A 68131-nucleotide genomic window follows, 5' to 3' on the forward strand; every position below is an offset into this window, starting at 1 on the left:
CCGAGAAACCTAACCCTTATCACAGTGAGGTACCACTTTATACCCATCAGAGAGGCCAAAATGAAAATATTCAGCCATGCCAATCATTGTGGAGGGCATGGATTGCAGGTGGCATTACATGTGGGACTGTACATTGTGTAAGAGCTTTCAGAAACAGCTTGGCATCACTTTCTAAAAGTGAACATCCACATACACCGTGACCTTGCAATTCTACTTTTAGATATGCACCTAACATAACCTACAGCAAGAGACATCTATAAGAATATTCCCTAGCCCTGTTCACAATAGCCAACTCCCATCGACTAGAAAGGGGCTTGGGTGGTAGATTCACACAGCAGTCAGAATGAATGAACTGCAGCACCTGCCACAATAGAGATGCAACATAAAGAGAGAAAAGAAAGTCCTAAAGGTTACAGCAGCATGACACTCTTTTATAAAGTTATAAACAACTACTACACACATTTTTTTAAGGAATCACAGGGCTGCATTAAAACTATATATAAAAGCAAGGAAGAATAAATAGGACTCCCTTTGCTCTTTATACCAGGCTGGAAGAGAAGCATATAAACTCCTCTTTAGAAATAATGTATAAGGGCAGAAATACAAGTGTCCCCTTTAACACAGTAAAATGCTCAATAGCTTGCTAAGGAAAAGTCTCAAAGGAATTTTTTTTTTTTTTTTGGTTTGAATCTACTGTTTCCAAGCAGTCTCTATCCAAGGGATAAAGAGGTTCTATGTGCCAACAAAAGTTGTTAGTTTTTTCCTTATACTTGTTAAGACCTTTTGGCTTAAGTTTGTTTCAAGGACTGCCCCACTGTTCAGATGAATGAAAAAGTCATAAAACAACAGTTAGTGGAAGAATTAATGTTGGTTAAAAAGAAACATAGCAGTTGATGTAAATGATTAGCAGCAAACTTGCCAAGCTTTTTTAAAAAGTGTACTTCCTAGTCAAAGACTCTAAAATGAATGTTGAATATGTGATTATTTTACTGTTCTCTTCCTACTGCTGGAGAAGGTTTTAATAAAGTGATTTCTTACTGTTTTTTTTTTCCTTATATCCTAATCATCAGTTAAGGCTTTTTGTTTTGTTAATTGTTTTTTGTTTTACACTAAGAAAAAGGATGCTGTCCCAGTTATACACTACAGTATGACTCCCCCACAATTTAGAGGCATAAAACAACAGTCACATCGGGAATTCATGTCAGAAATTCAGGCAGTTCATGGTAGAGATGGATTGTCTCTGACCTCTCAGCTAAGGAGGCTTGACTGGTGACAGCTCAACTGGGGACACAACCATCTGGTGCTCCAATTCTGGCTGTTGGCCGGGCTCCTCAGTTCTTCTGCATGTTGCATCTACTGGAGTTGAGATGTCCAAGATGACTTCTTCACTCCCACATCACGCCTGGGCTGAGAGGGCTGGCTCAGCCGGAGCTGGTTGGGCATGTCTCTCTCTCTGCCTCCTCTTCTTGTGGCAAGCTTGGGCTTCCTCATAGCATGGTGGTCTCGGGCTAGTCAACTTCTTACATGACAACTGGCTTCCCTAGAGTGAGTGCTCCAAGATGGAGCTTCTGATGAACCAGCCTTGGAAGTCTCAGCATGTTCTCTCCACCACAGCCTTGGCCAAGGCCAGTCACTGCAGCCAACTCAGATCCAAGAGGAGGAGAATTAGGCTCCACCTCTGGACCTGAGGAGCAGCTTTTGTGCACTTTGGAGAGGAATTGGTGGTGGTCACAGATGGGATGGGTTTGAGGTCTCTGGGATCTGCAGAAGCTGGATTTTACTTGGGGCTGCCAGTGTAGGTGTGGAAAGAGGGACATCCGCTTTCTTGGAGAGGGTCTCACCCTTCTCAGCTCCTGGGAGCTTCTGACCTAACTGTGATTGTTCTCCCCTCCCTTCTAGTTGGGTAGACTCACTGTCCACCCTTTCTCCAGCTGAGCATCAATGTCACCCCAGCTACCCCTCTCTTCTGAACTGCCTTCTTGAGGACACACAGCCTCCTTTCTCTTCCCCAAACCCACAGAGCTCTATGCCTCATCTTGGCCTTCGCACGTGCTGTTCGCCTGTCTAGAGCACTCTTCCCAAGACTTCTCATCATTCCCATCTAGATCTCAACTCAAAGGTCATAGTAGTCCCCAATTCATTTATTCCACAAATATTTATTGACCCACTATGTGCCAGGCCCTGTTCTAGGCACTAGGGACAGAGCAGTAAGCAAGAGTCTGCACTCGTGGATCTGACACTCTAGACTGGGAGATAGAGAACCTGTAAACAAATGTATAAAACATATAATAAGTGCTCCAGCAGTAAGTGTTATCACTAAAGGAAGGAGGCTCAGAAGTTGCTGTGGTAGGTGTGGTTGCAATTTCAAATAGAGAATCCAGAGATGATATTTGACCAGAGAACTGAGGAGGGGAGGAAGGGAGCCTGTAGATACCTGAGGAAAGAGCATTTCAGGCAGAGGAGAAAGCAAGTACAAAGGCCCTGTGGCAGGAGCATGCCGGGTGTGTTTGAGAAACAGCACCCACTGCCTGGAGAGTTGGGGGTGGGAGTGGGGAAGACTGGAACAGGAAGTTTCCTGGCTTCCAAATCAGACCTTTCCAGGAATCTCCTTTCCCTGAATCTGGGAGCTCGTGGTCTTAAACTTTTAGGTCCCTGGGGGAGGGAGGGAGGAGATAGGAGACAGGGACTTGGGAAAGTTTTGTTTTATTTTGTTTTGTTTTTTAAGGCTTTGGGATTACACCACCCTCCACCCCCCATACACACACACAAACTGGTAAAGTATGCAAACAACAACAAAAAATGAGGTCTGATATTTCCAAATAAGGACATTAAAAAAAAAAACTGCTAAACTAAAAGCATTGCTGTCAACCACAATGGCTTTCAAAGTTGTTTGACTGTGAGAAAGTCTGTTTCTATCACAACCCAGGATGCACACACACTCACAAAAAGTTTCCTGAAATAATATTACTGGTTGCCTGAAATGATCTCTGATACTCTGACCTTTTCTCTTCTCTTGTCCTTTATTTCATTTTTTTTTTAAATGCTGGTCATGACCTTTTAAGTTGATCTCATGAACCACTAAGTCACTGCTCATGGTTTGCAAAGCTCTAATCTACACGTAACAAAGGCTGTTTTAACAATAGGGAAGAATAGGAAGATTGTAGCCACAGGATGTTCCTTTAAACTAGATACATTTTACTTGATGGAAAATGCCATACATTTGCTTTAAAAAAAATTCTGCTGCTGACAGTTAGGCACAAGTGGGAGAGCTCTGTTTTGTGGGATTAGTTTCTTTCCTTCATTCACTCTTTCAACAAATATGTGTCAGGTGCTTGGGGGTCAACAGCAGTAGTGGGCTGAGGCCAGCTTATACTGTTTCAGAACAGCAATTGTTAAATTTTTCAGGAATTTTTTTGAACTGGTTGAAATCACACTGGTAGCTTGAAATCAACCATGATGGGAGATTTACACCACAGAAATCAACAAACACTGTAAATTAGTTGTTCCCAAATCCACCTCCATAGGTGGTTGTTAAACACTTACCAGCAAACTATAGGTCAGCAGTGACCAAAACCTGGTCCGTGGCCTCACAGACTTTATGTTCTGAAGTGAAGGGGTCGGGGAGTGGCACTCACTACTGAAGTAATCACAAAAATAAATGTAAATAGGATAAAACCTATGAAGGAAAAGTATAGGGATCCATGAAAGCATATAACAGAGAGGGCTCTAAGAAGTCCTCCCTGGGGACTTGAAATTTGAGCAGAGACTTGAAGGATGAGGGGATTTAATTAGATAAAGAGTTCAGAGAAGAGGGAGGTGGGGCACGATGGCAGCATAGGGAGGTGTGGAATTTATTTAGTCCCCTAAAGCAACTAGTAAATAGCCAGGAAAAAACTAGAAAATAATCTGTAACAACTGATGCGGGGACATCTGTGACCAGATAACATCGCACACCAGCCAGAAATGGGTGGAACGGCTGAGATTGCAGCACAGAACTGTAAGTAAAGTTCCCCAGACTGTGGAGCTGGTGCCCCTCCTCCACTAGCATGGCAGGCTGAGTTGCAAAACTTTGCTGTGGGAAAAAGACGCAGTCACTGCTGGGAGCAAGGAAATGTAGCTCAACCAAGCTCGAATTGTAGTTTTAATTAACAAATTTGGACTACTAAATACATGCTAAGAGCATAGATAAACCCGGAGCAAGTAGGAAAGGAACCCAGAAGTTTATCCTGGCAGATAGGAGGAAGAGCTGACTGAAAAAAACATATTAATAAATAAAAACAGAGCATTTTAGAGTCCACTGAGCTCAGGATACTGGAAAAGGGCTGTGTTCCAAGAAAAGGGGCACACAGAACTGGGTACAAACCCCGATTCTTGCCTGGTGAACTGGAGGGCTAGGGGCTGGCTCTGAAAAGGGGACTTCTTGCTTTTTCCCTTTTTTCTCTCTCTCTTTCTAAGTAGCTCATTAGAGAAAGCGCCAGGCATTTCAATTGTCAGCACTGACCCAGGCAAGGGTAGAGTTAAGATAGTCAAAGATTCAAAGGAAAACCTCAAGTGTAGGAGACAATTCCCAAAGAACTTATCTTCCCTAAGAAAAGGGGGGGCAGGGCCCAGCTCAAGTGGTGGCCCTCCTTCAGAGAACTCAGACCCAGGGCCTGCACTGGGGTGGGGACAGTAAACGTCCTAACCTTGGCTTCTGACACCCTCAGTCTCTGGTCAGAACAGGGTCCACTGAGAATTAAATACACCACACCTCTTTATACCAGTGGGGAGCTGCTGGCTGACAAGTGCCACCTGCTGGGCGGGATAGGGAAAGCACAGAGTCTAGGGGCCTCACAAGAAAGTCTGACAACCTGCTGGGTCTCACCCTCACCGAAACCTGCACTGAATACAGCCTCCTCCTGAGACCTGGGCCTGTCTGGTCTGGGAAATCTGATTGGGGTAATCAAGGAAACCAGATGCCTAGACAACAAACTATTACAAATCACACTAGAAAAAACCAAGATATGGCCCAGTCAAAGAAACAAATTTACACTTCAACTGAGATACAGGAATTGAAACAACTAATTATGAATCAAACAAATCTCCTAAATCAACTCAAAAATCATAATTACCATCTGGATCTTTAGAGAGAAAGTTTGCCTACCCTTGCTCTACAGTACACCAAGGAAGCTCTGATATTTCGATGTAGTATAGGTTGCCTTTGGGTCCATACAGCTATCAACCAACCAAGAAAACCATTAGAACGATTCTTAGCCCCTTGAGCTCAAACACTACATACAGACTCTCTCTTAGTGGACACATATCAATAAGTTTGGCCTGACCCAACTTTATTTTCTTCCGCCTTGATCCCACAAAGATCCATTCCCACACAACTTTCTCAATGTTCTGTTGATACAAATTGAGAAACAGAAATTGCCAGTTATTCTGGTAAGCATTGCACCTCGTGGCGGACCGTACTTTGTGTCTCGCCCTTCGGGGCCTGCTGTGACTTGAGTGTAGTTATAGGTATAGAAGCAAGCAGAGGAGGTGAGGGTAGGTCCTGAGGCAGATCTGCAGTGTCCTAACTTTAACAAAAGTGACCTGTGAGGCTGGAAGTTCAATGTGTGTTGTAATTCAGTCACCCACAGGATTAGACTTGTGGTTGGTCTTCAGAAATCTCAGCTCTGTGACTAGAGTAGATAAGAGGTTCTTTCAGGACAGTTGTACAAGCTTTCAGGTCCCTTATGCAGACCTTGTGCTGGCAATTTAAAACTCTGACTCACATTTTCTTTTTCCAGAAATTTTAGAAGCAACCAACTAACCCCATCACTTTCCTCATTTGCACTAAAATGTTCTGTGTAAGCAAATACTCTGTCACCCAGAGCCTTGCCTTCTATAGGAGTTTGTTACAGGTGTCTAGAGGTGATAGTTTGAGTAACCATTTTCCTGCTGCATGCCACGAATTCCCAGGGCCCCCTTCACCACTGGAAACAGGATCATTAATGCCTTTAAATCTAATCAGAGCAGAGAACCAGTCCCAGAAAACCCAGAATCTAATCCAAGAACTCATCCTCAAGATCCTGCTCCTCGGGAAGCACTCTTAGTACCAAATCCTGCATCAGTAAAACAGAACTACTAATATGCATAAACACACACACACACACACACACACACACACACACACACACAGGATTTGTTACAGGGATTTGATTTTACATAACAGTGTAAGCTGGTTAGGCAGTCTCCGCAAGGCTGTCATTTCCACGTTTGGTTGATGCTGGAACTTAAAATGCACAGGAGAAGCAGTGCAGAGAGGAAGACGGTTGTGAAGTGGGGGTGGGGGTTGGAACCCACAAGCTGGAGTCCACAGGGACGAACCCCATGTCAGTTTGTGCTGCCTCTGACCTTGGTGTTGTGGGTGTCCTCCCAGCGTCAGAGCACCTCATCACGGGGCTGGGCACACGCGCCTGGCCTGGGCTTTGGAGAGATGGAAGGAGTTCGGGGAAGGTGGGATGGTTGCAGCCCGGCCGTTGCCCTGTGGCAGGGAGATGAGCCAGCAGGTGAGTGACAACCAGTGTAAGCTACACAATGGCTGCTGCTTCCCTCCATCCACCAAATCTCCCACAAGAATGGCTCTTGAGGCCCACCCTAACCAGAAACGGGCAGGGAAAGGGGTTCTGGGAAGTGCAGGTGAGCCTGGCCAAGCCGATGCATCACCACGCAATCTTGCCAATCCCTACCTAAGCCTCCACCAGCAGGAGCCGGAGCGCATTGCTTTGCCGATCTCAGAAGCAGCACACCTCCCTGAAGCGAGTGTTGGGTTTCCCTCCCCAATGCCTGAAGGAAAGCACAATCTAATCCCATATGAGGACAGCAGATTCCTTCCAGTTAATGGGATTTGGCCCCAGGCCCTCCAAAACAAGAGCCTTGAAGTATTGTACTCGGGAACCTGGCTGTATTATGAGAGCCACTCCATTAGCTCTTGGCAAGAAAACTCTCCTCTGATGTGAGCATGGGGAGGAGGAGGCTCAGTTCAGACCACGGCACAACAGAAAAAGGTGTCTGAGGACGGATAGGGTTTGGGCAGCATATGAACCATCTTCTGGGAGCGTTGGAGAGAGGGCTGGTAGACAGACTTCTGGAAGTCTCCTCCAGCTCTGCAATTCAGAATTGCTGGGCCCTAGAGGTCACAACCTCCCCTGGGCTTAAGAGTCACCCTTTCTTTCAGTATTTGAATAAATATGGCTTGAGCATTCATCCCCTGACTTGGGGGTAGCACAGCACTCTCTCCACCATATCAACAAATTCCTGGGGGTTATTTTCTCTTATGGTATTGTGCCAGTTTGGATATATTATGTCCCCCAGAAAAGCCACGTTCTTTAACGCAATCTTGTAGAGGCAAATTTATTCATCTTTTGATTAGGGTGGAACCTTTGGATCAAGTGTTTCCATGGAGATGCGACTCACCCATCTGGGAGCGATACTTTTGATTAGATTATTTCCATGAAGACATGGCCCCACCCATTCAGAGTGGGTCTTGATTAGTTCACTGGAGTATTTAAGAGAGAAGCTAAGAGCTGACACAGATCCAGATGCTTGCTGATGCTGGGAGACACTTGGAGATGCAGACAGAAGGAAGTTTGGAGATGCTAAGCTAAGAGATGAAGCCCAGAGTTTGCCCTGGAGAAGCTGAGAGGACCCCCAGATACTTATAAAGAAATACCGTGGAAGAAAATGCAAGGATGCACAGGAGCTGAGAGAGAGGAGAGAAGACAGAAGTCCAGAGACATTCTGGAGAAAGCCATTTTTAAAAAATATTTTTTAAATTCAATTTTATTGAGATATATTCACGTACCATACAGTCATCTCCAGTGTACAATCAGTTGTTCACAGCACCATTACATAGTTGTGCATTCATCACCACATTCAATTTTTGAACATTTTCATTATTTTTGAATAAGAATAAAAGTTACAGTGGAAAAAAACACCCAAAACATCCCAACCCCCCTCCCTATTATTCATTTACTTTTTGTCCTCATTTTTCTATTCATCTATCTATACACTGTATAAAGGGAGTAGGAGCCACAAAGTTTTCATAATCACACAGTCACACAGTATAAGCTACATAGTTATTCAATTGTCTTCAAGAACCAAGGCAATTAGGTTACAGTCCAACAGTTTCAGGTATTTCTTTCTAGCTAGTCCAATACACTAAAAACTAAAAAGGGGTATCTATATAATGCATAAGAGTAACCTCCAGAATGACCTCTTGGCTCTATTTGAGATCTCTCAGCCACTGAAACTTTATTTTGTTTCATTTCTCTTCTCACTTTTGGTCCAAGAAGATTTTCTCAATCCCTCAATGCCAGGGCCAAGCTCATCACCATGAGCCATGTCCCATGTTGCCAGGGAGATTTACACCCCTGGGAGTCACATCCCACGTAGTGGGGAGAGCAGTGAGTTTACCTGCAGAGTTGGTTTGGGGGCGGGGGGGTCACATCTGAGCAACAAAGAGGTTCTCCAGGGGTGACTCCCAGGCACCATTTTAAGTAGGCTTAGCCTCTCCCTTGTAGTAACAAACTTCATAAGGGTAAGCCCCAAGGTCAAGGGCTTGGCCTTCTAGTTTGGTAGCCCCCAATGCTTGTGAGAATATCATTAATTCCCTAGGTGGGAAAATTTAATATTTCCACATTTTCCCACAGTCCTTCAAAGGGCTTTGCAAGTACATCTTCATCTGGAGAAAGCCACTTTGAAAAACAACTTGGGAGCAAGTGACCAGCAGACACCAACCACGTGATTTCCCAGCTGACAGAGGCGCTCCGGACGCCATTGGCCATTCTTCAGTGATGGTATCCTCTCCTCTTTTTCATACCTTAATATGGACACTTTTATGGCCTTAGAACTGTAAACTTGTAACCTAATAAACCCACTTTATAAAAGCCAATCCGTTTCTGGTATTTCACGTAGCGGCAGCATTAGCAAACCAGGGTGGCAATGGGTTCAGCAAAAAGTCTGTTTCCCAGCTTCCTTTGAAGACAGAGGTGGCCTGTCAGAAGTAAGCAGAAGTCTTTAGGAGGGGATCCTGGGAAGGCTCTTTAAAAGGAAGCAGATCATCTAGAGGTGCCTTTTCTTCCCCCCACCTTTTTCTTTTCCAACTTTTTTTTTTCTTCCTGGAATGTGGGCATGATGACTGAGGCTCCTGCAGCCATTTTGTGATCTTGAGGAGTAAAGCCACAGGCTAAGGGTGGCAGAGCAGCGAGTCAATAGGAGCCTGGTTCCTTAGATGAGATCCCCTGGCCTTGGACGGCATATATCAGAGTTCTTTTACATGAGAGAAAAATGAATTACCTTGTTTAAACCACTGTTGTTTCTGGCTTCTGTCTCCTGCAACCGAATGCAAATTCTGCATTCAGAATTCTTATTGTGTGAGATAATAAATGTGCTTTGTGGTAAGTCATGCTACTGTTCACAATATCGCAGTTCCCTCTGTACTGGAGGATTGTACTTTCCTGGACTATTAAATTAAATTTGTGGCCATGTGCTTTTCTTTGACCAATAAAACGTGAGCAGAAATGATGTGTTTCCCTTCCTGGCAGAGGCTATAAGAGCCAATGTGTGTCTCACGTCATGGTGTTTTCCTTCTGTCGTGGTAACCAGAAATGTTTCTGATGGTGGCAGCTCTGTCAGTTCCCAGCTGACCCACAATGGACATGTAATGAGTGAGAAGCAAACCTTGGTTGGTGTAAGCCTCTGAGACTTGGGGATTGTTTGTTGATTTAAACCTAAACTTTGATTTAGGGAATCAGGGCTAAGACGGCTAGGCTGAGACTCTGCAAATGATTCCAGGAATATGAGTGAGTTGACCCACCCCAATCAGAAGGCTTCACTGTACATGTCAACTTCAGAACCATGTTGCTCTGTCCATGACCCAGGGATCAGGAAGCCATTACCACCCAGCACTTAACTGCCTTTTCATTTTCAGTTTTGCTTTTTATTGAAAAATAACTCACATGGAGTAAGGTACACAACTCTTAAGTGTACCGCTTGGTCAGTTTTGCAAATATATACACATCCATGCAAGCTGCACCACTACATTTCAATCCTTCAAGAAAGTTCCCTCATGCCCCTTCACAGTCTACTACCCGTCCCAATCCCCACAGAGGCAGTGACTATTCTGACTTCTATCACCATCAATTAGTTTTGCTTATTCTAGAACTTCATGTAAATGGAATTACACAGTCTGTGCCCTTCTGTACCTGGCTTCTTTCACTCAGGATAATGCTTTTGAGAATCAGCCCTGTTGTGATGTGTATCAGCCATCCTTCCTTTTTATTGCTGAGTAGTGTTCATCACATGCACATTCCACTCCCCTGCTGGTAGGTATCTGGGTTATTTGCAATTTAGGACTATTACAATTATTGCTGCCATAAGCATTCATGTACAAGTCTTTGTGTGGACATGCAATTCCATTTATCTTGAAATTGAGTTGAATTGCTGGGTCATGTAAGTATGCATTTACCTTGTTTTTCAAACTTTGTTTGGAAATAATTTCAAACTTAGAAGACAGTTGCAAAAACAATACATACCCCATACAGAGAACTCCTACATGTCCCCACTCCCCGAGATACCCAGACCCACCAATTACAACATTTTGACACTTTTGCCGTATCATTCAATCTATCTATCTATTGAACTATCTATCTATCCATCCATCCATCCTTTTATCTATTTTCTGAACATTTGAGAGGCGGTTGCACAATTACCTTCTTGAACACAGTACTTCTATGTACATTTCCAACTAACAAAAATATTCTCTTATGTAATCACCTTAAGTATAGGTATGAAGTTCAGGAAATTCAATGCTATATTCCAATATTCCAATTTTTCTTATACTTCAATAATGTCTTTTTGGGCCTTTTCTCCATTTTTAGATCCCATCTAGTATTATGTGTTGCAATTATTGTCATTATCTCTTTAGTTTCTTTCTTTTTCCCTTCTAAATTGTGGAAACATAAGTCTTCTCATTCCAACCCCCCCCCAAGACTATCATTCACTTGCAGTACTCTCACCACCATCCATTGTTATAACTTTCCCTTCACCTTAATCAGAAACCCTACACTCATTTTCCTGTAAATTCCCATTGCCCCTGTCCCCCACCCCTGGTAACCTGTGCTTTACTTTCTGTTACTTTGAGTTTGCATATTCTCTGATATTTTCATTGTGGTTACCATGGGCCTTAAATTTAGCATCCTAAATCTACAACAATCTCATTTGCTTTGATCCTGACTTAACAACTTCAATAGCATACATGAACTATGCTCCTATACCCCTCACCCCCCCCACCTTTATGTAGTGCTTGTCACAAATTGCATATTTACATTATGAGTCTGAAACCATTGATTTAGCATTACATTTTATACATTTGCCTTTTAGATCCCACAGGAAGTAAAAAGTGGAGTTACAAATAGAAAATACCATAGTAATGGTATTTATATTTACCCATGTCATTGTCTTGAACGGATATCTATTTCTGCATGTTGCTTCAGTCAATTGTTTAGTTTCCTTTCCTTTCAACTTACAGAACTCCCTTTAGCATTTCTTGTAGGGCTGGTCTAGTGGTTATGAAGTCCCTCAGCTTTTGTTTGTCTGGGAATATCTTAATTCCTCCCTCATTTCTGAAAGACAGTTTTGCCACATATATTATTCTTAGTTGGCAATTATTTGCTTTCGATATTTTAAATATGTCTTCCCACTGGCTCCTGGCCGCCATAGTTCCTGATGAGAAATCGGCACTTCATCTTACTGAGGTTCTCTTGTCGTAATCTTATTGAGGTTCCCTTGTACACGACATGTTGCTTCTCTCTTGCGGCCTTCAGATTTCTCTATTTTTTGGCATTCAACAGTCTGATTATAATATGACACTGTGTGGGTCTATTTGGGTTTATCCTTGCTGGAGTTCATTGAGTGACTTGAATGTGTATATTCATGTCTTTTGTTAAATTTGGGAAGTTTCTAGCCATTATTTCTTTGACTATTTTCTCTGCCCCTTTCTCTCTTTCTTCACCTTCTGGGACTCCCACAATGCATATATTGTATGTTTGACGGTGTCCCACAGGTTCCTCATGTGGGAGACTGACCCGTCATGCTCTCCCTGCAACCAAGCAGACCCCCACTCAGAGCCCAGTACCCAGCTGGAGTGCGGTGGAACTGTTCTTTGGCTTTCACAGGATTTAGCTTTATGGCTTTCTTCTATTTATATCCAGCAGTACTGGTTTTCCATTCATGATTGTGCCTTTTAAAATAAATTTATTTAAGATTAAAGGGGAGTTGATCTTAAAACAAAAAAGTACAAGGGGATGACAATGTGGCAAAATGGTTTTCAAAATTTTAAAAAGCCACCTGCAGGATATAACTCATAGGGATGACTCTAGACCCGGCATCTTGGGATTGAGAACATCTTCTTGACAAAAAAGGGGAATGCGAAATGAAAAGAAATAAAGTTTCAGTGGCTGAGAGATTTCAAATGGAGTTGAGAGGTCACTCTGGTGGACATTCTTATGCGCTATATAGATAACACTTCCTAGGCTTTAATGTATTGGAATAGCTAGAAGTAAATACCTGAAACTACCAAACTCCAACCCAGTAGCCTTGACTCTTGAAGATGATTGTATAACAATGTAGATTACAAGGGGTGACAGTGTGATTGTGAAAACCTTGTGGATCACACTCCCCTTATCTAGTGTATGGATGGATGTGTAGAAAAATGGGGCAAAACTAAATGAAAAATAGGGTGAGACGGGGGGGATGATTTGGGTGTTCTTTTTTCTTTTTCTTTTTTATTCTTATTCTGATTCTTTCTGGTGTAAAGGAAATGTTAAAAAATAGATTGGGGTGATGAATTCACAACTATATGATGGTACTATGAACAGCTGATTGTACACCCTGGATGATTGTATGGTATGTGAATATATCTCAATAAAACTGAATTAAAAAAAACATCATCAAGTATACTCAATGAAATATTGATGTGGAATGTAATTGGAGCATGGTAGCTCAAAAACCCAATATAGGATAATCTACATGAAAAATAAAGTGACCTGCAGCACGAAATACATTTTGTATCATCATCCATTATACGTAGCCATATGAGATTGCTATTTTTGTAGGCCAAAAAAATATTTGAATAGTGACAATATCATATGGTTCAATTTAACAGATGTAATACATTATAGATATGTGCATGTGCATGTGTGTATATATATATGTAAAGATATTTATACACATATATACAGACAGATATACACACATATATGTAAAATACATTCCATGATTGGGCATCTATTCTGATTAGTAGGGGCAGGTGCCACTCAAAACATGTTTTTGTATCCCCCCCATATGTATATATTATATAACATATGTAAATCACATATAACATAAATGCATGTATATATATGGTCTTACACATTATTTGTGATGTGTTCTGACATTTTCTTTTCTATTTTCTCTCTTCTTTTTCCTTCGTTTTTCTCATGCTATTCAGAGCTCACTAAATTGATTTCCTAGTCCATGGATGGGCTGTGGCCTGAAGTTTGCGAAATACATCCTTATGCAACCACCTGTGAACAGGGTTTTGTCTGTTTGCTTTAGCTGAATCCTGAAACCTGAGCAGAGGTTCCCCGCCCGAGCCCTGCTCTGGCCTCCTCTGGCTGAGCCCCTCCCCATGGGCTGCGAAGTTCAAGGGCCTTTGGGATGTGCCCACCTGGAGCCTGTGCCCCTTTTGGACCACACTTCGGGTCCCCGTGACCCCAGATTCCCCACCCCATTGCTCGGAGCCCACTTCCAGGGCCTGCACAGCCTTCCCTTGTGCATGCACACCCCCAGCCTGGGGTGGCCCAAAAACGGTCATTCGTGGGTTGGGGAGTGTGGATGTGTAGGTAGGGTGTCCACACTCCTGGATGGGAGACCCCCTCATAGTGAGGGATGGAGCTGAGGCGGGAAGAGAAGGGGCCTCCATTTGTGCTGGCCCAGCCCCCTACAGTGTCAGGGGTGAGCTGCACTGGGTACAGGGCTCTGCGCGCGTAGACCAGCCTGGGGGGGTGGGTCTCAAACTGCCCCCAGGCACAATCCAGCCCTGCCCCTCCCTCTGGCCTGAGTCTCCCCACCCCCCACCTCCAGGCCGCAGTCCCCCTGCCTCACACCAGGCCAGCCTCTTTCTGCTCATCTCCTCCTTGACTTTTGAATCTTTGATGCCCTTATTTTACCCCTCAGCCCACCTGTTCCCAGTGCCCGCCCTTTTCTCCACTCCCCTGTTGCAAATGATCAGAGACCAGGGGCAAAGACCACAGTGCTTTACTTTTCGTCTGAACAGAATGGGTAACCCGCCAGGGCAGCCTTCGGGGGTGGGTCGGGGGCTTGGGGCTGCTCGGTCCCGGCCACGGTCCATCGTGTCTCCCCTCCCAGGCCGGGCTTCATCTGGGATCGCGCTCTGTGCTCTGTGAGGGCGGCGAGCAGGTGGGGGGCTCGGTCTTGGGGTGCCCATCGGGCCGTCGGCCCCCACTTCTGCCGGACTCACCTGCAATAATTCCGGCACAGCTGGGACCAATGCCTGCACTTGCCGCCTGTGGGTGAACGAAACCGTTCAGTCACAATTTACACCGTATCGATCACTGTGTGTGCCCCGAGTGCTGGGACAAGACCGATCGATCCCTGCCCCCCAAGAGGCTCAAAGGCAGCTCCAAAAACAAGTAAATGAGAAACTAACTCGGAACTGCTGGGGCAAGGGCCCCGAGGGAAGCTTCCCACATTCACACGTGGGCAAGCCCCTTGAAAACCCATACTACTTTGTGTATTAGTCACTGATTCAGCAAATATTTATCGTGCACCTACTAAGTGCCAGGCACTGGCAACACAGCCAGGATGAAGGAAGAAAAAAATTCCCGCCCTTCTAGAACTGACTTTCTATGGGGAAGACCAACAGTGAGAAAATTAATTATGGTAAAGTCTGGACAGTGATAATTCAGATGGTGATACCTGCTGCAAAGAAAACTAAAGCCAGGAAGGGGACAGGGAGGCCCAGGGGCCAGGGCCATGATCAGGGGTGCCTCACTGAGGAGCTGACATTTGAGCGATGACTTGAAAGAGGTGAGGGGGAGCCACGTGGCTACCTGAGGTGGGGGGTAGAGTGTTACTGGCAGAAGGTAACAGTGCAAAGGTCCCGAGACAAGAGGGCACAGATGGGCTCAAGGGACAGCAGGGAGACCAGAGTGAGTGAGGGGAGATCTTGGAAGCTGAAGAGGATGTCAGAAAACAGCAATCTTCCTGCCTCCAGGCTGCCCCTCTTGCCCCCACCCCTACCCCGCACCTCTCTGGCTTCTCCTCCTTCCCCCTGTGGCTGTCTCTGCCCCAGCCACCCTGGCTCCTCCTGCTTGGCTCCTTCCTGCCCCCGGGGCTTTGCACTTGTCCCTTCCTCTTCCTGGTTATTTATCATCTTTCGCATCATCAGGAACAGGATTCAGATTTCTCCTCTTCATAGGAAGCTCCCCTCCCTGCACTCAGGGTGGTCACTCTGCCTCACTTCCCCCAGGAAAGGGTCTTTTTCTGCACGCACCCTGCTCATTCATGTAGTGATTTGTGTTTGGCCATCTCCCCTCTGGATGTGAGCTCCTTGAGGCAGGGACCAGGCCCTCTCGTCACTGTGTCCCCGGCCCTGAGTGGGGGCCCACAGAGGTTAGCTCAGGGCCGATGTTCAGGCTCTGCCCCTCCCAGACAGTCCAGTCCGTCCTTGATTCTGATGTGTTGTGTGACCTTCAGCAAACTCCTTTTACTCTCTGAGCCTCAGTTTCCCCACTGGCCAGAGGATAGGGCCTGGCTCAGTAAACACAGGCTTATTTGTACTTATTGAGGCAACATTGCCACGCTCAGGCCTCAGTAACCCGTGTCTAGGGTTCTGTTTCCTACCTTAAGGCAAAAGAGGTGTGGCTGCACCCATTTTCCTGAGGAGGAAATCGGACAAGAGAGGTAAGGAAACTTGGAGTGGGTTAGACGCTTAACTGAGGGATGGTCAACTGGGGGCCCTTGCGTTTTATTTGACCCACAGTAGATTAAAAAAAAAAAAAAATAGTTTCTCTGCTTGTTATTCTCCGCTTGCCCCAGCACCACCACCACTCCCTTCACCAGCATGCAAAGGGTCCCGGGGGTCTGACCCGACAGGCCACGTCCCCCAGGACCCTCACCTTCTGGTTTAGAATGGCAGGGAGGCACCGGCAGGACATGGGAGGGCAGAAGGCGAGACGGGGCGGGTCCTTGATCCCTCCTACCCGAGCTCCCTCCCAGCTGGGTGGCAGAGGCTGCAATCCACCCCTTCCTACAGCGCCATCTCTCACCAGGCCCTGCCTGGTGGGGTGACAACAGCTCCCCTTTGTTGCTTGCCCTAGAGTGCTGTACCATTCCCATTACCCTGCCCAGCCCTCTGCCAATTAACCCTTTGAGTGTCCATCTGTCACCTGCCAAGACCCAGACTGATTCTGCTGCCAACTTCTCAACACAAGCAGAACTGACAGCAACATTAAGCTCTCGAAAGACCAGCTACTCTGGCAGCTCCAGGCCCTCTTGCTTGCCTGGCTGAGGGGCTGGGGGCTCCCTCTAGATGAGGCTCTGATGCCCAGTCACCTTCTCCCACAGGTCTCATCTACTCCTTTAGGTTCCCAGCCACATCTGTGGGCCGCGAGCTTGTAACCCCTGATGTGGTATGCGGATGGCTGAAAAGGCCCCAATTAGTCACCTCTTGCTGTTAGTACCCGGGACCCTTGCAATGTGACTTTGCATCTCCTCCCATCAAGAATGGAGTCTATTTCCTGACCCTTTGAATGTGGTCTTGGCCTTGTGACTTGTTTGGACCAATAGAAAGTGGCAGAGGTGACAGTGGCAGGTTCTGAGCCTCGGCCTCCGGAAGCCTTGCACACCTTCAGTCTCTCACACAGACCCCTGCCACCACCAGACGAACAAGCCCAGGCTAGGTTTTATGGAAGGATAAGACCACGGCCTGGGAGAATCAAGGGGCCCTTCGAAACTGAGCTCCCTGCCAACCCACGACTGACCTCAGACACGTGGGACCTGAAGAACCACCCAGCAGAGCCCAACCTGAATTTCCAAATCGCAGAATCAAGAGCTTAATAGATGGCTGGCTTTGTAAGCCACTGTGCTTTGGGCTGGTTTGTACGCAGTGGTGGTTTAAACCCATCTTGCCCGGGGGCCTTCAGAACTTGACCCTCAGTTAAGACCTCCCCTTCCCCAGTCTCGGTGCCCCTCCCACCCAGCCCCAATTCTTACTGGTGAGGATGACAATGCCCATAATGAAGAGCACGGCCGCCACCAACAGCCCCCGTTTCCGGAGGGTGTCCTCGTCTGCAGAGAGAAAAATGGAGGGGCACGGTGAGAGGCGCCCCCACCCTTCCTTCCTCCCACATCCTCGCCAGGGTAACGTACCATAGAAGAAGGGGTTGTCCGTATCCTCACCTGACCCTGGACAAAACAGACAGAGTCAAAATTCAGCAAAGGTTAGTGGAGTAGACAACTGGCATAGACAGGTGAAGGGGACACCAGGGTCTCAGACTTGGGACACCGAGAACAAAACCCTAAGTCCTCACGGTGGTGCACCAGCTGGGTCACCTCTCGGACCTCATCTCCTCCACCCTCCCTGTCACTCCCTGGCTCCAGCCCCACTGGCCTCCCTGCTCATGAACACTCCAGCGGCCTTCTCACCCCCTCCCCAGGCTCCTCCCTCACCTCCTTCTCAATCAGATACTCCCAGTCACTCTCTAGCCCCAGAGAGTTTTCTTTTTCTAGATAGCAACTCCAAATTACCTGATATACAATGATCATGTTTATTACTTATTGTCTCTCCCCCCCATCTAAAATGTAGGTCCCGTGGAGGCAGAGATTTTCCTCTGTCTGGTCCACTGCTATATTCCCAGCATATATACAGCCTGGCACACAGTAAGTGCTCAATGAGTATTTGTTAAATGAATGAATGAAGGAATGAATGAATGAACTCTCTATGGGACCCATGGGCAGATCACTTTCATTTGTTCTTTTGGGGTCAACTAGGCAGGGAGTGCAGTCTATGACCATGAGAGGAAGAATCCAGATGGCCCAGAAACGGAGCTTTCAGCTGACCCACAGGTGACCTCGGTTGCCCAAATAAGTCTAGCTGAGACCAGAAGTACTGCCCAGGTGAGCCCAGCTGAAATTGCAGAATTGCAGAATTGAGAGCTAAATAACTGGTTGTCCTTTTATGCCTTTCCCTGGTGGGGTGTGTGGGTGCAGCCTTTCCTTATTCACTCACTCATCCATTCAGACATTTGTTGCTTCCCTATCCTGTGTCTGGTTGTCTGCCAGGCTTAAATTCATTTATTCACCCAACTCATTTACTGAGGATCCACTCCACGCCAAGCATTTTTCTTGGTTCTGGAAATGCACAGTGAATAGGGCATAACCTGTTCTCAGTCTGGGAAAAAAGTTACTGACCAGCCGGCTTGTGGGGTTGGGGGTCCATCCTGATGTCTTTGCCTGTGGATAGTCTCTCGGGCAGGGTGGTGCCTTTGGTGGGATTGATCCGAAGATGGTGGGCAGCAGGAGGGATCCGTGGAGGCAGAAACAAGGGGCATCAGTGGAAGAAACTCCATTCTCCCTACATATCCAGTGTCCAGGGCACAGTGTGTCCCCCAACTCCCATCCCAGAGGCAGCAAGTAATGGCAGGTATTGAAATATGGAAATAAACCTGTACCTGCTGGTTAAGATCAGCCACCCCACCCCCCGAGGGCCCCGGTCCCTCCTTTAGGACCTCATAGACCACCCCTTAGTTCAGGAATAGCTGGCATCGGGGCACCAGCCCAACCATGCAACCTGGAGATATTTGCAAACATTTTGAGTATCACCACTGGCCCCAGATCAAAAATACCAGAGGGTTCCTTTAAAAAAAAAAAAAATCAATGCCCCAAAGAAAAGACCTGCCTATGTCACTGAGAAGTGTCCCCAACAAAAGGGCCACCCCTGTTGGATGCCCCAGTGTGAAGCCAGCAGGAGAAGTGGCCCCATGAACCCTGAGCTCCCTGGGCCTCTCTCAGCACCTCCTCCCCTGAACGTGAACTGACAGTCGAGGATTATGAGATGTTGGGAAAAGGCCTCGCCCAGAGGAAGGTACAAGCAAGGCCAATGGCAGGGACAACGGTGCCAACTCCACAGAGAATGGAAAGGACAGCCATGAGGTGTAAGGTAGGTCCAAATCCTGGTTCTGCCACTTTGGGCTGTGTGACCTAGGTCAAGCTGGATAACCTCTCTGGGCCTCAATGCCTTCCCCGTAATGGGGTAATGACAGTTCCCACCACATAGGGTGGCCGTGAGGATTAAAGTCAGCAGCCATTGTTGGTGTATTGTCTGCTTGTTACTCCTCCCTTCTGGGAACAGCTCCCCCTTTCTTTGGGGGGACTGCTCCCCCTTCCCCAGTCTAGATGGTTCCAAGAGCAGCTCCAGTTGTAACCCAGGCCACAAAGGGGAGCATGTGGCCCCAATCCACCCAATCTGAGTAAAATCTGAAAGGCCCCTGGGACCTTTCAAATCCCAAGTAGGGATTTTGAGTGGTGAAGTTGGAAGGGGCCATTTCCCCACCAGGTGGAAGAGAAGCCAGCACAAAAGAAGCAAAGACGAAGGGAGGAGAGAGGCTCCAGGGCCTTTCGTGCCCAGATTCTGGGCAACCCTGAGGCTCAGCTGTGCCTTTTACCCCTCAGCTCTATAACCCCCTTGGCTCAACCAAGATCCAGTTTATTTGAAACATAGAATAGCTCTGGTCAGCAAGGACTTGGCATAAACAAATTAGGAGATGTGAAAAGGCTTTGTCAATTGGGAAGTGTGGACATAGCTGCTCCCTGCTCCCCATTGGGCACTTTTGTGCAAAATAGAAAAAGTAGCCTCTTCATGACATTTTATTTCCATCTGTTGGAAGATTGTCTTAGTAGATTCTGGAAGAATGAGATGCTTTACTGCCGTCACAGGAAAATTGTTGTAACAAATATAAAAATCCACAAGGGGAACCTATGAGTCTACAAGAGCAACCTGGAGGTGGCACTCTTGTGCAGTGCCCAGCCTGTACAACGGTGCAAGCCTGGAAGTATGGGAGTGGGGCTGCCTCCAAGCCTCACAAAGGCCACCTGGTGGGCATTAGAGACCACCTGCTGCCTTCATCTCTGCTCACCCCCTTTCCCACTCCTTCTGGTAATATTATCTCACTTAACTGGAGGAGAACCACCTCTTCCTTTGCTCTGGGTCTGGGTGGAAGGCTCACCCCCTTCTCCAGCCCTGAGGCATGAAACTCAGGGCTAGCCAATTAGAACAGTCCATTCCCCAGGCTCCCATTGGTTCAGATATGGGCACATGACCCACAGCTGGACCAATGAGAGTCAATTCTAGGCCTTGGGCTAGAGATTATGGGAAAGAGATGTCTAGCTGCTGGGTTTGGGACCTAAACTTAGAACTTTGGGGCTACCTTTACTGCCAAGAGGGGAAAAGCCCCCTGAGAACGAAGACAACAGAAGCAAGAGAGGGAGCAAGTCAGTCATGACAATGTTTGAGCCCCATGATCCAGCCATGCCTGAAACTGAATACCTCCGGACTTGACAGAACTTGTATCACCAATAAATTTTTTTCTTCTGAGTTGGGTTTTCTGTCCTTTGCAACTGAAAAATCCCCCCTCAAACATCAAGAAGGCAAACACAACGGGAAACACCCACAACCACATTTCCCAGTCCCAGCCCTGTGAGAGCACCCGAACAAAGGAGGGTCCCCAAGTCTATTGAGTGTGGGAAACACTGCACAACAGATGCCCCCTGGTGGACATGATCATGCAAATTAGCTTTTTCAAGCCTCTGAGAAGTCCTGCTGTAGAGAAACATATTTAACATCAACTCAGAGTTTACTGAACACCTTTGACCTCAAAGCACTTTTTTTTTGGAGACTGTATTAACAATTCCCAAAACAGGTGCTCTGAGAAACGCACTTGGGGAAATGCTGACCTAGATAGAGAATTAAACAAAAACCATATGTCGCAGTTCTCAGTGCCAAGCTCTACCTTCCACATCCGTCCTTGGATCTGTTGTTAGACGCACATCCGTCCCCATTGGTTGCTGGGTTTGGGTCTTGTTCTGGTTCTGTGTTGTTTCCACTTAGGACAGAAGAGTGAGAATGGTGCATAAGAATCAAACGAATTAGGGAAATGCAGAGCATAGAGCAGCAAGGGATCCTCTCCCTCCATCAGTCTGGCAAAAATCAAAGATGTTGCTATACCAAGGGTCACTTTGGGGATTTGAAAGAGAAATTCTCTTTCCCACACCGCAGGGAGAAGGGGAAAATGGTGCAGCCACGTGAGAGGACAACTTTTTTTTATGAGTTCAATTTTAAAAATTAGATTCAACAGTCATGTAATTACTCTGCCCAGTTGCTCTAGAAGTTTCTAAACACTTACTCTCTACTTCTGAACTTATCTTACTGCAGACCAGAGAACAATTTGTGGACAAACTTTGCATTTGCTTAAAATGCACCATGTGGGATGGTCCTTGTGATGGTAGGAGGTCACTGGGGAGGAAGCAGTCCCATAACTGCCCTCCGACTTGTGAGTTTCTGGGGGCCATGAGCAAGAGTTAACAAAAAGCAGATCCTCAAGCCAGCGAGAACTTAGTACAAGGTAGCTCTGAGGAGGACACTTAACAATAGTCTGCGTTCTGCTGGGGGGGGCGCTGGATGCACTTTGACTCTGTGTGAGAAGGTAACTTCTGAGACAAATTGAAATGTGTATGTTCTGTGCCCCTTCGTGTTGTGGGTAAAACCCAGCTCCGGGGCCAGATAGAGGGCTGGGCTCAAATCCTCATCTGTAAAGTGGGGCTGACGGTAGTTTCCAGCTCACAGCGTTCCCATGAGATGTGAGTTAACGCAGGTGAAATGGGAACCACCCTGGCCCCTAATAAGTGCTGGACACACATCTGCCCCAGGAGGAAGGGGAGCGGCGGCTTGCTGTGCAGGGGCAGCAGGGACACCCCTCCAGAGGAGCAACTACGGGAGCTGTGGGCCGGCCCCCGGGCAGCAGAGCAAAAGAACACAGCGGGGCTGCACGAGGGCCTATGAGAAGAGCTCCCGAACATATTACTGAGCGGGAAAAAAACAAAAAGCAAGTTGCAGAATAACAACCATGTGTTATTCTTCAGCTCGTGCAAACACATTACAGTCAGCATGCTTTCTGCAGGCAATATACATATATAATGATATATAGTATCATATATATAGTAATATATGTATACTATAATGATATATATAGTATCATTTATGTATAATGGTATATATACTATAATGATATATATAGTATCATCGGGAAACTGTCCCATGATAACAGTGGAGACCTCTCAGAGACAGGAGAGAACAGGATGGGGACAGTGGATAAAGTGATATAGTTTCATCTACAATATTTTTATTATTTCCAAGAGAATGTGTTTCTGTACAAATACTAACTGAACATACTGGGGTGCACTGTCTGAATCATGTAATACTCTAGGAAAAAGTTCAAAAAGAATTTGAAAATTCAAAAAAAGAAAAAAAAAAACATAAAGACAGAAAAGGAAGAAATGAATGTGGTTGCCAAACAAGGAAGTTACGGCGTGTCGGCAGTTCTGTTCCTTGAACTGAGTGGTGGTTACACAGGGGTTCAGTTCAGAATAATTTGCAAAACTGTACATTAATGGTTTTTATGCTTTTCTAAATGTGTGTTAGATTTTACAATTTCAAATGATTTTGTTTTTAAAAGAATTGAATGGAGTTGGTTGACATCCCCGCCATGGGTAACCAAGGCCCCAGAGTGTCAGAGGAAGAGGGGGCACTGCACCTGGGCTGGGTCCCCCTGCCCACCCCAGCCCTTGCCCCACTCACCAGCAGCCTCCGGGGTTGGAATCTGAGGGGTGGACGGGAGGTCAGGGTGGACAGCGTCTGGAGTCCAGCGCCGGGGGTCAGGGAGAGAAGAGAGAGAGTGAAGATGGAGGGGAGGTTCCACAGAACCTCTATAGCAAGCAAATGCAAGTTTGATGTGATGGAAATGAGTGCATTAATCCAGCCATTTGCTAACTGTCCCAATAGGGTGCCAGTATCTCCCCTGCCTCAGTACCCCACCTCCCACAGATGCCCACCCCCTACTCAGCATCCCCCCCACCTCTGATCAGAGCCCCCTGAACTTGCTGTGGGAAACCATCCTCACCTGACTCTCAGACCACTTCCTCCACTGGGGCTGGCGCCAGCCCTTCTGAAAGTGGAACCTGAGGCCCAGGCCAGGCCAATCAGGACTTGCTGTGCCTGTGGCCACAATGACTGGCTCAGGGTGGGCATGTGACCTGAGTCAGGCCCATGACTCAATTCTGGAGTCTTTGCTGGAAGAGGAAAGGAGATATTCTCTTTCCTCTGTACTCTTAGCTGTCAGGAGGGAAGCCCTGAGCCTCTGGGAGCCATCTATGGCCCTGTAAGGGGAGAATCTGAGAATGAAGCCAATACAAAGAGAACAGAGATACGGAGCCAGGGTCCGGAGAGCATCCTTTGAGCACCTAGATCCAGCTGTACCTGAATGGACCTTTCAGTTACATAAGTCCACAAATTCCTCTGCTTGGCCAAGTCAGTTTGAGGTTTTTTTTTTTCTTTGTTCCCAGAAGCAACAGGATCGTGACAGACCCACTCTTTTTCCTCACCTGGGGCTTGAGTCGAGGTGTGACTATCCACAGTGTTTGGCTCCTTTGGAGGAGGAGAGCTTGTCTCCTCCAATGTCTGTCCTGGGGAATCAAGGGTGAGAAGTCACAGGGGGCCTCTGCTCTCCCCTCTCTTACCAACACCTCCACATGCCCTCCCTTCTGAACCCTTAGCGGTAAACTCAGGAGGTCCTGTCCGCTGGGGGTGCCATTTGACATTGGCTGGGTCCGGGGAGTGTTTTAAGCAACGTGATGCCTCAGCACCCCTCCCCTTCCCACCCCAGTTGTAAAAATTTCATGGAAGGGGACAGGCAGTTAAGTCTAGTGACACAGGTTTCAAATTTGGCTCCCAACAATTCCTTGCTGTGTGACCTGGAGCAAGTGAACTCCCCTCTCTGGGCTGCAGTTGCCTCATTGGCAAAGTGGGGATAATGATCACATGTAAGTCACAGAGAGCAAAATGAGATAGAAAAGGGAAAGGATCCCCCCACTGCTTAGCACCTATGCAGCCCTGGATGCACACACAGCCCTCACCCTGGCCCAGCCTCCATCCTCTCCCACCCGGACATAGCTCCTCCCTGGTCTCCCTGCTCCTGCCCCCCACCCCACCTCACACCCCACCATACACACAGCCACAGGGAGCCTGGGAACACCTGGGTCAGATCAGGGCCCTCCTGGCGGAGCCCTCCCCTGGCTCTACCTGACTCCAGGTAAAAGCAGAGTGCTCACGTGGCCTGCAAGTCCCCCTCCATCTTGTCCCTAGCACCTCTGCCTTCTCCTCTTCCCACTCTGTCCTTGCCCACTCCCACCCCCCAGCCACCTGGGCTGCCTGCTAGCTGTTCCTCAGACTCATCAGACACTTGCCCACCGCAGGGCCCTTGCACCAGCCATTGCCTCTGCCTGGAACACTCTTTCCCCAGAATACTGCACGGCTCACTCACTCCCTCATCTCTTTCAAGTGTTTGCCCAAATGTCACCTCCTCAGTGAGGCCCTCCCTGACCATCCTAGCTAAATAATCCTCATAATCTACCTCTGTTTTTCTCCACAGCACTTACTGCCTTCAAGCACACTGTAAAATTTACTAATTGATTGTTTATAGTCTGGCTTTTCCTCCACGAAGGCAGGAATTTCTGCAGCTTTGTTCACTGCTGTCTCCCCAAGTCTGTAGAAAAGGGTTTGGCACACAGTAGGTGTGTTCTCATTATCAAAGAGAAATGGGGGCAGCTTCAGGGCAGCAAATGCTCTGGGTCTGAGGGCAGCAGGACAGATGTCATCCCAGCCCTCTGCCCGCTAGCTTCTGGCCCAGGGCACTCGCTCTGAGCCTGCTTCCTCCTCCGTAAATAGGCGTGACACTATCTATAATAGAGTCTAGCTGGAGCTGAAATGAGATAACACATGCAGCACCTGCTGCGTAGCCAGCAAATGCCCACCAGTTACCGTCCTCGGGACATGCTTCCCAGGCAGGGCTGAGACGTCTTGGACTCTTTGGACTGGCCCCAGATTACCTCCCTCTGACCAACTGTGCATTGCCTAGGGAAACGGGGAGCTGCTTTGCTGGAAGTCCGGGTTTCCTGGCTGCCAAGTAGAAAACTGAAACCAATCTTCCCGCCAAATCAAACTCAGGGAGTTCTTGGAGGCAAAAGAGAGGATGCTCTGCAGGACATGCTCTGGCTGGACTCATTAGGAGCAGCCACCCAGATCTGACGTGTCCAAGGAGAATGGAGCCCCCACCCCTGCAGAGGGATCCCGATTTCCTGGTGCCAGGTCAGCAGGGGGGATGAAGATACAAGATAGAGGCCCCAAACTCACTCAGGCAGGGCTGGGAGCTCTCGGGACAGGGTGGAGACAAGGGCTGGGCCTTACCTCGGGCGGGGAGAACCAGGCCAAGGATGGTGAGGAGACACAGGCAACCAGATGGCGACATCTGCGGAGGAGCCAGAGCCAGGGTCAGCCATGAGGCCAGCAGGGCAGGCCCCGGGCCAGCCCCCGGGGTTGCCGGTAGCCCCATTCCCTCCCAGAGCAACCACCCCTGGCTTCAAGGACCCCCTGCCAGGGCTGACAGCTGGCTCAGGGGGCTAGCTCTGCAGTACGGGGTCTCCAGCTGCCACCCCCTTCTTCCCTCTTAAGGTCCCCAAAGGAAACAAGAAGGATCAGACCAAACTGGCTTCTCGGCAGCAGCGACCACACAGAGCCACTCGGCTGCAAAAACGCACCCCCTGCTCCCCGCCCTGGCCCCCACCCCTAGCCCAGCCTGACAGTTAAAGGAGCAGGAAGGGGGCAGAATGAGGTCCATCAGGGGGCCTGGTTTCTCCCTCTGGGGCTGTCCCCAGAGCGAGGAGCCAGCGAAGAGGAAGAAAGAAGAAGAGTGAGTAATGTGCTCCTGACCTTAGAGGAAAAAGTAAGTTGGTGTTAGGCGCCGGGGTGCTGCAGGGAGGACAGAAGAGGATGCAGGGTAGACCTGGGAGGGACCGGTCCCAGAGTAATAGAGGACAGCTGGGGAGGCAGAGACTGGAGGCAGAGGCGCAGTGCAGCCCCGGGAAGCACAGAAGAGGAGGCAGAGAGAAGTGGGCGGGAATGGGGGGCTGGGGGCGGAGAGGCACCGGCGAGGTCTGTCTTCCACCACCTGAGCCTGGCCCCTGGGCCGAGGGGAGGCGGATGGAGGCGGATGGGAGGAGGGACTTACGTCAGAGCCGGGGGTCCCGAGCTGGCCGCCTCGTGGGGAGAGGGCAGTCGCCGAGGCTGCGTCCAGGCGGAGGGTGTGGCCAGGGGAGCGCGGGCGGGCGGGGACCGAGACGGGCTCAGTCATTTCCTCTTGGGTTTCCTGGCTTCAGAGCCCGGGGTGGGAGCAGGAAGGGGAGACGCTCAGGGGGACGGGGTAGGGGTGAGAGGCAGGGCAGTGGCCCCACACTGCCCCCGGCCTGGGGAAGGGGTGCAGATGGGGGATAAAGGCAGGTCCTGGGGGTGGGGCGGGGGGTGGGCCTCCTTTGGGGAGGGGAGCGTGGGAAGGGGGAGGGGACAACTCTGGGGAAGGGGGGGTAGGAAGGAGAAGGGGGCAGCTCTGGGATATTGAGAGAGGGGAAGGGAAACGCGAGGGGTTCCGAGGGAGGGCAGGAGGTAACTCGTCGCGTTGGGGTGTAGGGCGCAGAGCAGGAGGAAGGGACAAGTCTGGGGGTGCAGGGGAGGGCTGCCCCAACCTCAGTTCAACCCCCCTTCCACGCCTACCCCCTCAGTTTTGTCCCCACAGATCGGAACACTCAGAACAGGGGGGAAAACCAAATGCACATTTATTAAGCTTGAGACGAAGACGCCGAGGGGGCAGGGGAACGGGTCTTTGGGGAGCAGACAGGGCGGTGCAGGGGAGCAGCACGAGGGGATTCCGTGGGCGTGGGGTGGACTCCAGGATCCCAGGAGCTGGCGGCCCTAGTCCCTGGGTCCGGGTTGCAGACGGGCTCTTTGGGGGGATCGCCGTTGCCAAGGCCTGGGGAGGGGCAGCGGGTGCAGCGGCTCCAGCCTCGGGGTGGGCGGGGCGGCTCATTCGGGGGCGCGCTCCCCGGCGCGCGGCAGGGGTCCCCACCGCCTCCACCCGGTCCTCAGGCTCCCGCGCTCGGGCAGGGACGGCAGTGGAGGTGCCCGGGGCTCGTCTTACACGCCGCCGCCGCCAGGGGCTGGGAGGAGAGAGCGAGCCGGCGTCGGCGACCATGGGGTGGAGGCAGACGCCCCCCCCCACGAGCCGTGCGTCCCCTAGCTCCAGTCACCGTGGAGGCTGGACCTCGGGCTGCCCCCGGCAAGCTGTCCTGCCTCCCCACGACATAACGCCTGGTCCTCGTGGGGACGCCTGTGTGGCTTCCGTCTGTCCCACAGGGGCGCTGTCGTGGAAGGACACCTGTGATGAGGCTGGCGGCCCCACACCAAACCTGGGCTTTTCTGGGCTACCCCCTGCCAGGAAGGGAGCTCCCTTCTCCTGCCCCACCCCTAACCACTCTGGTACCCCATCCCTCACCTACACCCCACCCCTTCCTACCTGCCCCCTCCGCTCTCCTATATCCCATCCCCTCCCACACCCCATCCATCGCCCTCCTACCTCTCTGCTCCTTCCCTGTGCCTTATATCCTGGATATCACAGGAATTCCCTCACTACTACCCACTTGGGCCCATGATTCAACTGGGGCACACCAAAATCCTGTACATATTCTTAAACTGTACCCCAGGTGCCAGGCCAAATCCTCTACCACCAGCCCTTTCACCATCCTCAAAGTAACCCTGCTTTCTTCAGTTGATCTATACCATTAACAAATATTAATATTTTTTAATCCCATTAAAAGAACCGGAAACAAAACACATCAAATTCCAAGCCAAACTCCCCAAAGTATGGAGTACCCCAAGGCCCACTTTTTTAGTTATTAGAACTTTATAAGAGGCAAAGAGATTCCCAGCTCTGAGCTTTTCAAAATCCCTGGAAAGGATGCAATTCCACTAAAAATAGGTCAAGCTATTCTTACATAATTAAAATTAACACATGCAAAGAGTCACAATCTTTCATCAACACACTTGGCCCCCTCCTGCATCCTCCATCCCTCTCCATCGTCCTTTACACCTTCCGTCCTCTTGCAATCCCTATCCCCTTCCTACACCTGTCACTACCTCCCACACCTTTGCCCTCCTCCCATACCCCACCCCCTACACCCCACTCCCCTACACCCCACCCCCTCCTATACTCCTCACCCTGACTTACACTCTCCACCCTCTTAACTCTTTGTCTCTGTCTTGTACCTTCCATCCTTCTCCTACAGTCTAGCCTCATACTCCCAACATCCTAATATTCTCTCCTTCCAACATCTACTTCTTTTTATATATATTTATGTTCTATAAATCTCTCTTTTTGACACAATTATTCTGAGCCCTTCCTCCCTCCCTTCATTCATTTCTTCCTCCCTTCCTTTCTTCCTTCTTTTCTATTTCTTGGTCATTTCATCCTGGATCTGCCCAGCTGAACAATAAAGTCTGGAAAACATTATATCTTCCTGTCTTCCCTAGTGTTCAACTCTTCCTTCCTCTGACTAGCGGAAGTCTTTTCCCACATGGGGTCATGTCTTCATGGGCCTGTGGCCTTCTCCTCTGGGGAATCAGCTCGCCCTTGCTCTTACAGGCTCCGGTAATTGTTTCTGGGGAGCTTGGAGGACTCTTCAGGACATTTCACCTCCCACTGACTCTCCATGGTGGAGAACTTTGATCTGCGGGGTCTCAGCCTCCTACTAAGTCGTCCCATATCCATCCTGTGGCAGCCCCATTCCCAGGCATAGCCGAGGCAACCCCCGTGGAATGATTCTCCCTTGCTGCCCCCACCCATTCTCCCCCAGCGCCCCACACTTTCTCTCTCACCTGAGGAAGGGAGCTCTGACTTACAGGATTTGCATGTTGGGCTGTGGAAATAAAGATGAGAGAGAGAAATGCGTGAAGAGGTGCAATAGTCACAGGTGTGGGAAACACGTGGGAAATGTGCGGCAGGCCCAGCGGACCTTCTGTTACGGAAGTACCCCTAGGCCCCGGGCTGCTCATACCCCTTCCTCCCCCATCTCCCCCACCTTGCCCTCCCACCCCCCGACTGCTGCCAGACCTCTCAGACCTGGAGTCCGCCTTCCTGCACTTCACCTTCTTGCCTGTTAGGAGAGAGAGGACAGAGCAAGGAGAAAGGGGCTCTGTGCAAAGGGGGTGTGGGGTGGTGCATCGCGACCCTAGAGAGGCCGCTGCAATAGCTCAAGTGGGCCTCAACTGCAGACAGGCCCAGGATCAGGGCGGGGACGGTGCAGGGGGAGGCTCTGGACAAAAGCTCCGGACAAAAGCTGGCAAGGGGCCTGTAGGCGCCCAGGGACTCCGAGGCAGTCCCCTTTGAGGGGGCTTGGGAGCCCAGGAGAGGACCACACTTACTGATGATGATGATGATACCCAGCAGGAAAAGTATGGTGGCCAGGGTCATGCCCACAGTCTGCACAGTGCCGTAGTCTGAGGGAGGTAAGGGGAGACATGAAGGCAGGAGCAGCCCCTTCGCCCCACCTAGACCCACCATCCTGAGGCCGGGCGAGGACTGAGATAACGGGCTCGGGCATCCGGCACCACCTCCTCTCCTGCCCTCTCCCCTGGGATCCTTCTATCCTGGCCAGTTACTTACTTGTTTCTTTCCTTATTTGGGTATTTCTTTAATCTCCCCCTGCATCGTCCCCACCCTGATCCTGGGCCTGTCTGCTGTTGAGGCCCACTTGGGCTATTGCAGCGGCCTCTCTAGGGTCACGATGCACCACCCCACGCCCCCTTTGCACAGCCACAAGGGCCCTGCAGACACCCAAGTCGGATCAGGGTCCCCCTCCACCCCACCCCGGCTCTCCTTACACTCAGGGAGAAAGCTGATGTCCTCACTGTGGCCCCCATCCCATTTTCCATTCTCCCTCTCTACCCACCTCTAGCCACACTGGCCTCCCTGCTGTTCCTGGAGCACATCGTGCCTGATCCTACCTCAGGGCCTTTGCACTTGTTATTCTCTGCCTGAAAGCTTTTCTGCCAAACATCCACATGGCTCCCTCCCTTACCAATTTTTTTTTTTTAAGAAGATAATTGTTTATTTGCATTGATCTGCAGATCAGCTGGGGCCTTGCACCTTCAGTCTGCAGTGGCTGGGAATCAGACAATCTAGACTGGGTTCTGCACGGAGCCTCTGCTCCACGTGACTCTCGCCTTCCTCCTGGGACCAGTGGGCTAACCAGGGCGCATGTTCTCGTGATGATGGCAAGGCACAAGGGGACAAGACCCAGCCCCAGAAATGTCATGCCGAGCCCCTGGCCCCATTGCATTGGACAAGTGAGTCGCATGGCCAAGGCCGGTGCTTTGGTTTCCCAGGCTGCTTAAGCAACACATCGTCACTGGCTTTTGAGCTTTATTCAAATGTCAGCGAAGCCTTCCCTGGCTGTCCTGTTTAGAACCCTCTCCTCCACACCTTCTCATTGCATTCCCTGCTTTATTTTCCCTCATAGTCATTCTTCTTGTCTAGTATACTACAACTTTTCAAGTTTCCTTTCTTTTGCGTCTGCCTCCTCCCATCCTGAGTGTCCCCTGGAACCCAGTCTGTCCCAGCAGTGGTCCAGGCTTCTGCCCTCAAGGAGCTGACTTTCACACTGCTATAAAGCACCAAGACAAAGACAAACTAAAAGCAGAACATGGAGTTCAGGAAGGGACTGACTCTCCAACAGGAGCCATCAACACCTGATCTAAGGCCTGGAGGAGGGTAAGGGGCCTCTGCCTGCGGGAGAGAACTGGGGTAGGAATATTCCTGGCAGGGGGGCCAACAGCAAGTACAAAGACCCTTGGGTGGGAAAGAACTTGGTGTACGGGAGGAACCTTATGAAAGAGCCAAGGGAGAGGGCAAGAAGGCGTCTAAAGAGTAGCTAGGGTCAGCTCTACCAGGCCTGGGGCAACTTTGACCTCTGGTGCTGTGGGGACGATTTAATGGCCTCAATCAGGTAAATCTTTCCCACAGTCCTAGTAAGTGGGAACTATTACTATCTCTTATCTACAGAAGGGCCCAGAGAGGTGATGCCTCTTGCTCAAGGCCACACAGCTATTGAGTGACTAAGCCAGGATTCAAGCCCAGGCAGCCTGGCCTTGGAGTCATTGTTTTTAAGCTCTTCTCTTGCTCCCTTCTCTGATGATCCCAATGCACCAGCCAGGGTCCTAGAGAGGTTTGGAGAGGACTCAGAAGGGCTGTGGAGTCCCCCTACCCCTCAATCTGGCTCTGCCCTCCCCAAGCCCAGCCACTGGGAGCTGCACCCTTGTGGTCACATGGCCAGTGGCTCTATAGCCAGAGCCTCTCCAGCAGTGAACTGTGAGCAGCTGCGGCCACCCCTCCATCCAGCCCCAGAGTGCCCCATGAGTCTGACACTCACCATAGTAAAATGGGTCATGTTCCCGAGGAGCTGCGGGGAGGAAGGCAAAGAAAGAGAGGGAAAAAATATTTCAACACTGGCTTTCTTTTAATGTTTTTGAGGATCCAGATGGGTTCACTGGCCTGGTGGTTTCTTTGTGGAAATCAAAGAGGCCCCTTGTTTTGGATGATACAGCCCCATGGTAGCAAATGCAGCCTAGGAGGGTAACATAGGCTGGATTCCAATTCCTGCTTGCTCCATCGATTGGTGTCTTCTCTTGTGCAGTGTACAACCTACCCAACTGTACATGGCTACCCTGGACCCAGACCCCTGTGGAGGTCTGAGGCAAGCTATGGACTAATTTCCTGAAAAACATACACACACTCCTGTTAAGATATGATGCCAGGGGGTTCACAGATCCCAATCCCCACTGGTGGACCACTGACTGTATCTCTAAGCTTCCCCTAAACATTCTCTAAAACTTCTCAGTCATCTGAGAGCTCCCAAGGGAGGCACTGCAGCCACTGCTCTCATCACCGGCCCCTGCCACCAAATCCAAGACAGGGGAGCCCCACTGATTAATATCCCGTATCACTTAGTTCTAAGACACCACTGATTTTAAAATTCAACATTGATTTCACAATAGCTTTCCTGGTTGTGTGTGAATATGTATACAAGTCCACCACATGAAACATCCCATCCATTAGAAAACTCACCCCAATTTCAGAAATGTTAATGTGTGGATGAAATGTGTGTGTCTGTGGATCTACTTCTCCCCATCTCCCACCTCCCTACCGCAAACCATATTCCCCTTCTGGAGAGCTCAGAACCTCCTTCCCATTCCAGACGCCCATCCCAGTGGCTCCTCCAACAGCTCTTAGTATGTTCTGCCTTGTCTAGAGCTGAATTCTACAAAGTGTGGGGTTTGTGCCACTAAAGAAAGCATGCTAGGGTGATGCCGGGTCATTACGTTCTCCCCCTTCCGGGCTCAGGGGAGGACGGGCCCCCTTGAGGTTGGGTGGAACCCTGTGACTCATCATGGCCAGTGAACTGGAGTAGCATCATCAGTTCTGGGATGGAGGATTTAGGTGCCCATGCAAGACCCCCTGGAGCTCTCCTTTGCCTCTGGCCTGGTGACCAGAATGCTCAAAGCTACTCCAGCTTTCTTTGGTGAATAGAGACCCTGGTTGACCTGCGATGGATACATACATGTGAATGAGAAATAAACCCTCATAAGCCGCTGAGATTTTCGGCACCGTTTGTTACTGTAGCATGGCTTGGCCTAAACTGACTGATACAGGTGGCACTCAGGCAGGACCCGGGACAGAACTGACTGATGCGATGTGTAAGTTTGGCCCCTCTCAGTTCTCTGTTCAGCTTTCAAACAGGAAGTCATGGTTGATGCCGATGTGTTTTTAGCACCTTCCAACCCTTGTTAATCTTCCTGTCTATCCAAGAGAAAATAGGTCTTCAGTAGACAATGATATCCAGATAGAATTCTGTAACATTATTTGTTTTTTTTTTTCCGTTTATTTATTTAATTTATCTGATCAGCATTTGACAGCAGTGACTCCACATCAGGCTCTTTCCCAAGCACTTTACAGACAATAACACATTTAATCTTCACACCAACTCTCTGATGTAGGTGCTATCTCCATCCTCATTTCTTAAAACAGGGACACTGAGGCCCAGAAAGGTGAAGTCACCTGTCCAAAATTGTTTATACGATTGCTTTCAATTTAAGTCAAAAAAAAAAAAATACTGATTATTTTTCCATTTGGGATGGTGATCTACAATAGAGCTAATTATGCTTTTAAAAGCTCATTCTTTGAAGGAAAAATATTAAGTGACTAGTGTGGGGAACATTTAGAGAGGGCTAAAGCCATGAAAATGGCATTGAGACGGGGAGACATTGTTTTAGAGTAACCTGTGCTCTGTCTCAGCTCCCCCACCACATGCTGAGTAACTTTGACTCATCATTGCTGTTAATTCTGGTGATTATGAAAGGCACTCAAGGAAGTTTTCCAGAATGAATGAATGAACAAATGAATGAATGAATGAAGCAATGTGAGAGCCTCCTAGAGTTTAGGAGGTTGCATCAAAGGTGGCATAGCTGGATTATCCTACTTCTGTCTGCTGTGTTCCCACGCACCTCCCCTGCTCAAAAGTCATCAGGAACCCACTGGGTGAGCCTCCCCAGAATCCTCTTTGGTTCCTCCCTGGGCACTCGGTGCTCCATGGAGAAGGTCCTTCCCTGGCCCTTGCTGCCCCAGCAATCTGGGTCCTCGGGGTGAAGCTGGGCCAAGGGTGGGGCCAGGAGGCAGGAAAAGGAATGTGCACTACTTCTGGCCAGTTGCCAAGGAGACACTGGGATGGAGGTGGTTGCTGTGGCAACTGGGGCATCTAGAGAGGTGGGTCTGGGCACCCCAGGCTGCAGTAGATACGGTCCGTATGAGGCTTGGGGGTTAGGTTTCTGACCCTGGGGCCAATCTCACCCCCCTCTCCTCCCTTCACACCTCACATTGTTGTCCCTGCAGGGCTGGCTTCTGGCCAGGTTGAGGGACCCTCTCAGCCATAGGGATCCAGATCCAGCTGTGCTCATGCATCCCCATCCACTCCCCACCTCTCTGCCCCCCCGAAAACCTTCACATCCCTCCCTATCTCTCCCCAACAATTCATCATTAATTAGTTTTGTTGAGCAGCTTGCAATGCACAACCTGATTTTCTCTCCCTGGGATTTCCCAAGACCTGCGGTTCCCTCTCATGCCATGACTGGGGGAAGGTGGGGGTGGGGGGCTTAGGGCGTCTGTCCTCCCACCTCTGCCTGTCTGCTGCCATCGATCCTGCTAACCACCACCTCTGCAAAAAGAAGCCCTGGGCTCCCGCCAGGCCTGCCGGCTCGGCCCTGCCCCCTCTCCCTAGGGTGGCTTCCAGCCTCTGCAGCCCCCCTCCCCCCCGCCCTGCTTCGGATTCTGCAGATACGGCTCAGTGCAGCAGCCCCCGCCTGCCAGGAAAGGGGGCAGGGAAGGAGAGATGGGAGTGGAATTGGGGTTCCTCTCACCACCAGCGGCTCCTCACCACCCCTGGCCTTGCCCTCAATGCAGGAAGCCTTCCCCCATGCCCAGCTCGCCCTTACAAAAGCACCCCTTCCCCGGCTCCTCTGCAGAAGCGGGCCCAGGAAATAGGGCTGTTAGGGGGCGACAGTGGGTGTGAGTGTTTTAGTGGGAGCATAACTGGGTTAATGGGTGTGAAATGTAAATTGGTGTGCTGCTGGATGGGGGCGGGGAGGGGCGTCTGTGGGTGCACAGCCAAGTGCACCCCTGCAGCCGGCACCACCCTGGATGCTGGGAAGGAGGGTCTCCCACCCCGTTCCTGCCCACGGGGTCTCACTGCAGTGGCTCCGGCCCCACCCAGTGCTGCCCCTCCTTCTCTCTTTCTATTCCTCTCTCTCTGGATGGGTCCATCTCTCTTTCCCTCTGTCTCTTTCTCTGGGTACCCCCCCAGTCTCTCCCTGTCTCTGATTCTCTCTCTGTATCTCTGTCTGCCTCCCCCCTTCACTGAAATTCTCCAAATCTCACATCTGTGTCTCTCTGTGTCTCCTTCCTCTCTTGGTCTTTATCCCTTTTAAGCCCTCTCAGCCTGTTCTTTCTATGCTCCACTCTGTGCTCCAGTCTCTCTTTCATCCCTCTCCATCTCTCTGTCCCCCCACCCGACCCCCTCTCTCACTTCCTTTCTCCAGCTCTCCCACTCTCGCCTTTCCCTCTCTCCTTCCTTCCCTCTGCACCTGCCTGTCAGGGATGTCAGGAAACACCCGCCATTGGAAGGAGCGCTGGGAAGAAGAGGAATATGGCCCCCTCCCCTTCCTCACCCAGAGACCCCGAAATCTGTGAGAACCCCTTCTGCCGCAGACCCACCCGCTCCCACCCTCTGAGCCCATCTCCTCCTCTTCCGCTCCCGCCACTCTGCTGGACCAGCCACCCGGTTGCCATAGCGACCGAGCTGAGCATCCTTTCTCCGGGGGCCGCCACTCTTCAACCCCGGGACCCGCACAGGGCCGCCACCGCCCGGGATGAGGTGTCCAAGAGACCCGCAGGGGCGCCGAGGGGTACGCTACAGGGCCTCCGCCCAGGGCAGGCGCGGACATCCCCTCCTCACTTCGCTACCTTTCCAGCACTGGAATCTTCCCACACCCTCTCTCCTAAGCCCTCAGATCCCGGAGCCCCCCCTGCGTTCCCTCCCTAGGCGACGCTCACCCTCTGTGGGGGCCTGGGTCGGGGTCGCCATGCCGGGCCGGTGCAGGGGGCTGCTGGATGTCCAGGCGGTGAAGGCGCGGCTGCAGCAGCTGGAAGCGGGACGGACTGAGGTGGGGAGGGCCCGGGGGGGGGGAGCCCTGGTGTCGGGGGGGGCCGCAGCCAATGGGGGCCCTGGGAGCCCGCCCCCGTCCGCGCGGCCCCCGCCCCCGCCCCCTGCCAACGTCCCCGCCCCTTCCCTGAGGGTGGGGGCGCCCCCTGCCGGGGCCAAGGGGACACCCAGGCTTGCGTGCGGAGGGACTGACCATCCAACAAAGCGTCGACTAGAGAGAAAAGCACGTTTTATTGGAAGCCTGGGCGGCGGTGGGGTGTTTGTAGGGGCGGGGCTGGGGAAGGGGACAGTCGAGGTGGCGGGGGGCGCGCGGGTGGTGGGTGGGAGGCGCCAGGTGCCAGGGGAATCCTGTGGGGTGAAAAGGGTGAGAGGCAAGGAGAAACACCCCAGCACTCCTGCTCCCTGCCCCGCCCTGCCCTTCGCCCCTCCGCCGTCCTCCCTACCTCCCCAGGCAGGCCGGAGTTGCAGGAACTGGCTGTGTTCCATCGCGCCAGGTGTTTCTACCGCCTGCGGCTGGACAGACCTGGAGGCGGGCACAGAGTTCGGGTGTCAGGAGGGGTATCCCCAGCACCCGTGGGGGGGGGGAGGGTCCGCGCCGGGGAACCTCCCGACCTCAGGTGTCAGATCAAACCCCTTCCTCCAAGTGCCCAGAGGGGCCCAGGGAAGCAGTTTCCGGAACCAGACCTCGCTCCCCAAATACCGACGGTCTCCCCAAACTCACGGCGGATGGAGCTGCGGAAAGTTCCTTCCTCTTCATCAGGTTCCCCAGTCCTAAGGAGACGAAGAGGGAATACGGGATGGGAAAGGAGAGAGGCAGCAGGTTCCAGGAGCCTCATTTCACAGACGGGTGTACTGAGACTCAGAGATGGGCGAGGGGGCAGGCTCAGGGTCCGCCGGAAAATCAGGGTACAGGGAAGAGTTCAAGTGAGTGAACGCGTAGAACAAGGCCTGGCAGGGGGCGCTCCAAGCAGGGAGGGTCAGGGGACTTGACGCTGGTAGGGGAGAGATGGGCAAGGGGACCTGAGGGCAGAGGGTAGTGCACAGGAACCCCACCTTCCAGCTGAGTCATCCTGGGCAAGTGACTTGACTTCCCTGCGCCTCATCTGTAAAATGGGGGTAATAATAGCTCCTCCCTCATAGGGATGGTGTGTGTGTGTGGGGGGGGTGTAAATAAGATACACAATGAAACAGTATCTGGCCCATGTTACTCCCCTGATAAATATTAGTTATTATTTATAATAATATCTGTAATTGTTTTAACATGGAGAAGGTTCTGGGCTTCATAACTGTATTTAAAGATGAATCTAAGACCTAGGGACAGGACTCTGAACTAAACTGGGACGCCCCGTGAGGTGATCTCATTTCACGACGTCCCTTTCCTTCCCAGCACTGATCACACTTCGAGATTCTATATTTGTGGGGCGGTTGGAGTCCACGGCCAGCGCCCCCACCGGGTTAGGAGTTCGGCCAGACAGGGCGGGTGGTTTATTCACAGCCGCTTCCCCAGGGCCTGGCTCGGGGCTTGGCCCGTCGTAGGTGCTAAATATCTATTCGCTGAAGGGCTCCGGGCTGCGGGTGGACGGACTGCCCGCCTCGCCTCCAGCGCCCCTCTAGGGCAGGAGTAGGCGGGTGAGGGCGCTGAGAGGCTCTTACCTCTGCTGCTGGTTGAATTTGCACCGGCATCTTCTGCCTGGGAGGAGGGAGGGGGAGGGAGGAGCGGACTGAGCTTCCCTCTAGCGGGACGCGGCGCGGCGCGGTGCTCCAGCTCAGGCTGCCGCACGCGCCGCGGGGAGCAGCCGGGAACCCAGCCAGGGGCAGGGGCGGAGCGGGGCCGTGGGCGGGGACAGGGGAGGGGCTGGAGGCAGGCCGGAAGCGGGAGCAGGGCGGGGACAGGGGCGGGAACAGGGGAGGGGAGAAGGCGGGGCTGGAGGCGGGAGCAGGGGAGGGGCTGGAGGCGGGCCGGAGGCGGGAGCAGGGCGGGGACAGGGGCGGGGCGAAGGCAGGGTAGGGGCGGGGCTGAGGCGGGCCGGTGATAGAGGCGGGGCGGGGACAGGAGCGAGGTGAAGGCAGGGCAGGGGCGGGGCTGGAGGCGGGCCGGAGGCGGGAGTAGGGCGGGGACATGGGCGGGGCGAAGGCAGGGTAGGGGCGGGGCTGAGGCGGGCCGGTGATAGAGGCGGGGCGGGGACAGGAGCGAGGTGAAGGCAGGGCAGGGGAGGGGCTGGAGGCGGGCCGGAGGCGGGAGCAGGGCGGGGACAGGGGCGGGGACAGGGGAGGGGAGAAGGCGGGGCTGGAGGCGGGAGCAGGGGAGGGGCTGGAGGCGGGCCGGAGGCGGGAGCAGGGCGGGGACAGGGGCGGGGCGAAGGCAGGGTAGGGGCGGGGCTGAGGCGGGCCGGTGATAGAGGCGGGGCGGGGACAGGAGCGAGGTGAAGGCAGGGCAGGGGAGGGGCTGGAGGCGGGCCGGAGGCGGGAGTAGGGCGGGGACAGGGGCGGGGCGAAGGCAGGGGCAGGGCGGGGCTGAGGCGGGCAGGTGATAGAGGCGGGGCGGGGACAGGAGCGGGATGAAGGCAGGGCAGGGGCGGGGCTGGAGGCGGGCCGGAGGCGGGAGCAGGGCGGGGACAGGGGCGGGGCGAAGGCAGGGCAGGGGCGGGGCTGGAGGCGGGCCGGTGATGGAGGCGGGGCGGGAACAGGGGCGAGGCGAAGGCATGGGCGGGGCGAAGGCAGGGGCGGGGGCGGGGCTGGGGGCCACTCACTGAGGATGATGAGGATGCCCAGGATGAAGAGGATGCCGGCGATGACTAGGCCTCCGATCCTCAGGGACTGGTAGTCTGCGAGTAGTGTGGGGGCAGGGAAGGGTGGAGATAAGCACAGAGGAGCGGAATGGTGAGGGGGTCGGGGAAGACGGAGCAGAGAAGCGGGGAAGAAGGAGACAAGAACGTTGTATAGGGTAGGGAGGGGAGGAGAGGACAGGGGAGGGGGGAGGGGGAGAGGAGGAAGGTTCATAGGGAAGGGGGAGAGGAGAGGAGGCAAGAAAGGAGGACACAGGGAGGGAAGGAGGGGGTTACAGGAGGAGGGAGGGGATGAGGATAACGGGGAGGGGAGGAAGAGCAGGTGTCAGCCGAGGAGGGGCCATGAGACACGGAGAGACAGACACACAGAGAGAAAGAGACAGAGAAACAGACAGGGGAACTCAAGACATGAGCAAGAGGGAGAGAAAGAGGGGGAACGGCAGAGATATACACACAGAAAGGCAGGTCGAGAAAGAAACAGAAAGGACAAAGAGACAGAGCCAATGAGAGAGGCACGGACAGACAGAGACCAGGGACAGGACGGGCAGACCCAGGCCCTCCTGCCGGGCCCCCGCGTGGACCTGCCCTCACCATAGGTGAATGGATCGTGTTCCTGCGGAGCATCTGGCAAAAGAGAGAAAGAAGACAGGGGTCGGGTGCTTCCTGGGACCCTTTTGGGGCCCCACCTTCCTGGGCTGGCAGTTTGGGGGCTATTGGGCCTTGGCAGGCAGGCCCTCCTCTCAGGGGCTGGCTGCTCCCCCTGCGCTGTCCTGCCCCTGCTGTCTGCCTCCCATCAGGGCATCTGTGATTCCAGCATCCCACTGGGAAGCCAGCCCCCATCCTCTCCCGCTAGGCCTGACCGGGACACCCTCTCCCCTCCCCAAGATGCCAGCCTGTGGCTGGACCCCACGTGGAGAAGGCCAACTTATTAGTGCCCCAACTGACTTGCTTTAGGTTGGGGTCTCTCAAACTGGTTCTCTTATGGGGTGTCCCCCACCCCTGCCACCCTTGGCCCTGAGGTGTGTGGTGGGGTATATCCCCCAGACTCACCTGCGCTGGCCGTGGCGAGGAGTCCCACACAGAGAACCAAGATATGGCCGAGGGACGCCATCGTCCTGGGTGGACACCAAGGGTCAGCCAATGTGTACCCTCAACTCCCCTTCCCCACTCACCCCTAACCACCGTTGGGATCTGAACCCAAGGGGTTAAGTCAGAGACAGACTGGGGACCTAATCCCACAAGCGTCAGCCAGCTTGGTCGCTGGAGAAACAGAGGCACCCCGTGCTTCATGGCGACACGATGTCACCAAAACAACCCATGCACTGTTGGGGGGGGGTCACTGACAACATAACCCAGCAAGGGCAGGGGTGAGACGCGCACAGGCCAAGGGGTTTCCCACAGGCCTCCACCCCCCACAGCAGGCCCCAGATGCCTCAAGCCTACCAGAGCCAGGGAGAGCAGGATGCCTGGCACCCCCACAGGCAGACAGACAGACTGTGCCAGAGCCAGGACACGCCCGCACCCCGCAGCCTGTTGTGCTCTGTGAAATACCAGCCTTCTTGCCCACAGCGGCCCGGCCGCTCTCTGCCTGACCCTGGGTATAAATATCTCCCACTTCACCCTGGAGGAATTCGGCCCTGCGCGGGCCACCATGGCAACAGCCACCTTCTCCCGGCTGGGGGTCACCCGAAAGCCTGTTGGGGTGAGGCCCGGCTGTCACACTGCCACAGGCTGTCCCTGTGGGGAAGGCTGCTCCTGCTCCTCTCCTGGCAGGAAGGAGGAAACGGGGAAACGGCCCCTCTGCCTGCCGCTGGGTGACATCTTTCACAACCGGACAATGCCGAGTGGGTGACAAGAGGCCCGGGCCTGTGGGCCTGAGAGATAGAAGGCAGACGCCAGGGACAGGGACACACACACACTCACACACACACACACAAATACACACATAGAAAGCAGGGCTCAAACGGAGACAACGCCCTCTCCCAAAACTTCTGGTTGGAGCAGGACGTGGGGTGTAGACGCAGCCAGGCACTGGGCCTCCAGTGCCCCCAAAGTGACGCAGCCAGAGCTATACTCGTGAGCGTCCAAACCCCACACCCGGCCAGGGTGTACACACAGCAGCCGGGGTGGGAGGAGGTGCACCCAGACTCCCACCCCTGTGGGAACCCCAACCTTCCCACCGCACTCTCCCTCCCTCTTGGGGCTGGCTTGCCAGAGAAGCCAAGGCTGGCCACTCCTGCTCCCAAAATAGGCAGTCCAGCCAGGGGAGGGCTGAGACCTGGAGAGGAGGGGCGGGGGCGCTCACCCCAATCAGGCTGTCCCCCGCCGAAAGAAGGCCCCCAAATGTCCGCCTGTGCCCGGGGGCTGAGCCCTTTGGACCCCCTGGCCCAGAGCTGGACGCGCCGCCCCCAGCGGTCTCCCCTCCCAGCCCCACCCCACCCTTCCCCTCCCCAACCAGCAGCTGTAACTGGAGCCCGGGCTGGAGGGGGGCCAGGGGGCGGCCCCCAGCCCAGCCCGCCCCAGCCCGCTAGGTTAACTCTCTCTGCTCAGATGGAGGACCGGCCGGCAGCGTGAGGGAAGGCTGGGGACAGGAGGGTGCTGGGACAGCACAGAGGCCTGGGCTGCACACACTCATGCACACATACACACACATGCACAGAGGCCTTGGGTCCCCCTTAGCTTCTGAGCTGGGGCAAGAGGGCGGGGGTCCATGAACTTCTGCCTTGTTCCCTGGGAATTGGTCCCCAAGGTCACCCAGTCTGAGCACTGAGGAGCCTGCTGACCCCTGATCCCAGCGTTCTGCTGAGCCCTTGACCCACCCCCTCAACACACACGCAGGGCTGTTTGGGGGATATTTTGGTGTGCATGTGTGTGTTGCCTGCTCCTGGGCACACACACACACACACTTACACACCACACACAGAAAGATTGGTGTATGTAAACACATACAGACATAGAGGCAGACACACACAGACTGACACGTACAGAGAAATCCAAAGACAGACTCACGGCCAGCACCTGTCGCAAGACACCGAGGCAGACACATATGTGTCCACCCCACCCCCTGCGTATTCTTTCAGATGAATAACCAGACGGAGACACCATCAAGAGGGACACACAACCGTCCACTCTTACAAACGGTCACAAAGACACACACCTGGTGAACGTGCACACACAGCAACGCACCGACCCGCACACACACACAAACACGCTCAAAGACACAGACCCAGCCAGCACTCCTACACGATCTCAGACGCGGGAAGACCTCCAGACTTGTGTCCACACGCACCCCATTTAGAGGGGCACACCCAGAAACACCGTCAAGGACATAGCCACGGGACCAGCCACCCTTAGCCACAGCCACAGAGCAGCCGGCCACAAAACCACACAGACACACAGGCCAGCACACCTGTGTTCACACACTCATGCACCAACAAACCTCCCCTTCCCCGAGCTCACGTGACCTCTCGGACCCCCTGGAGGACAGCACACCTGGCGTCCACCTGGGGAGGCCAGAGCCACAGGTGCTGGGGACGGAAACCACACCCAGATTGTGTGACCGGGGCAGCCCATGTGACCTCTCTGTGCCTCGGCTTCCCCTCTAACAAAACAGAGAAATCTCTAAGGTCCCACGTGTAGCCCCGGGCAGGATTCAGAGGGCCTGAACCTAACCTTTACTGATTATGAACAGCAGCAGAGAAGCAAGAAAGCCGCGGTTCAGCCAAGTGCAGCTCCTTCCCGCAGGGGCCCCCTGGTGGTCGAGGGCGGAAGCTGTCCCCACCCACCCTAAAGAGCCAGACTCCCCACTTTGCAGTCAGGGACGTGTGCGCTTGGCTTCAGAGGACCCAGGGGGCTCCGAGAGCCTCCCTCATCCCTGTCTGAGCCCTCTCACCTTCTGTCCCCAGTGGCCGGGCACCCCTGGGTCACTGGCAGTCCTGGTTAATGATAACCCTGATGTTTATGCAGCCCTGGGGAGGGTGACGAGGGTGGCGGGGAGCAGGGGATCAAGCAGGGAGCACCTAGCCAGCTCTTAGTCGATCCTCGACTTCCTTTCCTCAAAGGGCTGACTCTGGAGCCCAAACTGCCAGGGTTCGAATCCTGCCTCAGCCACTTTCTAGCTGTGTGATGTTGGGCAAATAACTTATCCTCTTCTGCAAAATGGAGATGATAGTATTCATCTCAGAGGGAAGTTGGGATGGTTAGCCAAAGTAAAACATTTAGAACGAAGTTGGCCACATAGTAAATAATAAAAAACAAAACAAAACAAATCTGAGCTGGCATCATCTTTTGTCTTCACTGCCAGCCTCATCAAGCTCATCCTGAACCGGAGTGAGAACCCTGCTGGGCGGGGCACTCTGGGAGGGGGGCTTCGGGTCTGTCTTTGTCCCTGCTGTACCCCTGGCCCTAAGCTCTTCATCTGTCTTTTCAAAGATCCTGTAAAGAAGTTCATCATCCCACATCACACATGAGGGCCTGAGAGCTCAAATCACAGAGCCGCTCGGGGGCAGGTTGCGGCCCTCGATGCAGAGCCCACCCCCAAATCTTCTGAGCCTTCTGAGCACCGTGGGGTGTCCACTCTGCACCGAACCCCAAGCATCTCAGCACAGCTGCCCCCATTTGGCAGATGGGAAAATTGAGAGAGGTTAAATGGTTTGCCCAGGGCCACACAGAACTGGGCCAGAACCCAGGTCTGTGGGACCCCCAAGCTGGTGCTGTCAAGCCCCCTCCCCTCCAATGAGTCTTCTGGGTGTGTGCACCAACGGCAAGAGAGGCCAGGCTGCTCCTCGGTGGTGAGGGGCCGGCGGGGGGGGGGAGGGGGTCCCTCAATCCCAGGCAAGGTTAGGTTTAATTATTTAAGCTCCAGTACCTCTGTTTCCTCACTGGTAAAATGGGGAAAATAATACTATCCATCTCACGGGGCTGTTCTGAGGGCTGAAAAGGTAAATTCATGTAACGATTGGCAGATAGTAAGTGCTCAATAAATGCTGCATTCTTACCATTTGAGGTTGGTGTCATTTATTTCTTTTTCTTAATTAATGGACAGATTCTAGCCAACTTACTAAAGGCTTAGTTCAAACGAAAATACCCTATTATACATATAGCTTTGAATTCTGCTCGCCAAAGAAAAGATGCAAAGTCACTTGGAGAGGCCCTGGCGCCGGGTGCCCGGGTTTGATACTGGCTTGCCCCCCGGAGCTGGGTAACCTAGAGCTCGAGTCCCTTGAGCTCCCCAGACCTCAGTTTCTCCATCTGGCAGCGACAACAGTACCAACCCCAGAGGGCTGCGGCGAGGTGCAAATGCTGAAGGGGGCAGTGCATCACTGTCTTTTCCTTGGGCTTGTTCCCTAATCCCAGTGGACGGCAGGGACTAAAGGGGTTAATTCCAGGGCCAGGGGAAGGGGAGGGTGGGTCCAGGGTTTGGGGCAGGGCAGCTGTCCTCCCTAGCGTGGCCACCAGAGGGAGCAGCTGGGCCAGAGCCGGCCCCGCCAAGCCCCGATGACAAGGCCCTGTGGAATCTGGGGAGGGGGCTGGCGGGGAGTGCCCAGGGCGGCCCCAGACCACAAGGGCCTGTCCTCCCACCAGCCCCTCCCACCTGCAGAGCCATCTTGGTCCCCACCCTGGGGACAATCCTCCTCATGGGGGAATCTGGGCAGAGGGGTGGCTAGGAGGGGCCAGGGGGTGGCCCCAGCCCTTAGCGGCCCCTCCCCCCTCCCCAGGGCAGCTCTTCCTTTGGCCTCTGACCCCCTCCTCTTTCCTGCTCTCCCCTGCCTGTGTGAGCCCCTTTCCCAAACCTCCAAGGAGAGGGGGCCCAGAGGCTGCTAAGAAGTTACGGGGAGCTAGAAAGGGGGGGGGGGAGCTGCAGGAGGAAAGGGAGGCAGGGAGATGAGAAAAGAGACGCCAGACAGAGGGACACACACACCCACGCAGAAAGAGAGAGGCCGACAGTCAGACTGAGACCTAAAGAGACAGAAAGACGGACAGTGCCACAGACAGAAAGAGAACCCAAGAGATGAAGACAGACAGAACTAGAGAACAAGATAGAGAGAGGAAAATAGACTAATTCGCAGAGTCAGAAATACAGAGAGAAAGATGGAAGGAGGAAAAGAAATCAACAGAAAATTCGACATCAAAGAGCTATAGGGAGAAAGAGAACCAGAGCAGAGAGCAGCTGGGGCGCCGGGGCGGGTGGGACGGAGGGGCGCGGGCCTGGGAGATGTAGTGGCCGCCGCCCGGGCGGAGCTGGGTGAGCAGAGAGAAGACAGGGCCTTGGTGGGTGCGGGGGCTGGGGGCATGGGCGGGCTGGGCATGCTGCTCCTGCTGCTGGCTGGGCTGGGGCTGGGGGGCACCTGGAGACCCCCAAAGGGAAAGTGTCCTCCCCGCTGCTCCTGCTCCAAAGACAGTGCCCTGTGTGAGGGCTCCCCGGACCTGCCCGAGAGCTTCTCCCCGAGCCTGCTGTCACTGTGAGTGCCAGGCCCTCTGTGGGCCCCAAGGGGAGGAGTCCTGGGGACCCCAAGGGAACCGAGGCCTGTTAGGATCTTCCAGGAGGGGTGTGGGCAGCAAAGGATGTTGGGATTCTGAAAGGGGGCTGCTGGGATTTAAAAGGGAGCAGGACTCCCAAGGGCAGAGGCAACATTTGGGGCCCAGGGAGGAAGGATGGCCGGGGACAGGGGGGGCTGAAGGCCACCAGGACCTGTGCCAAGAGAGGAGGGCAAATGCCTGTCTCCCCTGGGAGGCAGGAGAGACACCTGGAACCCAGGGTCAGGGTGGGATGTCAGGGTCTCCCCGGGGAGAGCTCTGGGATGGGGCCAGAGCACTTGAGGGGTGGTCTCCCCCCCCACGACTGCCCACGTCCCCAGCTCTCTTGTTAGGACTGGAATCACTGAGTTGAAGGCCGGCAGCTTCCTGAGGATGCCATCACTGCACCTGCTGTGAGTGGGGCCCTGGGGAGGGGGTATTCACGCACGTGCATGGTGGGGGGGGTGCACGCCAGCGTGGAGGTGTTTGTGCACATGTGGGGATGTGGATACACAGGTGTGGGGGTATTTACACATGTGCATGTGGGGTGTATGCACACAGACGTGGGGGTGCTGATGGACAGGTACAGGGCAGTGTGTATGAACAGATACGTGTATGTGAGTGATCTTGAAAGCCTCAGCATCCACACACATGCTCACACCCATGTGCATGGGGGAGGGTGTGCCCATGCCCAGGTGGACCGGGGCAGGGGCCGAGGCTAAGATGTCAGGTATGGGGCAACAACTGTGAAAAAATTCCTTTCTTCTTCCCTTGCCAGTCTCTTCACCTCCAACTCATTCTCTGTGATTGAGGATGATGCGTTTGCAGGCCTTTCCCACCTACAGTACCTGTAAGTGTGGCCAGGTGGGGTCATGTGGGCCTGGAAGGAGGGGAGGTAGGACTGTGTGGCATCTGGACAGGGACCTCTCCTGCAGGGGCAGAGGCCTGGTTGCTCGGGTGGGGTCAGGGCTGTGTGACTCAGCCTGCTCACGTCACCTCTCTGTGCTTCAAGATCTCCAAAGGCCTCCATAACCAGAGACTGTTTCTGGCCCTTCCTGTCTGGGGGAGCCCAAGGAGAGTGGAAAGAGGCCAGAGATGGGAAATATTACAGATGAACAGGAAAGAGCTCCGAGTTAGATGGTGGAGGGGATAGTGTTGGTGGTGGGTGCTGTGGCATGGGGATGGTGGCTGAGGGGGTGATGGCAATTACAGTATTGTTGCGAATGGTGCTGATACTGGTGTTGGTGACGGTGATGGTGATGGTGGTGCTGATGACAGCAGCAGGGGTGGTGGGCCTCATGCTGCTGCTGAGGGGGAATCGGTGGCATTGTTGCTGATGGAGCAGGAATGGTGTTGATAAAAATGGCAGACCCAATGGCGACGATGCTGTTGGTGATGCTGATGATAAAGGGTGTAGATTGGTGTTGGTGATAATGATCAGTGTTGTGGGGAATTGGTGGTTAAGGTGTTGGTGTTGGTGTTGGTGATGGTTGCGGGTAGGATGTTGGCATTGTTGACAATGGCCGTTGGGTTGGCATCGGGTTTGGCGATGATGGTGGAGGTGTTGGCAGGAGTGCTGCTGGTAGTGGGTGAAGATGTGAGTGCTGAGGATAATGGTGACATTTTTGGTGGTGGCAATGCTGGCGCTAGTGCCGGGGTTTGTGCTGATGGTGGTGTCAGGCAGATTGACCATGACGGTTGTGGCGCTGGCAATGGTTATGAGTGTTGTTGGTGTGGGGTTTGGTGTTGATGATGTTGGTGCTGGTGTAGATGATGGTCGTGGGTGGCTATGTTGGTGTTGGTGATGATGTTGCCTGGGTTGGCAGTGGTGGTGGCATGGCATGATGTGGTGATAATGGCTGTTGTTGGTGCTGGGGTTGATGGCAGTGGTAGGTAGGGGCATGGGTGTTGGTGACATCAGCACTGGTGTTGATCATCCACACCTGGACTGATGGAAGTATTGGTGTTGGTGATCTGGTGCTAGCACTGGTGTCTGTGACAGTGGTGGCAGTTTACACAGCAAGGGCCAAGAACCAGATTCTTGGTTCTGGGTGGATTGAAGGCTGGGACCGTGGTGAGGGGAGGTTTCTTGGGAGCCCTTCCCAAGGGTTGTGCCAGGGGTTGGGGGAGATTCAGCGCCTTCCAATTGCCTGTGGCTTCCAAGGGAGGAGCCCTTCCAAGCACTGTGGGGCTCAGAGGGAACCAGGGGTCTGCCCCTCACCCCACCTTCCCTCCACAGCTTCATCGAGGACAATGAGATCGGCTCCATCTCTAAGAACGCCCTCAGAGGACTGCGCTCGCTCACACACCTGTGCGTGCCTCCCAGGCCCCCTCCATGCCCCGCCTCCCCGACAGGCCCCCTCACCTGTCCCTGAGGACACAGGGGATGCTGGTAGCTGCTGACGGTTCCTCCTCCTTCTCTCCCTCCACCAGGAGCCTGGCCAATAACCATCTAGAGACCCTCCCCAGATTCCTCTTCCGAGGCCTGGAGACCCTGACTCACATGTGAGGGTCGAGGGGGCCGGGAGGGTGAGGGGCTCGCTGGGGGTTTTGCTGGGGGTGGAGGCACCTGCATCACTCTTGGGGCAGCAACCGTGGGTACGTGGGTACGGCTTCAACGGCTCTTACATATTTTTGCACCACCTGCGGGGCCCCATCTGGGGCCCTGGCCCGGGGAGGGGGCGGGAGTGTGGCCTCCAGGGGCTGGAAGCCGGGTCGCAGCCCCTCCCCGGCCTCTTGCCCCAGGGACCTCCGCGGGAACCCGTTCCAGTGTGACTGCCGTGTCCTGTGGCTGCTGCAGTGGATGTCCACCGTCAACGCCAGCGTGGGGACTGGGGCCTGCGCGGGCCCCGCAGCCATGGCCCACACGCAGCTCCGCCACCTGGACCCCAAGACTTTCAAGTGCAGAGCCATAGGTGGGGGCTTTCCCGGCAGGGTGGGGGGAGGGGAAGGACAGGGTCCCCAGAAGAAGTGGGGAGTCCGGGGGGCGTGGCAGCCAGGGCTGAGGAGCTGTCCTCACTCCTTGCCCTGCTCTTCCCTGGCTGTGACCCCTGCACAAGCAGCATCACCCCCCTAAGCCTCAGTTTCCTCATCTGTGAAATAGGGGTGACAGAGTGGCATAGGTTACTGTGAGAATGCACCGAGGCATCCACGTCTGCACAGCATTTGGCACGGGGCCTGGCTTGGGAGGCCCCTATACATGTATTATTCGTTGCTGATAATATGAAATTGAACATTTTTGGAATACTTCCTAGCTGCCAAATGTCACGCTAAGAACTGCACTGCACCATTACCTCAATTGTGTTTACTTTCATTTTGCTTTTGGTGCTTTTATGGGTACTGGGCAATGCTGGGAACAGAGCGGTGACAAACAGCCCTTGGCCTGACCCTCCCTGAGCCCACAGTCCAGAGGGAGGCAGGCCCGACCCCAGACAGTGACAGCTGGAGAGACTGGGGCTGGGGCTGGGTGAGAGAAACACAGGCAAAAGGGTCAGGGATGGGATGGGGGAGCCCAGGGGATGGTGGGGTCCCAGAGTAAGGACCAGACACAGCTGGAAGGTCAGGCAGGACTTCCCAAAAGAGGAGACATCTGAGCTCAGCCTGAGGGCTCTATGCCACGGATGCTATTCTTATTATTATAATTCTTTTTTTCTGACTGTACGCTATGTTTTGCATCTGGGGTACTCATAGGACAAAGGGATTTAACTTAGGGGTTACTCTATACCCATTTGTGCAACAAGCATTCACTGAGGCCCACTCTGTGCCCAGCCCTGCCTGAGGTCATAGGGACACTGTGGTGACCAAAATAACCTTGGGCCCTGGCCCCATGGGGCTCACAGTCCCGGGCATGAGGGGAGAAAGACACTACATAAAACACTGCACAAATAAATGCATGCTACAAACTGTGAGAAATACAGGGAGCCACGAGGGAGATCAACAGGATTGAGGGTTCCTACCTCGTATGGAGGAGAGAGGTCAGAGAAGGCTTCTCTGAAGAGGTAACACTAGATCTGGATTTAGCTAAATCCTCTTTTCAGAGGGACGGATGCTCCAGAGCATGGGACTAGCACGTGCAAAGGTCCTGAGGCAGCCTAGAGCTTTTCCTGTCTGAGGAACAGAGCAAGGCAGGTGTGGCTTGGGGGAAGCGAGTGAGGGGAAGGGCACAGATGAGGCTGGCGGCTGGCAGGGCCTCAGCGTGCTGGACCTCAAAAGCCACAGGGCCTGAGGGTTGTGGGAAGCCATGGAGAGTTTGGAGATAGGAGTGACTCACTTTGATGGACGTTTGTAAAGGATCCCCTTTTGGATGGGTGTCCTCTTTGATTTGGTTCACTGCTTCAACCCTGGCACCCTGAACAGGGGCTGGCACGTAAAGTGAAGTGTTAGGACCCCAGAGTTTCAGCCAAGTGCATGTGGGTCTAGCACTAACAAGTCCAGCAGTCTCGGTGTATCAGCTACCGTAAAAGCTGTCTTGGTGGTTGACACTGGGCTGTGGCATGCCCATGTGCCAGCTCCAGGAAAAAGGGGAAAGAGACCAAGTCCTAGGCAAGCCAACTTCAGACGAGCACTGCACCATCACTTCCACTCCAATTCCACCGAGAACCTGGGCTCAACGTGGCAGCACCATCTTCTGGCAGGGGTGGAGGGGTGGTGGGGAAAATGGCCTCTGCCTGGGCAACCTCGCGCCCAGCTAAAATCCTATTTCATGGGAGATGGGAAGAATGGATTTTGTGGGACAGCTGGCTGCATTGGCCATTTAACCTTAGTTCCTTATCTGCAAAGCAGATACAATGGGGTGTCATGAAGTGGAATGAATAAACATGCTCTCACTAAGCTAGTATTTGAGGGCCCCATGCAGCTTAGAAAAGAAACCGTTGCCGTGGCAATGGGAGTGAACACACCCAAAGAAAGGGAACACTGGGATGGTGCCCATTTCAGAGATGTGCAAACCGAGGCTCGGCGATGGGGACCCCTGGGCCTGCCTGACTCTCTCCTGCCACCCCTAGAGCTGTCCTGGTTCCAGACGGTCGGGGAGTCGGCACTGGGCGTGGAGTCCTTCTCCTACCAGGGGGAGCCCCACATCATCCTGGCACAGCCCTTTGCTGGCCGCTGCCTCATCCTCGCCTGGGACTACAGCCTACAGCGTTTCCGGCCCGAGGAAGAGCTGTCTGGTGAGCCCCTGCCCACCCTCCTGCCAGCCCCGTGCCTGGCACGTGGACCCCCTGACCTGCCCTCCTGTCCCCCCAGCGCCCTCAGTGGTGTCCTGCCAGCCCCTGGTGCTGGGCCCACAGCTGTTCGTGCTGGCCGCCCGCCTGTGGGGAGGCTCGCAGCTCTGGGCCCGGCCCAGCCCCGGTCTGCGGCTGGCCCCGGTGCAGGCGCTGGCCCCGCGGCGGCTGCTACGGCCCAATGACGCCGAGCTGCTGTGGCTGGACGGGCAGCCCTGCTTCGTGGTGGCCGACGCCTCCAAGGCGGGCAGCACCACGCTGCTGTGCCGCGACGGGCCCGGCTTTTACCCGCGCCAGAGCCTGCACGCCTGGCACCGGGACACGGACGCCGAGGCCCTCGAGCTGGACGGCCGTCCCCACCTGCTGCTGGCCTCCGCCTCGCAGCGGCCTGTGCTCTTCCACTGGTCTGGTGGTCGCTTCGAGAGGCGCACGGACATCCCCGAGGCCGAGGACGTCTACGCCACGCACCACTTCCAGGCTGGTGGGGACGTGTTCCTGTGCCTGACACGTTACATCGGGGACTCTATGGTGAGGCCGGGACTGATGGGGCGGGGCAGGTGCTGGGGTACACAAGTCGGGCCTGATGATGGCCCCCCAAGTGGGCTGGCCTTTCAGCACCGACCCCTCCTTCCATGCTTGCTTCTAAACTCCGCCCCAGCCTCACATGCTGACTTCTGAACTCTGACCCTACCCCAACAATGACTTCCAGACTGTGACCCCTCAAGGCTGTCCCTTAGCCTCTCTCCATCCTCAACACCAATACTGACACCAAGATTCAGATTCAATCCCCCAAACTGTGACACACTCCAGGACTTAGAGTGAACCACAGCCACCCCGCCCCACCCTGAGACTCCGAACCCCAAGGCTGACACCGGTGTTAAGCTCTGCCCACCCCCTCCAGTGCTCTCCTTCACTCACGATGCTCCAGCCCCTCTGGCTTCCCTTGGGGTCTGGAACTTGCCAGTCCTTGTGGGTCCCAGGGGGGATCTGCACTTTTCCTCAGAGTGAGGGGCAGTCAGGGGAGCACCCCGGGCCCAGGAGAGCCCTGATCTGACTTGGGAGTTAACGGGTGGGACCAGGGTCTGGAGCTGGGAGACTAAGAAGGAAGTGGCAGCGATGACCCAGGTGCTGGCTGTGGAGATGGGAGAAAAGTACTGTAGGCAAAGCTGGCAGGATTTGCTGACTGAGCCCATGCGGGGTGTGAAGGAGAGAGAAGGGTCAAGATCAGTTCCAAGGCGTGTGACCTGAGCAGCTGGGTGGTGGTGACATCTATGAGAAAGGTAAGAAAGCTGCCCGAGTCTGGGGCCCCACAGGCCTCTGTTTCTCCAAGCGGTTCCAAATCTGCCTGAGTCTGGAGGACGTCACACAGGCCCGGCCTTCCTGGGACCCCAGGCCCTAACCAGCAGCCGCCCCCTCCCCACACAGCTCATGCGCTGGGACGGCTCCATGTTCCGCCTGCTGCAGCAGTTTCCCTCGCGTGGAGCCCACGTCTTCCAGCCCCTGCTCGTCGCCAGGGACCAGCTGGCCATCCTGGGCAGCGACTTCGCCTTCAGCCAGGTCTTCCGCCTCGAGCCCGACAAGGGGCTCCTGGAGCCGCTGCAGGAGCTGGGCCCCCCGGCCTTGGTGGCCCCCCGCGACTTCGCCCACGTCACCGTGGCTGGCAAGCGCTTCCTCTTTGCTGCTTGCTTCAAGGGTCCCACGCAGATCTACCAGGATCGTGAATTAGACCTCAGCGCCTGAGACAGATGGGACCCTGGCCCCGGCTAGGGGGCTGGGGTGGGTGGGGTTTCCTGGGTCCTGAGCCTCTGGATGACCCCTTGACTGGCCTCCTGTCCCCGTTCGGGGTGATGGCTGTCCTGTGAGATGACGACCAGAGGCCTGGGATTTTCAGAGCTGTCCTTCCAATCTGAAGCAACATCTGGGCTGGGGGTCGCTGCCCCCACCAAAGGCAACTTGGGGGCGCTGCACAGAGCAGGAAAACAGAAGTCAAGGCTGGGGGAATATGCAGAGCTCCACGAGGACTGGTAGCTCCCCGAGTCTCCTGTGCACCATCAACTCCCCACGCCCCATTCTCCATGCTCCCTGGGAACGAGATGAGGAGCAGATAGAGGAGTAGATAAATTCCCTTCTCCTCTAAACTCAATCCGGCCAATCGCTTTTAGCGCCTGCCCCCATGACGTCATTAGTCGCTGGGCAGTTTTCCTTGGCGGGCTTGCCTACTCCCTGCGCTGCTTGTGTGCATGCTTGTTGCGGGAGGCAGGTGCCCAGCGCCTGTTCCCTCCTGCGCGTGCGCGGGGAAAAGGTGGGAAAATGCGAGGTGCCGCAGGGAGCCCGGGAACCCCTCCGCGACCGGGGACAGGGGTGAGGACAGGAAGTGTATGAGCTCAATAAATGCACTGAGCACCTGCCCGGCCTGGGGTTATGGCATCGCTGGAAGAGGGTGTCTCCGGCCGCATGGGGTGGGGGTGGGGATCCTGGGAGAGAGACTACGGAAGGGGCAAGATCCCAGGGTTGCATTTTGGCGCCCACAGTGAGCTACTGCGGGGTCTTCGCCGGGTGTGGACCCATAATTATGGGGGGCGTGGAATTGTGGGGGGATATAAAGTCATCATTAGGGAACAGGTCGCAGGTTCCAAATCTGCCAGAGTCTGGAGGAAGTCAGGACATTGCAGGAGGTATTTTGGGGAGTTTTGAAGGGTTTTAGGTATTTTGTGGGGTGTCTCATAGGGACGTTTGGGATGTGTTATTGGGTGCTGGGGGTTCAAAGGAGACTAAGGCTCACTGGAGGAGCTCATGCTTTGTGATTGTTATATATTATCAGGAGTATCATGGTGGGGGGAGGTAAAGTTATCACAGGGTATGTGAGTATTTGGAAAGGTCTTGTATAATAAGTTGGATCTCAGGGGTGAGTGGGAGGGTCACAGGCATCTTACCATGATAATCTTAAGTTATCTGGGTCCTTGCGTCTTGGTAGGTTGATTGTCCATCCTAGTTTTCCTGGGATGACCCCAGTGCCTGCTGAGTGTTTTAGCATTCCATCTTCTTAGAGCCCCCTTTCACTCTCATAACTGTCCCCCATTTGGTTACTAGAAAATGTGAAAATGCGTATGTGGTTCCCGTGGGCCTGGAGGCCGAGGGCAGACCCCATACCACCTGCCAGCCACGAGGGCACAGGCCTGTTGGGTGTTCCTGACGAGGAGATTCAGCTGCCAACTTCCACGCAGTGTTTTCACCTCCTCCCTGGCCCCCCACAGCACACATACAGTCTCAGGGCCATTTGGGCACGAGGCAAAATCATTTTATATTAAAAATTGAACAAAGATGAGGCCCCGGCAAGGTAGTCTGAGGAGAAGAGGGAGAACCCCATCCTGCAGTTCAAGACCCCAATCAGCGCAAGGCCAGGACCCAGGGAAAGAGAAAGAGCCTCTATGCGCTCTTGGCTGGTCCGTCCTCAGCAGGTCTGGGCAGAGCCTGGGGGAGATGAGGAGGACACGTGTGAGGGACCACATTCCTTCCCCAAAGCGTGCATGCACACACACACTCACACAGACACATGCCCCACATCTCCTGCTCCGCTCAGCCTCATTCCGTCCCCTGTCTTACCTGGAGTGATGAGAGCTGGAGCTTCCCCAGGTCGGTGACTAGGGAGATAAACGTAGTGAGGTCTGGAGCCCCCCTACCTCAGGGCTAAAGCCTTCCCAGCCTGCCTAAGTGTGCCTCTGGCTCTTTTACCACTGTGGGATGCTACAGTCCCCAGGGCCTCAGCATTACAAGGACTAAACCTGGGAAATCTTTATACCAGGGATTCTCCAGAATAGGAGCTGGGGACCTGTTCTCTTTCTGCAAGATCTAGCTCTTTCACCCCTGAAAAGTGTCCGCCCAACAGGGACAGGCACGTTGGGACCCCCGTCTTACCTGGGCTTCTGCCTGAACTTGCATTTGCATTTGCCACCTGTCGGGGGAGAGATGAGTGGTCAGGGGAGGGGGCCCTCAGCCCTGCCCAGCTGCCCCATCAGCAACTGCACTCACTCATGAGCACGATGATTCCGAGGGCACACAGGATCACTGCACAGATGAGCCCTCCGACCTGGAGGCTGTGCCAGTCTAAGAGAAAAGGGAGGGGGACCTCAGTTCCAGCGTGCCTCCTCCCCGTCGGCCCCTATCCACCTGACAGCCATGTGTGCAGCATCCACGATGGGCGCTGGGGATCCAGCACTGGGCAGGACGGACAGAAACCCCAGCCTGCCCAGCACTCGCATTCTGGTTCACCCGCAAGCAACCGATGTCGTATTTAAAGTAGGGTCCGGTGGCGTTAAGTGCTCTGAAGAAAAAGCAGCAGCGTCAGGGGACAGGAATCCGGGGACAGCTTTTAGAGAGTGGTTGGAGTAGTCTTGTTGGAGGAGGCCACATCTGAGCAGAGACGTGAGGAGACAAGGAAGGGAGCCGTGCGGATACAATGAGGCAGAAGGAACAGCAGGTGCAAATTCCAGAGGCTGGGAGTGTGTCTGAGGAGCAGCAGGGAGGTCAGTGAGGCTGGAGCCGAGTGAGCGAGGGGCAGTGGGGGGAGGCGAGGCGGTAAAGGGTGCAGGTGGGGGGCGGACGGGGGCCAATGGGTTATGACAAACCTGGAGGCCAGGTGAGGATTCGGGCCTGGTAGCTCACCTCCTCCAGGAAGTTTTCTCAAGTCAACCCTTCTCCCAGCACTTGATTTGAATCAACATCTGCTTCTTGTGAACGCCTCACTTCCTGCGGCATCTCACTACCTTTCTGGAGCAGGAGCCTCCCAGGGACCAGGCTGGCTTTAATCCACCCACGTGTTCACTATTCAATGCCCTGTCCTGGCTCCTTCCTGTCCTCATGCACATCAGGCCCTCACCCAACACCTGTGGGGCCCTTGGCACAAGTGTGTGTGTGTGTGTGTGTGTGTGTGTGTGTGTGTGTGTGTGCGGGGGGGTTAAAAATTCTTACCGTAGTAGAAAGGACTGTCTTTATCTGCAAAAAAAGAGAAAAGATCATGAGATCCAGGACAACAGCTGGGATATGGGGGTCCTGGGGGAGATCAGCCGGATCCCTGACTCACCTTCAGGGTCATTGGCGTGCAGGGCAGGCAGGCCTGGTGGGGGAGAAGCAGGCAGGAAGGCAGATGGAGATGCACCCCCAGAAAGCCGGCAGGCAGGGAGGGCCCCCCGAGGTCTCGGGACGATGGACACTTCCCTCCTCCCGAGGGTGTGGGTGTGAGGCCACCCCACTATCCAGCCCCGGAACTGCCACCCCTGTGCCCCCAGCATGGACCCTAACCCTCCCCCACTCAGCCCACTTCTGGACACAGCGGCATTTTGCCTCCTGAAATAGGTTCTAATCCCCATAGCTTTGGGACACGTTTGGTCCCCTATTTCCAGCCATGCCTCCTGCAGAAACAGAGGGATTTTTCTTGTCAAGATGACAGAAGGCTTTGGTTCCCAGGGCCCTGTTTCCCCAAATCCAGCTGTTCTCATTTCCCGTCTTCCCGATTCTGTCTCAGGCTTGCCCCACTTGGTTCAGTGATGCTCATCATTCTTTCCAAAAACTTAAATGCACTCCATCTGAAAATGCAGTTTGACATCACTACCCTGAATGGAATACCAGTTTTGCCTGATGTAACGGACAAAAAGCAAAGAACGAGGATTAAGTTCTGGCTAGAAGCTGTTGCCCACCTAAACTCGGCATTTAAGTTCAGTTCTTTCTTTGTTGAAGGGAGAGTAATACTTCTTAATTACATTTAAGCAAACCCATCCTGCTTAGCTCTGTGCCAGTCAGTCTTCTACAGGCTTTGCTAATATTAACTCATCGAATTCTTGCAAGGACCCTGTGAGTAGGTCCCGTTATCATCCTCAGTTTTACAGATGGGGAAACTGAGGCACGGAGGCTTTCAGTAACTTGCTCAAGGTGGTACATAATCACTCAGTTCCCTGTTTCCCCACAGAGTAAAGAGTTAGAGAGGCACAAAAGACACAGGAGCACCAGCTGAGCCTTCTCCTTGACATCAGTGGAAGATTTGGAAAGAGCGGGGAGAAGGCCACTTCCTAGCTGCATGAGTTGCTGCTATAAGTCCTGTCCTTTAGTGTCCCCTTGAAATCACCAGTGCCATGCTCCTTATCCTCTGCGAGATGCTGCCCTAATCTTCACCGTCTCGACGGGGAGGCAGAAAAGCAAGAGAGAGACACCTGGGGCCTGGCAGGAGCCCAACCGAGGGGTCCAGGGGAAAGGCACTCACCTGCCAGGAAGACGAGCAGGCTCAGGGCGGCCTCTTGCATGTCGTAGCTCTGGCCTGGGGTGGGGAGTGGGGCTAGGGTCCAGCTTTGGCAGGGCCCCCCCTGCCTCTGGTCCCCACTGCCCTCCTGCCCCTCTCTCTGCCCAGGGCCCACAGCTCTCCCCGGGGCAGGAAGGCCGGCCAGGACACTTGCTGGGCCGAGAGAGAAGGAGCTGGAAAGTGAAGCTGGGGGCGGCTGCAATAATGGGGAAGCAGCAACAACGACCGCTGGGCAGAACTTGAGGCTTCGCTCAGTCACCCTCGCAACCAAATGAGGTTGCTGCCTGCTGCTATCCCATTTTACAGATGCAAAGTTGAGACTGTGAGAGGGGAAAGCAGGTGTCCGGGGTCTCCTAGCGAGGAAGCCGGCTCCCTGGCCGCTATTCCTAACCCAGGCCCTGCCTAGGCCTGGGGGGAATGGGGTGCTGGGAGCCAGGTGGCGGGAGGCCCGTTTCCTGGGAGTGCTTCCCACAGACGGCTCGGCGCCTGCCCGGCCCTGCCCAGACTCTGCAGACCTCGAACTGGGCAGGGCTGGGGGCTGAGCTGGCACCACGGGCTGCTCAGGGCAGGGGGTGGGGAAGAGACAGTTCAAGGTCACCGGAAGGCCTGACCTGGGAGAAAGGAGGCCCGACTGCAACCCAGCCCCAGCCCCTGCCCTGAGGCCTGGTGCTGCCTCTGGCCCTGCTGTTTCCTCAGGCCTTGCCCCAGCCTCTATCCCACCCCCGTGCCTGGTCCTGCCCCCACCCCAGGCTCTGCCCAAATCCCTCCCCAGCCCTAGCCTAGCCATTGCCCCCACCCCACCCCTGCCCCCACCCCAGCCCCTGGCCCACCAGGCTTCTGCCCCGTCCATCCGCCCCCCACCCCTGCTCAGCTCCTCCTGGAAGCAGGCGCTCCCTCCTTCTCCTGCTGGCCTGCCCAGCAGACGGAACCCTTCTCCTTCCTCCTCCTGGCCTGGCGCCAGCCCTATCCTCCGGCTGCCCTGTGTGCCCGCGATAAGCCCCCAGGCCTCTCTGTGTCCCCTGTCTCCTCCCTGCCCCCTGCCCAGCTGCCACAAGCGTGATGATTATGTCATCATCATGATCGCGATAACAGTGGCTAACACGCCGAACCGCCCTGTGCTTGACGCTGCCACATCACCTTGTTATGGTTTCACATTTAATCCCCCACCCCCCCGGGGGTGTCTGGCCCCCATTTCACTGATGGCAAAACCCAGGCTTCGAGAGAGTCAGGAGTGGCCGTGCCAGGGGGGGACCCCAAGCAGTTCTGGGTGTCCCACCACTGAACCGTCCTGGCAACTCCGCCCACCCCCCACCCCGGCCCTTCCAGAACCTCCTTTGGGTCACGGACCCCTCTGGCTCTCTGACTGCAGCTCCAGGCATCTTTCAGAGGAAAAAACAACCAACCACCGTGATCAATGAAACACCCCTAATTCTGCTGTGGTTTTAGGCGTGCCCAGACCTCCCTAAATGAGTAGGTCACAGATCCAGGTTAAAGTGCTCACTGCTGGGTCCCTGCAAAGCCCCTGCCCACAGCTGGAGGGAGCCCCCCACTCTCTCCTCCTCCCTCCATATAACCCCCGACCCCCGAGTTTCTCTCTGTTTCCCGCGGGGAGCACCGTCCCCTCCATCTCCCGGTGCTCGCCCAGGTCCTGGGAGTCTGGTTCCTCTTAGCTTTCCCATGAACCCACCATTTCGGTGGAAGCTTCCACCCTTGCAGGAAGAGAGCTTGCAGGGTTTTTGGGGGGTGCTGGGGTGGGGGTGTGGGCAGGCTGGCCTGGCAGTCACGGGCACAGGTCTGACATTACTGCCTGTTTCTAGAGCTGCCTTCTCGAAGCTTCTGTTAGCCCGGGATGATCCGAATCCGAGTAATGACAGCTAATGGCGGGCACGCGCTCAGCTCTTCTCACTTTTTCACCCATGTGCTCCTCACAGCTGGATGAACTGGCACCAGCACTATCCCACAGAACCCCCCAGGACTCCAGGTTAACGCCCTATCTGTCACCCCGTCACTGTTGAGGGTCAGCTCCTCGGCCTCTTCCTATGGGAGCCTCCAAGCCCCTCTCTAGCCTGGGAGCCCCCCATGGTTCCCCATTCCCGACATCTTCCAGCACCCCCGGTTCAGGGGAGATGAAGGGTGGGGTCAGGCGCACCCAGGCCCTGTCCCTTGGCCATTCCAGAACCAACCGCAGTTGGAGCAAAGACTTGGTGAGGACGGCAGCCTGTGGCTGAGTGCCCGGGCTTCTGCCCACCCCACTCTGGTCCTTCCTGGCCACGGAGATTCCGACGCTGGCCTGGGGACTGTTTCTGCCGAGGGCTGCTTCTGCGTCCTCCATGAAGGTTCCAGGCTCCTCAGGATTATGCAGAATGACTCCCCATGTTCCCGAAGTCTTCTAAACAGCCCCTCCATTTTGCAGCCTCCCCCAGCATCTACCATCTCTTCTCCTAGAGGCCTCCAGGACCACATGCCCCCAATACCCCTAGACACCCCGGGTCCACCCAGACACTCCCCCATCCACCCAGATACCCCCAATCCAGATACTTCTGGCCCAGACACCCTTCGACTTCAAAGATTCCCCAGTGAACCTTGTGGGCCTCCCCTCATCCCAGCCCCAAGAGGAGTATGGTGGGAGGAGGGACGGGGACAGTTCTGCGGGGCAGGGGAGTGCACAGAGGCAGAACCAAGTGGGGGTTGGAGAGAGGGGGCTCCCACCACTCACCTCTGTGACTCCCCAGGCTGAGCTAAGGAGGTGCCAGGAGAAAGCCAGGGCTGCTGAGCTTGAAACCTGCCTTTATTTGCAGCTGCCACACCTTGAGCAAACCCAGGCAGGTAGAGAACAAGTCAGACTCCCTGAGGCCGGGGCTCCCCCACCCCATTCCTGCTTTTAAAGAGACAGCTCCAGCTCCACCCCCTTTCCCACCAGGAGCAGCTGGGAGCTTCCCTGGGTCTTCAAGGACACTGCAGCCCCAGGTGAGGTGGAGGAGGGGTTCTCCAATCTCCTGCCCCCCCCAGGAAAGAAGCTTGAAGGGGGAGTTTCTATATGGCAGGGGCAGTGGCGGGGTGGGGAGGCAATGCATTGGAGTAACCGCCTGACTTCTTTTACTTAGAGTGTGTGTTTTGTTTGGGGGCAAGTATTGGAGGGGTTGCGAAGGATCTAAAGTCCCCTTCCAAGGCGTGTCTTGTTGGTGACACTGTTTGAGGGTCTGCGGAAGACGCTGGTATGACCAAGGTCGTGAGGAAAGACGGCTAAGAGGACGGAGAAGATGCTGGAACAGAAAGTACAGTTAGGAGGGAGGTTCCTTGAACCTTGGGCCAAGCTGTAGCCCCCACCCAGCTCTAGGGGGACCGAGGACTGGCACCCAAGCCCCAAGACAGCATTTCCCAGCCCAGGCTCTTCCCAGGGGTGCTGGGAGCAGAATCCACGGCGTGGGTGGTGGGGCCGGGGTGGGGTCTGTCTCCCACTCGATCAGGCCCCCTGTGCTGTGCAAGGCTCCGTCCCTGACCCCCACCCCCTCTCCTCAAGGCATTCCTTCCAGCTGGGATCTGTGCGGGCCCTCATGTGGCCCCGTTGGGGTGCCCCCTCCCCCCAATTCCGCCTTCTTAGACAGAAGGACTTTTGTCTGGGGATTGGACGGAGAACAAGGCGCCTTTGAGTGGCTGGCGGAGGATTGGGGTCACGGGGAGGGGCAGGGCCAGGAAAGGGGTGGCTGTGTGCTGACCACCAGCTGGACTCCAGGCGACCCCCAACACGCCGCGGGGGTGGGGAGGAGGGCTGCAGGAGCCAGGCCAGGGGGAGGGTCCTATCAGGAATGGGAGCGGGAGATCCAGGGTCCAGGTTCTGTTAGGAACTGGTCTGCTGGGGGCAGAGAGAAGGACCCCCCCCACACACACACACACTACCCCCCACTTTTCAGCAGGGAGGGGCAGGGAGCCCAGAAAGCTCATCCAACCGCAAGCTTTCTGTATGTGGTTCCCTTAGGCGATTTCTCAATCCCAGGCCCTAGACCAGGATAAGGCACCACCCACACCCCCACATCGTCCCTTAGGGGGGCCAGTTCCCACAGGGAAGGGAGGAGGCCCTTAGGGTGGGGCGGGGTCACAGCGGAAAGAGGGAGGCACAGGAGGATGTAGAAACAGGGGAAGGGGAGGCCAGGGGTGGGGGAGGATCCCAGTCCAGCTAAGGGGGTCTTTGTGTGAGAGCAGAGAGCATCCCTTCCCAGTGTCCCTGGGAAGACCCCCTTGGTGGGCTTGGGAGTGGCGTGGTGTTGCCCTCTGCTGGGAATTTCAGGAACTGCAGCAGTCGGAGAGCTAGCAGGGGTGTGAGGGGGGACGGAGGGGGGACGCCGTGTGCCCTTCACCTGTTCCACTGTGCAACCTCAGACGCCACGGGGGCCAGGCGGGGATCGCCAACAAGTGAAGGGGGGCAGGTGTCAGGCATGGTGGCAACTGAGCAAGCGGGAACACTATTGTTCTTTTTACGTTCTTATTTTTATGGCATATGTGTATATATATATATATATATGATTTTTATGGCACATGTGATTATACTTTACGGCATAGATATGATTTTACAGCATAAATATAGACATCGATATGGACATAGATATACTTGCCATAAAAATCATTTGACATATTTTCTCTTCATTTTGCTTTTGAAATCATTTGGCTCTGAAGAACCTGCTGAAGTTACCATTGGCTGTGATTTCTCAACATTGTGTGAATTCCTGCAAGATGAGGAAACTGAAACCTACAGAGAACTTCCAGACACAGCAAAGTTTTCAGGAACACCAAATTAAAACACATAATTAAGGCCACAGGGTGTATTGTAGTCATTGATTCGAATGTTTATTTGGGTTTTGCCATTTGCTTTTGATATGGGGGGGGTCAATAATTTTATTGTTCTTCCTTTTTAAAAGCTGTCAGTGTTTCTGAAGACCCCCTGGCTCATTTGTGGGGGGTGTGGGAGCCAGAGGCGTCCCCAACATGAGGGGGGTTCTGGCTGGGCCGGGGCCCTGCCTTCCCAGGTAGAGGCCGAGAGGGCAGGCTGGCAGGCTGGGGTGGCGTGGCGTAGCCGGGCTCCTCGCTCCCACTTCCAAGGCAAGATGGCGACAGAGAGACGGTGGGCAGGCAAGCGTGGCCTCCTGGGTCTCTGTGGAGTTGCTCCCAGCAGCCTCAGGACTCAGCATCTGCAAGGAGGAGAGCGGGAGCTGGCAGGTGGCCCAGCCTGGGCCCTGTCTTGCCATCTTGGAGCAGTGGGGTTGTAGCATATTGCTGTCTGCCTGGCTTCCAGGAGCCACATGTGGCCAATGAGCAGGACGTGCAGGAGTTTGGGCTGGGGGTGGTGAGGACAGTGCTGCTGATGGGTGGCAGGTGGGCACAGAGGACCAGATTTCCTGATGGGCCTGGACCAGTTTCCTCATCCCTTGTGGGTGGGGGTGGGCAGGACAGGCCTTGGGCTGATATCTGGTCGGTAGTCTCGGGTGTGAGCAGAGATTACCCAGCAGCAGAAAGGACTCGGATGGGGAGCAGGAGCCCAAGTGTGTGTGTGTGATGGTGGGGTAGGGATGACCCTGCAGTCTCCTCTTAGCCTGCCTCAGTCCCCAAGACAAGAATCTCAGACTAGCAGCCCCAGGGCTGCATCCCACCATTGCACATGTTTCCTCTGGTTCATAAAGTATTGCAAAAATTAACAGTTGCCAACATTTAAACATCAGGATAGTTCAACATAAAGCTGCATTTCTAGATTCTCCTGGAAGATGTGGCCTCACTGGGCCCACAGTCCCACTTGGCAGTAATTGTTGGAGCAGTAGGTTCTGCTTTCCCCCAGCTTGAGGCTTCACTGGGGGTGATGAGGGAGAGGGAGACCCCCAAATTACTCTGGCCCCAGGCTTGCTCTGGTCAGCTCCTGTCCCAGACCTTTTGTCTGGTGAACCCGTTACAGCCTCAACCTTGGACGGAGGCCTGGCTCAGCGGGGAGGGTCCGTGCAGAGCAGTGTGGGGAGGGAACTCAGAGGGAGGGGGCCTGGGCTTGCTGCGCTCCCTGCCTGGGGGCTCCGGAGGGATCAGGGCTGCAGAGGGTAGCAGGAGGAAGCTCTCCCTTTAACTGCAGACCTTACTCATCTCACCTCCCCCACGCTCCCCCTCGCTGGCCCTCACACACCCAAGGCTGGTTCCCATCTCACAGCACCAGCTCCTCTTGGAGCTCCAGCTTGGAGCTCTTTCCCGGCTTCTCCCAGGGAAGATTTCTTCTCGTCCTTCAGGTCTCAGTTCAAATGCCGCCTTCCTGGAGGGCTCTACGTGACCACTTGGCAAAGCGAATGGACAGACTTCCTGCAGAGCCCACCCTCAAAACTGGAAATGGTCTCGTGCATTAATTTGTCTCCTGGCTCATGCTGGGCACCTCCAGCCAGGCTGTGAGCAACCTGAGGCAGGGGCCAGCTCACCCCCAGCCCTGAGAGGGGGCCTCCAGGAAGGCGCCTAGGAGTGACCGGTGGACTCTGGGAGGGTGCGGGGTCGCTGGGAGCAGGGGTCCTGGCTGCGGCACCTGTGCCATTTTGGATATATTATGTCCCCCAGAAAAAGCCGTGTTCTTTAATGGTATCTTGTGGGGGCAGACGTATTAGTATTGATTAGGTTGGAATCTTTTGATTGTTTCCATGGAGGTGTGACTCACTCAATTGTGGATGATAACTGAATTATTCCCATGGAGGTGTGGCCCCGCCCATTCAGCATGGTCTTGATTAGTTTACTGGAGCCCTTTAAAAGAGCCACACAGGTCCAGACATTTGCTGCCACTTGCAGACGCTGACACTTGGAGACACGCAGAGATGCAGACAGAAGAACGTTTGGAGATGTTAAGCTAAGAGATGAAGCCCGGAGTTTGCCCTGGGATATGCTAAGACAGGACCCCCAGGGGCTCAGAGAGAAACGTCCTGGGAGAAAAACCAACAACACACAGGAGGTGAGACAGGAGCTGAAACATAACCCGGGATCAACAGACACCAGCCACGTGCCTTCCCAGCTAATAGGTTTTCCGGACGCCATCGGTCATCCTTCAGGGAAGGTATCATTTTGTTGATGCCTTAGCCTGGAGACTTTTATGGCCTTAGGACTGTAAACTTGTAACCAAATAACACCCCTTTTTGAAGGCTGATCCATTTCTGGTATTTTGCAAAACGGCAGCATTAGCAAACCCGAACACCTGCCCTCTGGCCCAAGCTGCCTGCGTCTCCAGGAGACCTTGGGGAGTCCCCGGGATGTGGTTTGTACAGGAAGGATCCTCTGTCATCCGGAGCCCAGTAAGACAGGGCGCACCTGCCAGCAGGTGAGCTGGAACGGCAGGATGCAGGAAGAGCAAGATCCTGTTTTGTGATCCCCCTCCCGAAAGGCTTTGCCAGTCAACTGACCACAACAGAAAAGACAGAGTCTTCTGAAAACACCTGCACAACAGGCAGAAAAAGAGCTCTGAGATGCAAGACACTCAGAAAAAACATACATAGAGGTCTATAAATAGAGAGAGAGAAAGCAAAGGAGGCAAAATATTAAAAAGAGAGGACTGTCCATGAAGGATATGTGGGCTTTTTGCACTGTCATGTAGCTTTTCTGTAGTTAAATTTTTTTTTCAAAATACAAGTTGGGAAAAACCAATAAAAATTTAAAATGAAAGTTAACACAAAATAATAAATCACAGGATGAAAACAACAGCAAAAAGAACAGAGAGGGGAAGTAATTTTAGAAATCGGGTCATCTAAAAATTAGATAAACAATTTAATCAAATTTAGGAAATTATGGATTCAATATATATTGAATATTATAGATCTATTTTTTCCTTTCAGATAAAAGCCTGCCTTCTTTTTTGCCCTCCCACTATGTCTTCCTCTTCCTTTCCCTGAGCCCTCCGTGCCCAGCCCTGTGCCTTCCAGGCTGTGAACAACTTATCTCCCTGCTGTACAGCCAGAGCCCAACGGGGTGCCCGAGGCTCTGAGGCGGGTGCCAGGGCTGGCAGGCTCCCGGCTGGTTGCAGAGGTGCGGGGATGAGTCTGCAGTTATAAGAGCCTGGCTGGCAACTGTGGCCATGGGGCGGTACCTGCCCAGCAGCTCTCCGTCACCCCTTCCCCCTGCAGCTTAGCAACAAAGAAGATGGTGCCGCACCTGGCCACAGCCAGCTGTGCACCCCCTGCACATCCCTGAGTCATACACCTACTACTGCTGACTGTCCCCCTCTATTTTCAACTGACAATATTGACAGATGCAGCTACAGGATTTACTGCCCACCAGGCAGCCACTGTTCCTCCAAGAGGACCCTGTGGCAGAGAGAGGCTACGTCATTTAGCCACAAGTTGCAGCTAATTAAGGGCCAGGCAGGGTTGGGATTCCAACCCAGGTCGTCTAGTTCCACAATCCGTGTGGGGCAGGGGATCCCCCACAAACAGCACGTTCGGGTCCTGGGAATACAGACCCATTGCCACAGGATCTCTTGAAGATGTTACTTCAGTGAAGGTGTGGCCCAACAGAATCAGGTTGGACTTCAACCCGAATTAGTGGAGGTCCTTATTAGAAGGAAATTCAGACAGAAAAAGACACACCACAGGGAGCAGCCAGGAACTGGAAGTCAACAGAATCCGGAAAAGAAAGGAGAAGATGCCACCATGTGAACTGCCAAGAGATGGAAAAGCCAAGGAGCCCCAAAGATTCACGGCCATCCAGAAGATACCCACCCAGGAGGAGGCAAGTCTTCTAGACTCTGATCCTGGGAGCCAATAAATTCCTGTTTGTCAGACCCCAGAAAAAGAGTCTAACATATAGAAGGAATGTCTGATCCAGGGGCCCTGCCGCTTATCTCACAGATAACAGGTGCGCCATAAACTAAGGGTTGAAGGCTGTTTTAGAAATCCCAGTCACAGTGGCGCCTGGACCCAGGAAGTGGACAAGACAAGATCAGATATGCCCATAAGATGAACGACCATAAACAAGCCAAAAGGCCTACTTCCTCCACATAGATAATACCGTGCATATCAAAGAAGAGTAGTGTGTTAAAACCCTAGTAACCAGTCAGCAGAAACTGACAAGCACTCACCCAATCCAGGCCCAGAACACACTCAGCAGGGCCTTCCCCCCAACACCCAACGTGGGTTTTTCCTTTAAAAAATGCTGCTCTCGGAAAGAGGGCCGGAGCCGTTTTTCCTTTCTTTCTTTTCTGATGGCTCCCACCTGCTTTCTTCTGCTTTCTTCCTCTAATAAACCTTAAACTCTCTACCTAAACCATGACTCACTGCATTGTGTGGATTCTTGAACGACTCTGGACCTAACACTGTTGTTAAGCCAACCCATTGTATGGTATTTGTTTTAGCTGCTGGGAAACCAAAATAGTGACAAAAAGATGACAGGATCCCATACAAGCTTGAGGGTCCCAAGAACACAAGTCAAGGTTAGAAGAGGGGTGAGACCCTAGAGCATATTTCCAGAACCTGATCACTTCTTTCCCCTCACTGCTCCCAGCCTGGTGCAGCAGCCTCCCCTCCTGGACCATCACAACAGCCTCTCCCTGGCCCCCTGATCCCCCTCCTCAGAGGCAGCCAGAGGGAGCCTGAGAACCCCTGGATCAGATCACGGCCCTCCTAGCTGAGCCAGCCTGTCCCTGGCTGCCCCTCACCACGGTGCATGTGTCCGCTCTGACCTCAACTCCTCACTCCCTGCCCTCCCTGCTGGTCGCCCAATATCCCAGTCACCATACCAGCTTCTGGAGCTCCACCCTGCTGCTCCCTCAGTCTGGTATCTCTCCCCCAGACATGCACTGGGGTCCTTCCCTCCCTTTCTTTCTGCAGGTCTTTGCTCAAACATCACCTTCTCAATGAAGCTTTCTTTGGTCACTGTATTTAAACCACATCTTCCACCTGGAACCCCCTCCCCATTCTCTCCGCTGTTTCTTACTGCAGCACCCACTGCCTCCTGACAGCCTGTGTAATGATCCACTCACTGGCAATGTTTATTCTCTCTCTCCCCTTTGAAATGTCAGCTCTGCAAAGGAGGGAACTTGGCTTTTCCGTTCCCCACGATTTCCCCAGCACCTAGCACAGGCACATGGTGGGTGCTCAGCAAATATTTGTTGAAGGAATGAATGAAAGCCATTCTTGAGGGCTGCCATTTTTCAGACCCCATGGTTGACGCATCAGGCACCCCACTCTCCTTAAAGTCGGTTGCAGCTTTGGGGGCCCACAGGAGGCCCACAGGTGGACAGTAACTCAGAGCCAGACAGCCTGGGTTCAAATCCTAACTCTACTGCTTTCTCATTGTCTGACCCCAGGCAAGCAAGTCTCCCTGGTTGAGCCTCAGTTTCCCCATCTGTATAGTGGGGATAAAAATAGCATTCACTCTGCAGGGCTGCCCTTTGGATTCAATAGGGTTGTTGTGTGGGATGCTGACAGCGTGACTAACTCTGCAAGCTGGTCCCTTCCTGGAAGGGGATAGGGTGGGAGGGGCATGTCTGTGTGCTTCCCAGCACCCGACAATGGAACTCCTGTAGGCAGGGGCCCTTAGGCATGGAAAATACATCCTGCCCTGTGGGTTCCAGACAAAAGTTTCAGGTCTCAGAGGGGAGGTTTTCATTTGCATTCTTTGAAAATTCTTGCAACAGGAAATACTGGTTTGGAGAATCTGAGGGCTTTGGGGTGGCTCCCATCCACCCTCGCCCCCTGCAAGGGGTGGGGGAATGGCTCCCACCTCCAGCTCCTGGGCAGGACCTGATGGGCAGAAGACAATCTGGCCAAAGTGATTGGTTCAGTGGGGCGCAATCAGAGCGAAGCACAGGAATTCTGTTCAGTAGTTGGGGTAAGAGATTTGGGTCTTGCTTTGGACAGGATAATGCATATTTGAGGCCTGGAAGCTCTGTGGTCATTTTCCACTACAAGAAAAGTCAGGCTGAGCACAAAGCTAACACTACAGCAGATCATAGACCAAGAGAAATGCTGAGAAACAGAGAGAGAGATGCTCATCAAACCATGCCTGATCTCCCTCTGGAAATTTCCACTATGTAGTCTAAAAACTTGACTAGTACTGACTCAGTTTTAATGGAGTTTTCTATTACTTATAACCCAAAACAACCAAAGTGGCTCACAGAGGAACCTGTGGACGCAGAAGCACTGCACTTTCCTGGGATATGTCGCGGACTTTTACTCAGTGGAAACCAATACATTTTATTTTTGCTCAAATCAGTTCAAGAGTCTCTGCAGGCCACCAAGTGCTTACCTTAGTCAGGGCAAGGCTCTCTGGCTGCAGGGGCTCCTGGCTCCATGAACCTGGATAGA

At 53.7% G+C, this 68131-nt stretch overlaps 4 protein-coding genes and 1 pseudogene across 12 annotated transcripts; 2 read left to right on the forward strand and 3 right to left on the reverse strand.

The window, feature by feature from the left end:
* Positions 1-14310: 14310 nt before the first annotated feature.
* Positions 14311-26552, reverse strand: FXYD5 (FXYD domain containing ion transport regulator 5). Its single transcript, XM_037819235.1, has 9 exons — positions 26430-26552; positions 25610-25670; positions 23749-23829; positions 22946-23002; positions 21102-21194; positions 18505-18576; positions 17464-17499; positions 17308-17382; positions 14311-14597 (listed from the first exon to the last, which is right to left on the reverse strand). Exons 1-9 carry the CDS (start codon positions 26550-26552, stop codon positions 14548-14550), a joined length of 648 nt encoding a protein of 215 aa, XP_037675163.1. The 3' UTR covers positions 14311-14547.
* Positions 26553-27004: 452 nt separating this feature from the next.
* Positions 27005-41233, reverse strand: FXYD7 (FXYD domain containing ion transport regulator 7). Of its 6 annotated transcripts, none has more exons than XM_037820453.1 (13): positions 40750-41024; positions 39855-39919; positions 39396-39428; positions 38769-38843; positions 37672-37708; positions 36740-36789; positions 36462-36541; positions 35910-35998; positions 31678-31707; positions 29672-29746; positions 29370-29403; positions 29150-29166; positions 27005-27224 (listed from the first exon to the last, which is right to left on the reverse strand). In XM_037820453.1, the coding sequence occupies exons 6-13, from the start codon at positions 36773-36775 to the stop codon at positions 27034-27036; spliced, it is 552 nt and encodes a 183-aa protein (XP_037676381.1). In that variant the 5' UTR covers positions 36776-36789; positions 37672-37708; positions 38769-38843; positions 39396-39428; positions 39855-39919; positions 40750-41024; the 3' UTR covers positions 27005-27033. The 6 variants fall into 6 exon arrangements, 4 of the variants coding, with proteins under 4 accessions (XP_037676381.1, XP_037676380.1, XP_037676384.1 ...); XM_037820452.1 differs by having other exon boundaries at positions 29361-29403; XM_037820456.1 differs by having other exon boundaries at positions 27083-27411; positions 29126-29166; positions 40750-41020.
* Positions 40233-41335, forward strand: LOC119521196 (annotated as a pseudogene).
* A 3760-nt stretch (positions 41336-45095) lies between these two features.
* LGI4 (leucine rich repeat LGI family member 4) lies at positions 45096-52941 on the forward strand. 2 transcript variants are annotated; one of them, XM_037819676.1, is made up of 9 exons: positions 45096-45265; positions 45662-45733; positions 46099-46170; positions 47560-47631; positions 47754-47825; positions 48066-48235; positions 50324-50488; positions 50565-51070; positions 51968-52941. In XM_037819676.1, exons 1-9 carry the CDS (start codon positions 45096-45098, stop codon positions 52280-52282), a joined length of 1614 nt encoding a protein of 537 aa, XP_037675604.1. In that variant the 3' UTR covers positions 52283-52941. The 2 variants fall into 2 exon arrangements, with proteins under 2 accessions (XP_037675604.1, XP_037675605.1); XM_037819677.1 differs by having other exon boundaries at positions 45110-45265; positions 45674-45733.
* An 877-nt stretch (positions 52942-53818) lies between these two features.
* FXYD3 (FXYD domain containing ion transport regulator 3) lies at positions 53819-59688 on the reverse strand. 3 transcript variants are annotated; one of them, XM_037820473.1, is made up of 8 exons: positions 59548-59685; positions 56796-56849; positions 55623-55655; positions 55511-55534; positions 54572-54646; positions 54458-54494; positions 54146-54183; positions 53819-54013 (listed from the first exon to the last, which is right to left on the reverse strand). In XM_037820473.1, exons 2-8 carry the CDS (start codon positions 56833-56835, stop codon positions 53994-53996), a joined length of 267 nt encoding a protein of 88 aa, XP_037676401.1. In that variant the 5' UTR covers positions 56836-56849; positions 59548-59685; the 3' UTR covers positions 53819-53993. The 3 variants fall into 3 exon arrangements, with proteins under 3 accessions (XP_037676401.1, XP_037676402.1, XP_037676400.1); XM_037820474.1 differs by lacking the exon at positions 55623-55655 and having other exon boundaries at positions 59548-59688; XM_037820472.1 differs by lacking the exons at positions 55623-55655; positions 59548-59685 and having other exon boundaries at positions 56796-57524.
* Between the last annotated feature and the right edge of the window lie 8443 nt (positions 59689-68131).

The sequence above is a fragment of the Choloepus didactylus genome, chromosome 27 (genome assembly GCF_015220235.1).
Source record: "Choloepus didactylus isolate mChoDid1 chromosome 27, mChoDid1.pri, whole genome shotgun sequence".
Classification (NCBI taxonomy): Eukaryota; Metazoa; Chordata; class Mammalia; order Pilosa; family Megalonychidae; genus Choloepus; species Choloepus didactylus.

Excerpts from the sequence above, each read along its gene's own strand:
- FXYD5 (XM_037819235.1), bottom strand. The coding sequence starts at position 26,552 with ATGACTGAGCCCGTCTCGGTCCCCGCCCGCCCGCGCTCCCCTGGCCAC. Across the intron at positions 21,195-22,945 it reads TCCAACCCCGGAGGCTGCTG|TGGAAACAACACAGAACCAG; the intron begins GTGAGTGGGGCA and ends TTCTGTCCTAAG. Across the intron at positions 18,577-21,101 it reads TCCAAGGACGGATGTGGAAG|GCACCACCCTGCCCGAGAGA; the intron begins GTAGAGCTTGGC and ends ATCCCACCAAAG.
- FXYD7 (XM_037820452.1), bottom strand. The coding sequence starts at position 36,775 with ATGAAGAGGAAGGAACTTTCCGCAGCTCCATCCGCC. Across the intron at positions 36,542-36,739 it reads TTTCCGCAGCTCCATCCGCC|GTCTGTCCAGCCGCAGGCGG; the intron begins GTGAGTTTGGGG and ends GCCCGCCTCCAG. Across the intron at positions 31,708-35,909 it reads GACCCAGGCCCCCACAGAGG|CTCCTCGGGAACATGACCCA; the intron begins GTGAGCGTCGCC and ends TCCTCCCCGCAG.
- LGI4 (XM_037819676.1), top strand. The coding sequence starts at position 45,096 with ATGGGCGGGCTGGGCATGCTGCTCCTGCTGCTGGCTGGGCTGGGGCTG. Across the intron at positions 47,632-47,753 it reads CTGCGCTCGCTCACACACCT|GAGCCTGGCCAATAACCATC; the intron begins GTGCGTGCCTCC and ends TCCCTCCACCAG. Across the intron at positions 48,236-50,323 it reads TTTCAAGTGCAGAGCCATAG|AGCTGTCCTGGTTCCAGACG; the intron begins GTGGGGGCTTTC and ends TGCCACCCCTAG.
- FXYD3 (XM_037820473.1), bottom strand. The coding sequence starts at position 56,835 with ATGCAAGAGGCCGCCCTGAGCCTGCTCGTCTTCCTGGCAG. Across the intron at positions 55,535-55,622 it reads GCACGCCAATGACCCTGAAG|ATAAAGACAGTCCTTTCTAC; the intron begins GTGAGTCAGGGA and ends CTTTTTTTGCAG. Across the intron at positions 54,014-54,145 it reads TCCAGCTCTCATCACTCCAG|GCTCTGCCCAGACCTGCTGA; the intron begins GTAAGACAGGGG and ends CATCTCCCCCAG.